This window comes from Notamacropus eugenii, chromosome 4 (assembly GCF_028372415.1).
Source record: "Notamacropus eugenii isolate mMacEug1 chromosome 4, mMacEug1.pri_v2, whole genome shotgun sequence".
NCBI classification, from domain to species: domain Eukaryota; kingdom Metazoa; phylum Chordata; class Mammalia; order Diprotodontia; family Macropodidae; genus Notamacropus; species Notamacropus eugenii.
Window position 1 is genome coordinate 157675393 of NC_092875.1, and position 72089 is coordinate 157747481.

Sequence of the window (72089 nt, forward strand, 5' to 3'; positions counted from 1 at the left end):
AATGGAGAAATCAAAATTATTCAATGCTTATTTTATTCCTATTTTCTCTCACAAAGAGAATTCTGAGAGAACAAAAATTATTAACAGAGATTGAAATTCAAGATAAATAAGGAGATGGTCAGCAAGGAACTGCCCTCAATGAGTTCAAGATTTCAGGCCCAGACAAACTATATTCCTCAGTGCTAAAAGAATGGGTAAATATGAATTTCTGAGCCACTATCAACAGGACTGGAAATAAACAGATGTTATTCCAGTTTTCAAAAAACAAGAAAGTCAGGAATTGTCAAATTCCAGGTCATTGATTAATTCAATTCCAAGCAAAATTATAGACTGTGTAATAAAAGGAATGGTTTGTGAGAATTTATAAAGTGAAGCCCCAGCATATGTTCTTCCAAAGCAGATTAACTTTATGCCAGATGTATTTCATTTCCTTTTTTAGACAGGGTTACCAGGTTGGCAGATTAGGGAAATGTGATAGATGCAGAATTCCTGGATTCAGCAAAGCATCTGGTAAAATCTGTCCTGATAGCCTTATGGAAAAGATGGAGATATATGGGTTAAATAGTGTTAAAGAAAGGGAGATTCAGAACCATCTAAATGACAAGCAAAATGTAGTGATTAATGGATCTATGTCAACCTGGAGAAAGGTCTCTAGTGAAGTGCCTCAGATATCTATCGTTGGCCTTCCTCTGCTCAACATTTTGACAAAGGCATGGATGAAGGCATTTAAAATATGCTCATCAAATGTGTAGAATGGGGTAAACGGAGAGGATGAAAAGGGGGTTTGAGTAGAAGACAGGTAAATGGTGTGGAACAGAGGTGTCAAACTTGTGGCCCATGGCTGCAAGTCCAAAATCCTAAGTTTGACCTAAATCAAATTAAAATGTGATTGGGAAATATTTAATGCCCCACCCCCAAAAAAGTACAACATAGATAATGCTAATTTATGGTTTTCTAAGTCAGTATGTAGGTGGTAGGGATCCATTTCTCTCTGAGTAGATAAGAGTTTGGGGGCTGAAGTAAGGAAGACTTGAGTTTGAATGTTGCATAGGACCCTTACTAGCTTTAACCTTGGGCCAATCACTTAATTTCTAGCAGCCTCAATTTTCACATCTGCAAAACAGGGATAATAATATCATCCTTCATTGACCTCCAGGCTACTCTGACTCTCCTATCTTTCACTGTTCCCTGGTTCTTTGATTCTGTGACAAAGATCCATGAACAAGACATTCCATCTCAGCCCTGGTCATTTTCTCTGGTTAAACCCCATGCCTTGAATGTTCTCCCTCCTCCACTCTAACTTCTACCTTCCCTGTCTTCCTATAAGTCCCAGTTAAAATCCCATCTTTTATAGGAAGCCTTTCTCAACCTTTCTTAATTCAAGTGCCTTCCCTCTGTTAATTATTTCCTGTTTATCCTGTTTATAGCTTGTATATATATATATATATACATATATACATATATATACATATATACATATATATTTGTGTGTGTATAAATACATACATACATATATATATAGTTGCTTGTTTTCTCCCTCATTAGATTGTGAGCTACTCAGGACAGAGAGTGTCTTTTACGTCTTTCTGTATCCTCAGTGCTTAGCACAGTGCTGGCACAGAGTAGGTGCTTAATAAATGTTTATTGATTGATTCCCTTCCCTCTTCCCTGTCTTTCAGCTTCCTCGCCTGGGTTAGGTCATCTTTTACAGGCTGATTACAAGTAATCTAGGAGAAGGAGAAAGGCTGACTCCCTCAGGATTACCCTGAACAGATACTGTTTAGATGCTCTACGGATCAATTGTCAAGGTCTTCTGATTATAATAATAATAATAGCCAAGTTGGAGGTCAGAATTTAGATCCGAAAAGATTTCAACATACTAGAACAAGCTGATTTAAGATAGAGTAGAACAGAGATAACTGTAAAGCCCTATACTGAATTTTTAAAAATTAACTGTATAAATTCTGGATGAAAGAATAACTAGACAGTCAATGAGCATTTAACTGCCTACTATGTGCCAGGTACCTAGGGATACAAAGAAAAGCAAAGACAGTCCCTGCCCTCAAGGAGTTCATAATTAATGGGGCAGATAAGAAGCAAATAAATATGCGTGAAGGATAAATAGGGAATAATAAATAGTACTAGTCAGATTGGTCTGGAGTCTAGTGTCCACTTGTGGGTACCACTTTTTAGTGAGGAAGCTGATAAACTCAAGCGCATCCGGAGGAAAAGAAGAATAATAGTGAGAGGTCTAGGAATTAGGACAATGAGAAAATTAAGCCTCAAGATGAGGAGATGGAGTGTGTATGGAACATAATAGCCATCTTCAAGGATCTTCATGTGAAAGAGGATTAGGATTGCTTAGCCTCAGTGGGCAGAACTAGTAACAATGTTTAAAACATTCTAAACAATGAGCCAATGTCCAAAAGTGAAAACATTGCCTCAGAGGATACTGGGCTTCCCCTCACTGGAGGTCTCAAATGACCACTTACTGGGAATATCATAGGAACCGTCCTTTCAGGTTTGAGTTGTACTGGAGGACCTCTGGGATATCGTCTAAGTTCTGTGCTTGAACAATGGAAACCCCTTGAGGTTGCCGGGGGGGGGAGGGGGAGGCAGAGAAAGCCAGAACATTTTCATTTGAGGAGGGGACACAATAAACCAAAAATTAATTTCTACAAATAACATTGCAAAACCAGTAAGAAGAGGTGGCAAAGGGAATTTGGAACAGCAAAAGCCTTTCAAGTCGCTATACCACCTAACTGAAATGCTGACCCTATTTCACTCATTAACTACACTTAAGAGATAGTCATCAGGTTGATCCAGTCACTTTTATTTTTTTTAGGGTTCAAAGAACCGCTATCACTATCAAAAACATTTATTAAGTATATGTTTTCATTTCTGCCTGCCCTGGGAAAGCTAAGCAGAATCCAGAATGAGATAAAGATAGTTTCATCAACCCGAAAGCATTAATTAACCACTTACCATGAAGAATACAAAGATACTAACATAATAGTACCTGCCTTCAAGGAGTTTGCATTCTAATGAGGAAGACAATATGGACACATATCTATGTAAATATATTCATGTACATGTATGTCCCCTCTGTGTACATATATGTATATATGCTCGTGTGTGTATTAGTGTGTATACACAGGTGAGAGAGGTGGAAGGGAAGAAAAGAAGAGAAAAGGAGAGACAGAGAGAGCACCCATATACCTCTCTGTCCATAAAGACATAATTAGAGAGAATAGATGGGGGACGGGTTTGTATGACAGATACAAATCACATACAAACTAACACTTCAATAAAGGAAGCAATTCCACAAACATTCATTAAGAGTTTACTATAAGAAAAAGTGCCCTTGGAGTTAAGAATACAAAAACAAAATACTCTTGACCTTCAGAGAGGTTTATGGCCTGAACAGAAAGTAGGGGTGTGATCAGAGAGAGAGCCGAAGTCATTTAATACGGGATCATGGAGCTGGAGCCGGAAAGGACCCCCGAAGGCCACCTGGTCCAACCCCCTCGTTTTACAAATGGGAGGCTGAGCGGCCTCAGATGCGCCCTGTGAAGGCTGGCCTTCCACGAGGGCTCCGCACCGGCCCCTTCGCCAGCCTCCCCGGCCGACTCCGCGTCCGCTCCGGACCTTCGGTGCTCGGACTCCCTCCACCGGACCGCGCTTCCCCAGTACTGAAAGAGGGCGGGGGCGAACGCGAGCTACCTCCCCTGCCTAATAATGCGGGCAATCATCACCACGCCAAAAACAATGCCTTGCCCAGGCGGAGCGAGCCGCTTTTACCAAGGGGGGGGCTGGGGGCCAACTTTGAAGCTGAACCGCAGGTGTCAAGTGCGGAGGGGGTGGGGGTGGGGGGTGGATGGATGTGGGGCGGGGGCAAGAAGCGGCCGTGGGACGCGGTGGTCAGGCGGTTTCGAGGAGGAGCCCCCAAGGAGGTGACCCAGGCGGTGGAGGCCTTCAAAGAGCGGCGGGATGGAGACCAGCCCTTCATCCCCCAGAACAGAACAGGTAGAAGACCGGGCTGGAGGGGACCGCGGTGCCCGGACCGCCTCCCAGACAGGCATCTAAGGGGAGTGTGGGGGGTGGAACCCAGGCGTGAGTGGAGAGGCGAGCCCTCAGACTCCGTAGCAGGGCTGCGCTGCAGAGAGCTGCTCCGGAGAGAAACGAGGGAGGAACCAATCACAACTTGGCTCTCCACGGAAAGGGCACTGTGACGGAGCAGTCTTATAGGCTGGCTGCACCTCAACCCACCGCCAGTAGTCGTGGCCGAGTGGTTAAGGCGATGGACTAGAAATCCATTGGGGTCTCCCCGCGCAGGTTCGAATCCTGCCGACTACGAGGAGATACGTGCCTCAGCATTTTGGTTTCCTTTCCTCTACGAGCACTGCTGACATTTTCTTTCTTTCCCCGCCCCGTCTCCCTCAGAATTACAGAGAAGGGGCGAAGTGGGGAAGAGCAGGACCCTCCAAGCAGGGCCGTACGCTGAGCGCGTTTTGTACCTTGGGCCACAAGAGGGAGAGAAGCCCCTCCGAGGCAGGCCGGAAGCCAAGTGGCCGCCAGGCCTCCGGCCTCCTTCCCCACGCAGACGGGCGCGCACGGGAGCGGTGGAGTCCGTCGCGCGCTCCGAGCCCCCGAAGTGCTTCTCGCGCTTGGCCGTGAGCGCCCCCCGCAGGGGAGGAGGGGAGGAAGAGGAGAGCGCGCGTGTGCCCAGGCCCCCCGCGGCGCGCCCGCGCCACCGCAGGGAAGCCGACTGGGAGGCAGGGGGCGCGCTAGAGCAGCAGACGGCGCGCGCCTCCAGGCCACGCGTTGCCCTAGGCAACCAGCCGGGACTATGGGATGACTGCGGCGTGGAGTGGGAAGGGAGAGGGAGGCGGTGGAGGAAAGGGGTAGGGCCGGCCAAGATGGCGGAGGATCTGGACGAACTGTTAGATGAGGTGGAGTCCAAGTTCTGCCGACCCAAATCCTCAAGTCCGGAACCTCCGGAGCGGCAGCCGGGCAGGGGCAGCACCGTGACCTGCAGCGGGAACAGCATCGACCGGGAGACGGAGGACTACGACTATGACGACGACTACGACGAAGACGATGATGACGACGACGACGACGACGACGACCTCAGGTGATACGGGCCGGGGCGGGAGGGACAGCCCTAGGCCCCCTTCGTCCTCCCAGGAAAGCGTGATTTACGGCCGCTCCTATCGCAGCCGGGGAAGGCGCCAGCACTCCCCCGCCTCCCAGCGTGCGGCGGGGGCGGAGCCGGAGTCCGCCCCGCCCCCGTCTGTCTCCCGGGGCCTCTGGCTGTCCTCTCTCCGGTCCGCAACCACCGGCCCTCTGGGCGCGAGCCCGCTCTGGCTTCGGGCCTTCAGGGCCTGAAACTGACCCAAGGGAGGCTGAGGGGGGCTACCGCCTCCCACGCAGCCCCAGCGGCCCGCGGCGCCCCGGGGGGGAGGGGCGGTCTGCATGTTGGGGGAGGGGTGCAAATGGGTCCGGCCCCCCCTCCCAGGAAAGTGTCTGTGTGTTATTAATGGGGCCGACTCCTCCCTGGAGAAGTTTGTGTGTATTAATATTAATGGGTCTGACTTCTATTCCGTGTGTGTGTGTGTGTGTGTGTGTGTGTGTCTTAACTTCACCCAGAGGTAAGTGTGTCTGACCCCTTCATTCAGGGGAGCTTGACTTCTCATCTAGGCCGACGTCTGTGTGGGTGCTGATGGGTCAGCCTCTTCAATCCAACATTGCGCGTGTCCCCGGACCTGCTTAAGTGCTTACACCTCAAAAGCACAACAGACCACCTTTTTTTTTCTCTTCTAGTTTTAGTAAAAACGTTATTCCCAAAAGGCTGCAGGCGTTTGTTTATTCTGGAGTCCTCTTTGGTCTTGGTGTTTTGGAACTATACCAAAATGTGTATGTGTCCAATGAGACCAGTCTCCTTCCAGATGCAGTCACAGAGCCAGAAGCGGACCTTGGACAGTATCTTTTTCCAGCACCGCTTGTTTTTCGAATTTGAAAACAGGGCTCCAACAGGTTAAGTGATTTGCCCAAATTTGCCACAGGTTTGAAGTGGCTAGAAAGGACAATGGATGTTTGTTGGAACCTGCAGTATTTAGTATTTAGTAATACTAAATAGTATTTAGTATTTACTAGTATTTAGTAAGAGGCTGCTAGGTGCCAGGCATTGTGTTAAGATACTGGGGATTCAAAGAAAGGGAAAAGATAGCCGTGGCTCCCAAGAACCTTACATCTTACCTCAGATACTAACCCTATGACCCTAGGTAATCAATATGCATTTATTAAGTGCCCAAAACATTCCAGACACTGGGCTAATAAGTCTTGGAGATTTAAAAAAAAGTAAGACAACCCCTACCCCTTCAAAGAGCTTCCTGTCTAGTAGAGGAAACAACAGGCATGCAAAGTAAGCTTATGTACAGGATAAACAGGAAATCATTAACAGAGAGAAGGCACTAGAATTAAGAGGGGTTGGGAAAGGCTTTCAGTAAAAGATTTCAGTTGGAACTTAAAGGAAATCAGGGAAGCCAGTAGGCAGAATAAGTCACTTAGCCTATGTCAGCCTCAGTTTCTTCATCTGTAAAGTGGACTTAGTAGTAGCACTTAACCCACCCCACCTTCCAGGTTATTATGAGGATAAAATGAGAGAATTTTAAGAATATTTGTAAAGTACTTTGTGGCAGGATTTTACCCAGGTTCTTTGCAACTCCTTTTTTGCCTTTTGCCTTCAAAGCCAGGTTTATAGCTACCCAAGGGGGAAAAAAAATCCCCTTTGAAGCCATACCTCTTCAGTTAATTGGACAGTGAGCCAGCATTTATCAGTCCACTACTATCTGCCTGGCACTGTGCAAAGTCCTAGGGATGCAAAGGCAGAAAGATAGTCCCTGTCTAGGAAGACTTCACATTCTAATGGGGGATCCATTTATCTATACCATGTTTCTGTATAACCAAAGCATGTGGTGTAGTGGAAAGTACACTTCCCTGCTCAGTGGAACAGAGGTCCAGTGCCAGCTCTGCAACAAGTTACATGATACATAGTGTATATATATAATAAAGCAAGTCAAGTAATTTCTCTGGATCTTAATTTCTTCATACATGAAATAGAAAGTAACAAAATTAAAATAGGTGATCTCCAAGGTCCTTTCAGGCTCTGAAATTCTGATTCTTTTAATTATTTCTTATTTTTCCTTTATATATAATTTATTTGTACATATTTGTTTGCTTGTGTCTTCCACCATTAGATTGAGCTTCTTGAGCACAGGGCTGTCCTTTGCCTCTTTTTGTATCCCCAAGGCTTAACGCAGTGCCTAGTATATAGTAAGCACTTGTTCAGTTGTTTCTGACTCTGGGTGACCTCGTCTGGCGTTTCCTTGCCAGAGATACTGGAGTGGTTTGCTGTTTCCTTCTCCAGCTCATCTTACAGATGAAGAAACTGAGGCAACAGGAAGAAGTGACTTGCCCAGGGTCATACAGCTAGTAGGTGTCTGAGGCCAGGTTTGAACTCAGGAAGATGAGTCTTCTTCAGGAAGACTTCCTGATTCTAGGCACAGTACTCTGTCCATTGTGCCACCTAATCACCCTGTTTAGTAGACACTAAATGTTTATTGACTAATTCTTTTTCCACCTATGTCTTACATAGTGCTCTGACCTAGTATCCAAATCAGAATTTTATATGTAAATGATGATTTTGAGCCCTGAAAAAATTCTATTCAGTCAGTACCATTTACAAGTATCCAACTCTATGACATTAAGCATCTGGGTTCAGTTCTGGCTCTGTTAGGCATTACTTCTTGTTACTTTAGGCAAGTCACTTTACCTCTGCAGACCTGGCTTCCTCATCTATAAAATGAGGAGTTTTTACTAGAAAATTTTAAACCTACAAACCTGGTATTTTGTAGCTCTACTTGAACCAAGTGTTCAATTTAATATTTATTTAATAATAGCTAGAATTTATATGACTCTTTAATGTTTGCATAGTTCTTTGCAAATATCCCATTTCATCTTTACAATAGTTATGGGAGGTAGGTGGTCCATTACCCCTATTTTACAGATGAGAAAACTGAGGCAGACTGTTTAAGTGACTTGCCCAGAGCCATAGAGCTAGTAAGTGCCCTAGGACAGACTTGAACACCTATCTTCCTGACTCCAGACCCCAGGTTCTACCATTTCACCACCTAGCTCCCCAAACAAAATTGCCTAATCCAAGTATAGTGTAGTAATTCAACTCTGTGACTTGAGATCTATCATTCATTCCAGCCAATAAACATTTATTATTGTTGTATGCTATGTGCTAAGCATTGTGCTAGATACTGGATGTGCACACTTTTAAATTTTAAACACAGAGAACATCATTTGGAAATTCCAAGTTTGTAATTGTCTTCATGTTCTCTAGAAACCATTTTTAATAATCTGAATAATTAAGAATCTCTAGCTTAGACTGGCTTTTAATTTCCTTGGCTAAAGGCAAGTGTTACAATGATACAGAAACAATGAGGACATGCAGAAAAATTAGAATTAATAAAATTAAAATGTGTTTTTAATAAAAATTTTGACTAATGAAATTAGTTTATAATCAAGAAGTAACCTTGTGTCCTTTAAGAGTGAAAAGATAGCAGTAGTGAATTACGCTCTACAGAGGGTCAGTAGAAAGTAGTTTTTGAAAACCAGAAGTTTTGTTTATATACTACTATAAGAGTGGTCTAGAATCTGGTCTCTTGACAGCCACTTAACTTTTTCGAGAAGGGGGTCAGGCAGTCAGGTAGGAAAGGTAGTGTCTGAGTGATAGGAATGTTGAACTTAATGGCTTATATCTGAGAAAATCAAAGAGGCAGAAGTGAAACAGAGGAATGGCAGCTATAGCCAAAGGTCTTTTGCATAAGGATAGTGTATTTCATAAGGGTTAATAAGGCTCAGGGAATCTATACACCTTATCTTTCATTGGGAACTAACACAGCTAATTTCTACTTTAGTCAATTTTTTCATCCTTGTTCAGTAATAATATATTTTTTAATCTCTATAATAATAGCTAAAACATAGCACTTTCAGATTTGCAATGTGGTGTATGTGTGGGTACATACACACATACATAATCTTATTTGAGCCTCACAACAGCCCAGTAAGGTGGAGTCAATTAGACTCTGGATCTGGAGTCAGGAAGACAGGAGCTCAAATACAGTCTCAGAAACTAGTCATGTAACCCTGGGCAAGTCACTTGACCTCTCTGTACCTTAGCATCATTATTTGTAAAATGAGGATAATAATAGCGCTTAACCTCTTAGGCTAAGTTTAAGGATAGAGTTGTTGTAAAAATAAGATAATATTTGTAAAGCACTTTGCAAACTTTAAATTGCTATATAAATGCTAGTTATTATTAAATACTAAAGAGGTAATTATTTCTCTGATAATGAAACCCTGATTTTCTACGAGGTAGCCCTATTTCTAATATTGACTTTTTGCTAGCAATGACTTTTTAAAATAGCATTTTATATAACACTTTAAGATTTGCAAAATATTATATATGTTTTCTCATTTTAGTATTGCATATACCCCAAATTGCTAAGGTAATTTAGCAAAGAAGCTCCGCTTTTCTGAAACTGTACATTAAACTTTAGGAATGTTCTATTATAAATGTAGGAACAGTAATATGTGCTGAGTATGTAAAATTTGCCCTGTATTCCAAGGCACATGGAATTAATGCTTATAACAGAGAACAATTAGAAAATTTGGTCATTGACACCTTGTTTCTTTTTATACTGTCACTTCAGATTGTTGAGTAGTTTAAATAACACTTCTCCCTTCTGATTCTGATTGATTCCTATACTCTGACGCTTTTTTTTTATTTTCAGATCAACTAAAATATTATTGAAAGCTGATGATGATCTTGATGGCCTAATTAATGAAATCTTTGAAGAACCCTGTTTTGACAAAAAGTCTGTTGTAAGTAGAGTTCCATGAATACAGTGGGGTTTTTTTCTTCTGTATTTCAAGATATATGTAGAATTCAAAAAATTTGAAGACACAAGTAACTATACACATTCTGTTGAATAAAGAGCACAGACTTCAAAATCAAAGGACCTAGGATCAGACCATGGTTTTGTTACTTATTACCTGTGTAACCTGGGACAAGCTAATTAAACTCTCAGTTTTTTCATATGAAAAATGAAGAATTTGGTTTAGATGACTTCTAAAGTCTGTTACAACTCTCTAAACCCTGTCACCTTGAATTTAATTTAAAAATAGCATTGTTATTTTGACTGTAAGTGACAAAAGGAATTTAGAAACTTGGTGATTTGCTGTTCATTAGGTGATGGCAGCAATAAGTAGAAATTGGCTTTCAGTGCCAATAATGATATCCTGAACCATCAAAGCCCTTGAGTTAATAAAATGTAAGCTTCTCCAGGACAGGGCTGTTTAACTTTTTGTCCTTGTGTCCTTAGTGTCTAGTGCATAGGATGATGTTATACATTATTGTGTACTTAATAGTAAGAAATACCCAATAATAAGCAGTACAAATTATGGAAGTGCATCTGCACCTATTTGCAGAAATCGTTTGATCTTGAAAACCACAACTGTACGATTGTGCTTAATTGTTGTTCCAAGAATTTGTCTAATATTTATGTATCAGAATTCTAAAACAAGGAAAATAAGCAAAATCAAACCAAAGAGAAAAGTTAAAAAGGAAGTTAAACAAGATCATCGCACAGAAGCCACCTGCAGACTGTGCTCTTAGAGAGTGTAATGCCATTTTAGTGGTTTTTTGTCAGCCAGCCTGAAAACAAACCGAAACAAGAGGCACTGACCACAGGCTTTGGGGAAACAAAAACAAAAGTGACATGCCCTCAAGGAGCTTACATTCAATTAGGAAAGACAACATGTATATAAATAAATGGATACAAAATAAATTCAAGGTAAATGTCGGGGGGAGGGGTGGGCACTAACAGCTGGAGGGAGCAAGAAGTTTCATGCTGGTGTTACTTGGCAGTCTGGTAGAAGACTTGGACCCCTTCTCAGAATAACATCTTTAAAATTATGTGAAATACAGTTATCAAAAGCAATTGTAAACTAACTCATGGACTCTATAAGTTAAAAATCCCTACTCCCTTAAAGAGCTCTCATGACAGGTAATCCCGCACTACCTACTGAGGTGACCCATCACTGTCAGACTCAGCCCTGACCTCCTGGCTTCTGTTGTGTGTGAGTTTAGTGCCTCAGTCTGACAATAATACAGAAATTACCTAAAACAAATAAGTGGGATGGTGTTGTGGTTACACATTGGAATTGGGGACAGGGCTCGTGAAGAAAGAGCTGTACATAGGGGCCACAAGTATTCCAGAGAAGAGGAGACATAATTCCTAACTGCTTGATGATACATTTCTGTATCTCAGCTCAGATGAGATAATTTTTATAAAATGCTTAATACAACACCTAGCACAAAATGGTGCTATATAAATGCTTGTTCCTTCCTCTTACCCATCTTAGAGTCCATAGCCAGCAGCATAAATAAGCATGAGCCCAGAGGTTGGAAAAAATGTGGTCCTAGACAGAATTGGTGACCCTACCACCCATTCACATAGAGTATGCTTCTCAAACAAAAATGGGAGACTGAGACACTTAAACTAGGGAAAAAATTCTTTTCCCTTGAAATAGGAGGTTTTTACCTCTAGAAGAAGGGCAAGAAAAAGAAGACAAATATTTTTTGTATTACTTAAAAGTTTGGTCATTAATCCTGCCATTTCTCTTCATCTCTTTTTGGCAGAGAGCCTGCTTCCTGGTTGGTATATGTTATACAGTATCACATGCATAGTTAACACTTAATAAATGCTACTTAATGATGAGGATGTTATGTAACCATATAGGAACTACTGTAGAGTTGTAACTAAGTATCTGTACATTTTCCCTGAATTTCTATTGCCTAAGACCATTTCATTTGATTAAAATTAATTTTACTGAAATTAACCAGGAGTTGGCTACTTTATTTTTGGTTTAGGTAAGTACTGCTCACATACCTTACAAATGAGTCTGATTTTTTTCCTTCTCTATTGAATTTTTCCAGAATGTTTTTTTAAACAGCAGCTTCTTCTTATTAAATCATTGAACTGAAGCATTAACAGAAGAGTTAGAAAGTGACTCTAAATCTTTGCATGTTAATAATAGCAGTATTCCCTAGACTGAAAGTCAGCAGGGTGATTTACAAATTCCTCAGGGAATTCTGCTTCTTTATGTTTACTGCCTCTCAAGGATTTGGTCGTTTTTATTCCAGAAATTTTAAAATGATTACATTCAAATTTTTGTTGAAGCTATTTTTTAAAAAATAATCTTTTTCTTTTAAAATAAAGCAGAACCTGTTTTGCTGTTACACTTCTCTAAAGCTATCCTTTCTCTTTTATTGTTTCGCGCTTTTTGAACAGAAATTAAAATCTAACTCTTCAAATCACACATCTGTCAGAACTTCCATTCAAGTGCTTGGCAAAAGGTAAGTTGAGATTTTAGTGAATTAAACACACTCGTGAGCAAAAGCTAGGAATGTGGTCTAGTCACTTTTGTTACCACTTAGACTACATTGACATTAAATAGCAAAGCATTACTTTTCAGGAGAAGGACCAAGAGCAATATCTCATAATAGGCTGATGGCTTGTGACCCTGTGGTGTAAAGGAAGTTTCCATATTGGAGATTATTGCTATTGTAAATAATCTGCCACATGAAAAAGAGTGTGAACAGTTGCTCAGAATGAATGTTCTGTTATATTCTCCAGGGTTTGCTTTTTTCCCCTCATACTATTTGGCAAACACTATTCTTCTTTGACTCATTTTAACTCTGAGTGTTCTAGAATGTGCAGGTTACATCCAATAAAGCAGAGCTCATGATCATGAATAAATATCTCCTTTCCTGAAACAATCAGTTTATGGAAAAGAACATTTTGATTACCAAAACAGTCTTTTAATTGTAATTCATATTTCTCACATTTGTTAATCACATTTAGATGCAGTCCAGTATACATTGGAGGAAGCGCTGCTCCATATGGCATAGGAACAAACACTTCCCAGAGGTAAGAAAATTAAAATAAGTGGTATTTTATTATCGTTCATTCCAAAAGTGATATGCAGCTTTTAAAGCTTTTAGTGTCTAGCATCATTTGCATGACAGTTTAATAAATGTGACAAGTAATTTTATTTTATAATGCCTAGTATATTTTTTGTAGCTAATCTCAAATATACTTTACAGAAATTTTTAGCATTTCTATTAGACAGTTGGAGCTTTGATGCTATTTTTGTTTGTTTGTTTGATTAAGGGGTAAAAAGACTATGATCCCAAAGAGTTAGATCATTCAGCATGATTCCTTTCTCTTAGCTTGTTTGCCTTTCATTGTTGTGAGTACCATTTCTCCTTTGAAAATAGTTTCTTGTTTTTAATAATTGCCTTAAAAACTACTTGAAAAAAATAAAAAAGTCTTAGTATCTATACATCTTTTCCACATACTGAATTTAAATTTTAGCAGGCAGTACACATACCTTACTTCTTACATTGTTGTTGCCCTTGATTTTTTTCTGATTTAATTCAAAAGCCAACGAACAGAACCATAATAGTACGTAAAAGCAATGAATGGCATTGATAGACTTCAGACTTAGAAGATCTTAAGGTCCTGGAAAAGGTGCTGTAAGTTGAATCTCACTTTTTATAGAAACAGTGTTACAATAACGGGGTTGTATTCCTGATCAAAGGCTTTATTCAACTCTTTCTAGAAATAACTGCAAACATCATATTTAATCTACTTATATTTGTGAAATATAAAGTTTTCTATACCAAATAGTTAATCAGAGCATCATAGAAACCAGTCACAGAAATCCATACAAAATATAATATCAACATCTACCCAATTCTTATCTTCTTAATTCCTGCCTTATTTTTAATGCAACAGTCATTACATTTGATGATGAAACATTTTCACCCGAGTTGTGGAATTAGAGAGTGGGCACCTATGGTCAGTTTGAATGAATATCTTTGATAAGATTTTGGGTACTTAGTGCCCTTTTTTTAAGATTTATTGTATGGCCCTTTTTCATAGCAGCCTTTTAGTCTTTGGAGTTTGATCCCTGGCAAAATTCAAAACATATTAAAAAGATGACTAGTAAGTATCTAAGAAAGTAAACAGCGATCTTACAGAGTCAGAGTGGGTTCCTCAAGAATAGAAATGGTCGTATAATGCTAACTTCATTTCCTGTTTGACAGTGTTACTAGGAGACCAAGAGTAGGCTATTTAGTTTGCCTATATACAGGAGAACTAGAAATACTTTGCCTAAATTTCAGGAGAACATCTGGCAAAGTCTTATGTTATCTTTTTTTAAAAAATTTTTATGCTATCTTTTTAAACATCACTTCCTAAGAGAGTTATCTAGAAGTGGAATGAGTTAATATATAGAAGGTAGCAGATTTTCTTTCGCTCTTAAGTTTTCAAGTGAAGGCTGGATGATTACTCATTAGGGATGTTGTTGAAGAGATTTTTGTTAGGTACAAAACATGTCTGAGTTTTATTTAGAGATCAAGTTTATAGTCTTTCTGTGTTTGAAAGACTTCTTGTGTTCCTGAACTGCTGATTCACCAAAACTAAAAGCCTTACCTTAGACCCTGATTTTAAAATTCATGAACTAATATACTTCCGCTGAATTTTCCATTCCTTGATCATTGTTATTGCTTCACAATGTCTAACAAAAAAAAAAACAGACAAATAATTTCAAACATATTAAATACCTAAATTCTCAGAAAACTAGTAATATTTTAAATAAGCCAGTCTCAGAAAAGGAAATAGATTTAGGCTATAAAGGGACTACCAAAAAAAAAACTTCCTGATCATAATGGAGTCACAAGATGATTATATCAGGCATTTAGAGAACAGTTAGTACCCATACTTCACAAATTATTCTCAAAAATTGAGAAGGAATGTGCCCTTCCAAAATACTTTTATGAAACAAATATAATCCTAACACTTAAAGTAGGGAAAACTAAAAGAAAAAGCTATAGGTCAACATCATTAATGTACATTGACTCAAAACTTTAAACAAAATCCTGTCCAACAGTCTTGGCAGTTTATCCAGGCAATCATTCATTATGATCAAATGAAATTTATATACGAGGGATTCAAGAATGGTTCTAACGGCCTATCTTAAATTCTCCAGCCAATATATGGATGTTTAGGGATGCTGGGACCCTGAAATAGCGACACATAGGTCCTGCCCGAATGAATTTGACCCAAGCCTTCTTTCAGCCACAGAAAATATTTATTAAAAATCTACCATATTGACTAGACACTTAAGGAATATGAGCATTGGTAACACTAGTGTAAGCAGGCCATATTGAATCTGAGCACCTTAAATGGAGGTTGAGATGGATCTTATATACAGAAAAACTGTTGGGGAGGGATCTAGGGTTGGCCAAGTAGTCTGGGGTGACTGGAGGAGGGCTCTAAAGAGGATCTTATGGGAGTGACCTGTAGGCTCTGGTGACTAGAGGAAGGCAAGAACCTAGGGAATGGGGTTTTAGATAGAATGAAGGGTGGGGATCTGGAGATAACAAATAATAGAGGGCCAGGCTAGGTTAAGAGTAACAGAGAATTGGGTATAGCAATAATGAAAGGCTTATAAGGTAAACACCAGATCAAGTGGGGAAATTGAAGGAGAGTTCAAGGTGGGGTTTTTCAGGGCCTGTAGAGAAAAGACACACAAATTCTTTTTGGGTAAGGGGCAAAGGTCTTAGAGTGGGCCCTTACCATTAAAAAAACAATAAACATAATCATGTTAAAAGCCAAAACCACAAGATCATCTCAATAGATGCAGAAAAGTCTGACAAAGTACAACACTTTTGTGGTAAAAACCCTGCAAAGTGTAAGTATAGTTAAAGTATAGTTTAAAATAGTTAAATATATAGTTAAAATATCTATCAAATATAGTTAAAATATAGTTTTAAAAAATCTATCAAAACCCAAAAACAAGCATCATATGCAATGGAGATACCCTAGAACCTTTTCCAGTAAATACAGGAGTGAAGCAAGAATACCCACTGCTATTTGATAATATAATTCTGAAAATTCTAGCAGCAACAATAAGGCAAAAAAAAGAAATTAAAGGCATTAAGATAGATTAAGAGGAGATAAAACTATCCTTGTTTGCTGGTGATATGGTGGCTTACTTGGAAAATCCTAGTGAATCGTAACAGATGCTAACTGGGACAACTAATGGCTTCCGCATAATTACAAGCTACAGAATCCTCAAAAATCAATAGCATCTATGTAGTAGTAACAAAACACAAAAAGCAATAATAGAAAGAAACATCTAAATCCTTATAACTACAAAATGCATAAAATATCTGGGTAATCTACTTACCAAAGCATGATAGAGACTTGTATAGATTCAATTACAAAGTGTTCCTTAAAAGAAATGAAGGACAACTTAAACAGCTGAAATAGTGCTAATGGCTAGACCATACCAATATAATAAAAATGACAGTATTACCAAAATTAATTTATATGTTAATGTCATATCAATGAAATTACTAAGGAAATACTTTGTAGAATCTGATAAAATAATAAAAATCCATTTAGAAAGACAAAAGTTCTAGAATGTCAAAGGAAATGGTGAAAAGAAAAGGGACAGAGGGAATAGCATTTTCAGATCTCAAACTATATTATAAAGCAGAGGTCATCAAAACCAGCTGTTCATGATTAAAAAATAAATAGATCAATGGAATACACTAGACAAGAAAGAAAATCAGAAACACTAGATTTATTTAAATAACCCAGTATTTGATAAAGTAGAAAATAAATTACCTAGGGCAGGAGTGGGGAACATCTGGCCCTCTAGGTCCTCAGGTGGCACACTTTGACTAACTCTGTTTAGATTGGCTACACTGGGGGTAGGGGGGACTCATTATATGTGTATGTGCTTACATGTGTATATGTATATGTCTGTATGTATATTTTTTTTCAAACCCTTCTGGGAAAACCTGGAAAAGCGATCTTGCAGAAATTAGTCTTAGGCCAACACCTTACCCCATATTCCACAATTCATTCTATAAATAGATACATGACCTTAATATTAAAGAAAGATCATATTCCAAAAGAAGAAATTGGAAGAGAAGCGTTATATATCTCTCACAGTTTGCAGGCAGTGGTATTCTTAACCAAACAAAGAGATAAAGATAATTAATTACAAAAGATAAAAATAGACAACTTTGATTACTTTAAACTGAAAAGCTTCTGTACTGACAACATTAATGTGTATAAGTTAGGAAGGGAAGTGATGAATGGAAAAATTTCTTTGTATCACATTTCTCTGATAAGGGTTTGGTATCCAAAATACATAAACAATAAATCTATATGAATAATAGCCATTTCCCAATAGGTAAGTGGTCAAAGAGCATGAACAAACAGTTCTCAAAAGAAGAATCAAAATATTCACAGCCACATGAAAAAATGCTCCAAATAGCTAAATTAATAAGAGAAATACAAATCAAAATAATGCTGGAGTTTCATCTCACACCCTGTAATTTGGCAAAAATGACCCCCCCCAAAAAAGACAATAGACAATGTTGGAGGGATTGTAGAATGATAATGAATATATTAATGATAATGGGCGTACTAATGTATCATTGTGGAGTTGCAAAATGGTACAACCATTTTGGAAAGCAATTTGGAATTACACAAAGTGAACCAGAGACTCCAATTTATACTCTAAGGCAGCTATCAATAAGAAGAAAGTCCCTGTCTGCACCAGAATATTTATAGCAGCACTTTTTGTGACAACTAAAAATTGGGAACAAATTAGATGCCCATCAGTTGGGGAATGGATAAACAAATTGTGGTACAGGGATGTAATGGATTATTACCCTGCTATAAGAAATTATGAATGTGATGAATAAGAGAAGCTTGGAAAAATCTACATTATCTGATGCAGACTGAAGTAAGCAGAGCCATGAAAGTAACATACACAGTAACTAAATACAGTAACAAAACTAAATGGAAAAAAACATAATAAAGTAAATATGACAAAAGTATCTGATCAAGCAGGACTCAACTAACCCAAATCCATCCCTTCGTGGAAGTGGGAGGTCCACAGGTGTTATACATTGCACATATTTTCAGACTCAGTGTATTGAGCAATTGTACTAATGTTTTTCATCTCTAAAAATAGTTTGTTATGTGAAATGGGTCTCTGGAAGGGGGAGAAGGGAGAGATACTTGGAATAACTATTACTTTTTATATTTCCTATTTATTCTATATACAGTTTGTTTTATGTTTGTGTGTGTACATGTATATATGTGTGTGTGTATATATATATATATATATATATATATATATATATATATATATATATATATATATATATATATATATATATATATTTAGCACAGGACCTGCTACATAGGCATTTAATAAATGTTGATCAATTGATAACTATGATGTTGTAAAAAACAGAAGATATCAATAAAAACTTATTTTTTAAAAGGAGGGGTTGTGTTGTGACTCATTAGAGTTTTTTCTTTTACCAGTCATCTTAATGGATTTAGATACCATAAAGTGATAACGTTTATTTGTTCCAATCCAGTCTATACATAGCAATAACAATAATCTCCTTAAAGTAGAACTCAGTAACATACATTAACCCTAAATTTATCAGGAGGTTACCACTGCCAGCTTGTCCTACCATTTCTTGTATTATCCCATCTTCTAATTTGATTTGGATTCTTCAAGAAAATATTTGCTATCACCAACATTTATTTTGTTCTTTTTTTTTACTCATTAGTAGTTAGTAACATGTAGCTAGTTCCAAATAGGAAATCAGACTCCTTGCCTAGACATAGTCATCCTTCTCCTGCTGAGAACTTCCCTCCTCCCTGACTCAATTCACTTCAAATCAAGTCATTCCAGTCACTCTGGCATCTCCTATGCACTTAACAGTCATATTTCCATTCACCTCTATTAGTTTTTTTCCATGTCTTCATTGGATCTGTTCTTTGTCTTATGTGTTAGTCACATCTCCGTAATATTCATTCAACAAATTTATTAAGCCCCTGCTATATTCAAAGAATTCTTCTAGGTACTTTGGAAAATATGAAGGTTAGATAAGATAGTTCTTGCATACTTACATTCTCATGGATTTTCTGTCTGTTCAGGGTATGAAATAGTAACATACATAGCCATAGTATCCCATATTATGTTATTTTTAGCTGGTTGATATAGGGAGAAGTAGAAGGAGATGGTTAAAAGGGGAAGAGATGGTATTAATGTGTATGAAACCAATGCAGAGACTTCAAGCCAAGTAGAATTTCAGTGAGGCTAATGATTTTTAAAACTACTTGCAAGGCTGGATTATTCCATGGACTGGTATTAATTATGATCTAATAGAGTGAATCATAGAAATCACAGCACCAGAATGATTTCTTAACTGCAAGTTGGTTTTATTTTTCTCTGAGGATAGTATGTGTAGGAAAATGTGGTAGTGTGAATAGATTTGAATAAACTACTATATTTTAAATTAAATTCAAAAGCTGTATTCAACATTATGGTTGAGATTTTACACATACAAAATGTCAGGAAATTCAGAGTTATGGTTCCCACAACAGCTATAATTCAGCGAAATTGCACATATGTATTAAGGCATTAAAGTTAACACTCTGTGCAGCCATGTAATAAACTACATATGTGAAAGAAGACAAGTTACGGTAGCTTTGGGAACCATAATTTTGCATTTCTTGACTTGTACATTCAGAATTTCAATTTAACTTTGCACTAATTATAAGTGTGTTGAATTTTTTTATGCATGAATACATCTTGGTAAATTGCTAACACTCTGATAAGAGATAGAGAACTCTGCATGAACAGCATGTAAATTTAAAATAGTTTTTGTTATTTCTAAGTTGATATTTTTAGATATAAAGTACTTATTCTTAAATAAATTTTCAGACTATAAAAAGTATGAAGATTTGAAGTTTAACCCAACCTCTGAGTTTTTCAAGTGTGAACAAATGATTTTACAATTTTGTGTAAGGTTTTAAACACTGAAAAAAAGGAATGGGATTGCTAAGATGTTCTTTCTCTGTATAATTTAAGATGATTGGATAAATCACATTTTTCTCAGAAAGCATTTAAATTAAATATTCACAGCAGTGAATCCAAACTCTTTCTGTACTTGCAATACACTATAATTTGATTGATTTTTGCCACAAAGTATACACGCCTAAAAGTACTATGTGGTTAATATAGTATTTCTTTTTTTTAAGTTAATTAACACTAATTTTGTTTTTAGAATTTCTTGACATCCCCTTGAGATATTGCAAAACCAGAGCTAGAAATAGCTGGATTTTTAGAGTAAATACGAGAATTTCCACAGGAAAAGGAAATTTTTTTAAGAAAAAAATTTAAGCACTTGAATGCAGTTTAATTGAAGGTACCTTGCAGTGAAAGTCACTAGGATAATCAAGATCCTTTATAAACATTCCAAGTATTCCCATGAGGAACCACACACACAGGTCAAGCTTATGATTTCATTTTTCATCTATTTATGTCTCTTTTCATTTTCCTAAAGTAGACATTTGGGCAGCAAATTCTTGAAACTTGATTTGAGTTCCAAACTGGAAAGTGAAAGAGCATTATTTATAAGTGATAAGAATCAACAAAGTTTCAGAATTTGAAGGGATTTCAGATTACATTTAGTATAACCCATAGCTGAATGGGAAATTCCTCTAAAATATCCCTGATAAGTGGTCATTTAATCTCTTCTTAATAATCTCAAATAATGGAGAACTCAAGACCATTTTAAGTAGCCCATTCCACATTGGGATAATTCTAATTGTCAGAAAAATTGTCAAAAATTGACATTTTGGTGGGCCAATCAGTATATTTCTAATTCATTTTACATTTGCCCTTCAAAGACTTCAGGACAGTCAGCTCTTTTTCAGGCTTTTAAACATCTCCGTTCTTTCATCCAGCCCTCATATAGTCCAGCCTCAGTCTCTGCCATCCTAATCTTCCACCTCCAATCCACACTTCTCACTCTAAGGGCCCTGATTGGGTCTTGGTGCCTCAGATTATTTGCTTTTTCTTTTGCCAGCCATTTCACACTGATTATGTGTATGGATACTACAGTTCAGTAAAACCTCCCAGATTTAAAAAATAAGAATAAACTGTACTCTGCTATGTGTCCCCATCATGTAACCAAATGTCAGACTTCACATTTGGTCATACTAAATTTCATCTTATTAAATTTGGACCATTGTGCCACAATGCAATTTTTGTTTTAGGTAGTCCTCCAAACCTTAAGTTTAATCTATAAATTTTATAAGCATGCCATTATATATACCCTTAGCTGAATCATTGGTTAAAAAGTGATAAAGAGAACAGAGCAAAGCACAGATTTCTGTTCAACCCCCACTCAAAAAAAAAAAATCACTGGCTCACTCTTACCTTCAGGATCAAACTCAGAGGCCTCTGTTGGCATTTAAATTGCTTCACAACCTGGTCCTATCCTGTCTTTGCAGTGCTCTTACACTTTACTCCCCTCCACGCATTCTGTGATCCAGCCACACTGGCCTGCTTTTTCTGGTCCTCACTGACAACACTTATCTTCCATATCTTTACCTTTGTGTTAAATGTTCCCATGGAAGAATGCTCTCCCTCCTCACCTCCACCTCTTAGTTTCCAGGACTTTCTTCAATATTCAGCACAAAGGACACTTCTTTGTATCTGACTTTCCTCCCCACCCCAATACTAATTCCTTTCCCTCCAAAATTATGTTCTGCCTATTCTGTGTCTACCTTGTAATGTAATTTTCTTGTTTGTCTCTTCCTCCCACCCCCCATCAGAATGCAAGTTCCTTGATGGCAAGAACAGTTTCTTTGTATCCCTAGCTTTTAGCGTAGTACCTGGCACAGAGTAAGTCACAAAATGCTTATTAATTGACTGGTTGACCAGTTGGAGTCACTGACTACTTACTGGACACAATCATTCAACCAATTCCAAATCTGCCTAACTATTCTAATAGTTAGCTCTTATCTCTCCTTCATGTCTGCAAGGAAAACAAGAGAGACTCTTGTCAAATACTTTGCAAAACACTAGAATTTTCTTTACCTACCAGTCTAGAAACCCTGTCAAAAATGGCCAGTCTGATTAAAACCAGGATACCTCTCAGTAGTCATAACCCTTTCTAAATGCACACAGGTTCTCCCTTTAACGACAACAATCAAAACAAATTTTTTTTTTTTTTGCCAAGAATCAAAGTTAAGCTCACCAATCTATAGTTTGAATGTCCACTACCTCCTGCAGCTGGAAAAGTTAGTGAGGTGTCCAGTGCTACACTTAAAGAGGCATAGCTTCAAGGAACGAGAAAGTGATAGTCTGAGTATACTCTCCTCCTGTTAGATCTTATCTCAAATATCATTTTCAGTTCACATTTTAGAAAGGATTGTAAAACCAGAGAGTGTCCAGAGAAAAGAAACTAGGGTAGTGAAAGGCCTGGAATCTGTGTCATATGAAGTTTGTTTTAAGGAAATGGAGGTATTTGGTCTAGAGAAGAGGTTTATAATGGCTGACTTCAAGTATTTGAAGGTCTAGCACTTCAAAGAGGAATTTGACTTGATCTGTTTAACCCCAGAAGGCAGAACTAGGAACCTTGAGTAGGGCCTGAAAAAAGGTGAATGTACATTTGATGTGAGGAAATGTTTCCTAACAACCAGAGCTATCCAAAAGTGGAATGAACTGCCTTGGTAGGTACTTTGCTAGAAGGTGTCTTGCTAGAAGATCTTGGGCACTGTTAGCTGGCTACCCCAGGATCCATTTACTCTAACAATTCCAAATCCACAAAGACTGAATGAACACTTGTTCTGTTCATTGTTTCTGGTAGGCAGGAATAGGCAGCAGGAATAATATGAGCAGTATTAATAACAGAGTAGTTGGTATATCAGAGTAAGACTTGAAGTCTGAAAAGATCTGTGTTCAAAGTCAGCTTCCAGTACTTAGGACTATGGGCACATCACTTAACCATATTTTACTCATCTGAAAAATGGAGTTAGTAATATGTAAGAGGTCTCTACATTGCAAAATTGTTTTGAAGATCAAATTAAATTAAGTTAAATTTAAGTAAGCCTTAAAATACATTTCAATTAAATTATCTATTATTGCCACTAAATAAGTATTCCTATGTAACTATAGACCAGTTATGAGCCACATCCTACCAACTCTAACATTTTAATGAATCTGTAATCTCTTTGACTAGAACATGTGACCAGTTGCGGTGTACAGCTTGTGATTTCCGTGTATTAAGCTTTGATGACTACATGTGGGATAAATCCTGTGATTATCTGTTTTTCAGGTATGTTCCAAAAAAGTCTCAAAATAATAATGTATTTGAAAAATTTGTACAGAATAGTTTGATATTTTTTGTTCTGCTTTACAGTTTCTTTTCAGTAATAAAGTATATTTAGTGTCTATCTAGACAAGACATATTGAAGTTTCTTTTTGTCTCTTCATGGGAATTTTGCTATAACACTGTTTACTGCAGAGTGGTATGTACAATATGACATGTTGTCTTGGTCCTCATCCTAGAGAATATAGTTACTGAAGTACCAAGTGAACTTTAAAATAAGTAGGTCTTATCTATCAGGCATATGATCCTAAAAACAACTTTATAGCAAGAATTGAGTGTACCATACTTTTGAATTCCCTCCAACTACCTGTTAAGCTTCATATAAGAAACCCTCCAGAATTGTAGAGGATTGAAAACTTTTCCAACTACATGGCTTCTTCCCTTAGCCTGAATAGAATTCTTTAAACTAATATAAGCCTACAGTTTGTGCAGGATTGTTTTTTTCTAAGAATGAGTTGCCAAGTTGTAGCCGTTGACCTTTTTGGCTTTTAATCAGTCAATCAGTAAACATTTATTAAGTGCCTACTATGTGCCAGGCACTGTGAACAACAGTAGACTCACTTAGAAAACATTCCAAAAAAAAGCAAGCACATAGAAACTTGCATACCTGGGCAGCAATACTCAGTTATGTAAATTCCAAATATAAAGCCAGTTTTGCACATTTGTGCAATCCTATTATGTAGCACCATTATCATGAGAATAAAGAAGGAAGACATTCTCTCTGTCCAAGACTCACTGTCATCACTGTCTTTGTGTCATCCTCACATAATTCTACAGAAAGTTTCTCTCCAATAGTATCCCTGAAACTTGGTGAGATACAACTCTTGACTGTAATAGGGCAATGGAAGGATATGCTTTGTTCAAGAGAAACACTGAATAGAAGGAAGGAAATATAGGAATATTGTACCTCAAGAAAATATTCACAAACATGGAAGTCCCCAGAATGAAGGGAGGAGAGAGGCATGATAGAGCATTTGGTGAGGATCAAATGAGGAAGAAACAGAGCGCATTGGTAGTGGGTATGGACGATAAGCCACCAAACCATGTGGAGCAATTAAGAGTCATGAGACAGATCACAAAGCTGGTATGGATATATATATCATTGTGATTGTGGTAAAAGTAGGCAGGGAGACAGGGGAGGATGTTTACTATCAGAACAAACATTTGCTGGAATTCTCTGTCAGCTAAAAGCAAAACAGATGAGACATTTTTGACTTAATCTGCTGATAATTTCATCTTTCAGAAGGTGGAGGAAGCCACAAGGTGTACTGCTATCCTTGACCTGATTCTGACCATTAAGGAAGAACTGGTTGCTGAACTAGAGATGACAAGAACCTTGGAAGGCAGTAATGGTGTTTTCTTAGTGTATGTGAGAGATAAGGAGGGAAATACTGGTCTTAGTCTGATGTGAATTCTAGACAAGGAGTACAGATTTCAGAGAGTTCAGGGGTAAGGAGGGTTCCATGATCTAAAGCTATAAAAAGGAACTTGGCTCAAGAGGAATGGAAAGCTTTCCAAAAGAAAATCTTGATGACATCATCACTGCTGATTTTGATGAGGAAGAAAGAGCTGAAATGACTTAAAAGGGATCTTACTGATGAACTCATATTTTAAAAGCACATGTACAAAGAGGTGGAAGCAAAGTCAAGTAATTCAGTATGAATATAAGTACAAATAGTCTCAGGAAAAATAAAGCCCAATTTGAAAATATTAGAGACCATAAAAATTACTTTTTTTAGCAAAAAGGAAGAGGACCCCTGCTTATAACATAGGTAGAAAGATGATTATGGATGACAGAGAAGATGGAACTCAATTACTATTTTGCTTTTGTTTTCCTCACCATAGAAAATAATCTTTGGACTTGGAAAGACAGAAAAATGGAACAGGAAATTGAAAGCCAAGATAAGGAGATAGTAAGAGAGTATTAACTGTCCTTGGTGAGCTCAAGTCATCATGTTGGCATGAAATGTATCATGAAATTGTGGGTATTGAACTGCTGTCAGTGATCTTTGAGGAAATGTGGCAAATGGGAGAGGGCTGTAGGACTGGAAACAGACAAATGTCTTGATTTTCAAATGGGAGTGTAGGGGAATAGACACTTTAGACCACAGGTGATTTTTACTAAAATTCCTGGTAAAATTCCAGAATAGATTATTAGAGGAATGATTTCTGAGCACCCAGAAAAGGAATAGGTGATCTCTAAGAGCCAGTTTTGTCCATTAAAAACAAGTCATAGCAAAATAACTTTATTTCCTTTTATAGAAAGTGTCACTAGTTTGCTGCATTTGACATGTACCATGAACATAGTATGTCTGAATTCCAACAAAACATTAGGCAGAATTCTTGTAGACAAAGCAGAGTTAATGTGAACTAGATAGATGGGTGCATCCGGGACTGGTTGACTGGACCTAAAAAATCTTAATTAATAGATTTATGTTAAATTGAAAAGAGGCTTCTGGTAAAATGCCCCCTGCTGTGTTCTAAGTTCTGTTCAATTCAGCATGTTTCTCAGTGACTTGAATGAAGACACAGACGATGTGCTTATCAAATGTGGGAATGGCATGAAGCTAGGAGGGATATGTAGTACATTTTGAGAGGCTGAAATGGCAGATCAAAAAATAATAATAAAAAGAAATGTAGTAAGGATAAACCTGACATCCTTCACCTTAATCACTTACACATGTTACAGAATGTGACTAGAAACCGGTTCACATGAAAAAGATGGGAGCTTCTAACAAAATTCAGTCTTATTATTAGTCAGCTGTGTGATGTGGCAGCCCCAAAAACTAATGCTTCATTAATAGAATTCAGTGTCCTGAAGAGAGGAGGTAGTGTTTCTGCCCTGGTCAGAGCCTATGTGAAGGATTGTTTCCAGTTGTTGGCACCATATTTTAGAAGGGATGTAAACAAACTGAAGTGTATTCAAAGTGAGGTAATCAAAATAGTAAGGAGATTTGAATCCATGCCATACAGAGATTAGTCAAAGAAAATGGGAATGTTTAATTTGGAGAAGAGAGAGTTATAGGACTAGAAATAGCCATGTCTTGATTTTCAAACAGGAGTGAGGGGGAAGTGTTCAGTTATTTGAGGAATTGTTATCTGGAAGAAGGACATGTCATTCCCTTGCTTCTGGAGAAGAAAACTTAAGAGCAATGGATGGACATTACAGGAAAACAGCTTTCAGATCAACATAAGGAAAAACTTTCTCACTATTAGAACTATCTAAAAGTAGAATGAGCTCCCTTGTGCCTCATCACAAAAAGTCTTTAGGAAGAGGGTGGATGATCATTTATGAAAGACATTATATTTTTTATTTTATTTTTTGTGGATATCTTCTATTCTGATTCAACTCAACGTGTACTCTCTGTCTATATGAGTGTGTGTGTGTGTGTGTACAATCCCTTCACCTACCCAAATACTGAGATAAGTCTCAAGAGTTACAAGTATTATCTTTCCATATAGGAATGTAAACAGTTCAGCTTTAGAAAGTCTTTTATGATTTCTTTTTCCTGTTTACATTTTCTTACTTCTCTTGATTCTTGTGTTTGAAAGTCAAATTTTCTCTTCAGTTCTGGTCTTTTCATCATGAATGCTTGAAAGTCCTCTATATCATTGAATGACCATTTATTCCCTTGAAGTATTATACTCAGTTTTGCTGGGTAGATGATTCTTGGTTTTAATCCCAGCTCCTTTGACTTCTGGAATATCCTATTCGAAGCCCTTCAATCCCTTAATGTTGAAGCTGCCAGATCCTGTGTTATCCTGATTGTATTTCCACAATACACAAATTTTTTCTTTCTAGCTGCTTGAAGTATTTTCTCCTTGACCTGGGAACTCTGAAATTTGGGCACAATATTCCTAGGAGTTTCTGTCTTCAGATCTCTTTCAGGAGGTGGTTGGTGGATTTTTTTCAATATTTATTTTGCTCTCTGGTTCTAGAATATCAGGACAGTTTTCCTTGATAATTTCATGGAAGATAATGTCTAGGCTCTTGTTTTGATCATGGCTTTCAGGTAGTCCCATAATTTTTAAATTGTCTCTCCTGAATCTATTTTCCAGGTCAGTTGTTTTTCCAGTGAGATGTTTCACATTATCTTCTGTTTTTTCAAACTTTTGGTTTTGTTTTTTAACTGCTTGGTTTATCTCATAGTCATTCATTTCCCTGAACTCAGTTCTCTCTTTCAAAGAACTATTTTGTTCAGTGAGCTTTTGAACCTTCTCCTCCATTTGGCTAATTCTGCTTTTTAAAGCCTCTTTCTCCTCATTGGCTTTTTGGACCTCTTTTTCCAATTGAGTTAGCCTCTTTTTAAAGCTGCTATTTTCCTTAGCATTTTTTTGGTTCTCCTTTAGTAAGTTGCTGACTTGTTTTTCAAGCTCTTCTATTGCCTGAGTGCAGTTTAAGTTCCCTTTGGAGGCCCCGGAGGCAGAGGCCTTGACTTCCTCTGACAGTATGCCTTGTTCTTCCTGATCCAAAAGGATAGGGGGAGACACTTTGTTTCCCAAGAAAGTAACCTTCTATGGTCTTATTTTTTTTCCCTTTTTTGGGCATTTTCCCAGCCAGTTACTTGACTTCTGAATACTTTGTCAAGAGGATGGTCCTATTGCCCCTCCTCTCCCCAGTACCATGTTCAAGGCTGAGATTTGACTCAGCTAATCAATTTCCCCTGGGGCTTTGGGTGGGGTCAGGGCCATCACTCAGGGCTGAGGTTTAGATCAGCTGCTCCCTACTGCTGGAGGCTTTAAGCTGAGCTGCCTGGACATTGGACCCAGGTTGCTTCCTGGCCACCATAGCTGCCTGCAGTCTGCTGCTGCTGCTTCCATCACCTGGGGCTATTACTGGAGGAACCCTGTTCCACTCTCACCCAGCTGGGAAAGCCCTCCCACACTGACCTATGGAGCTTTCCTTGTCACTTGTGGGTTAAGGGATCTGGGACCCTCCCTGCTGGGCACTTTGCCCCAGAGGTCTGTTCAGGTCCTGTTCCTCCTAGTGCTGCATGGCCAGACTGGGCTCCACTCCACTCAGCATCCAGTAAGATAGACCTTTCCTGTCGACCTTCCAGGTTACCGTTGGCTGGAAACCTCTTTCACTCTGTTGTTCTGTGGCTTCTGCTGCTCTAGAATTTGTTGAAAGTAATTTTTTACAGGTATTTTGTGGGCTATAGGGGAAGCACTAGAGTATATGTGTCTTTCTACTCCACCATCTTGGCTCTGGCAACTGGAGACATTATAGATGGGATTCATGATTTAGATAGGGATCTTATGCTGAGGTCCCTTCCAACTCTTAAAGTCCTATGATACTGTGGTTTATACACAGGCTCACCCCACAACCCAGAGGTTAGGAAACCTGACTCATGGACATTTTTGTTAAGCTTTATGTTTATTTTTACTTACTATCCCACAATCTTTCATCAAGCATCTTATATTAACAATTAATCTTATATTAAATATTAATTTACTATATAAGTTCTTGAAAACTCTGCCAGTTAAGAGTAAGCTCTATCAGAGTCTACAGGTCTAGTCACAAAATGCATCTCAAAGAGATGCTTATCACCAGCAAGTTGGCAACTAGTCATTAAATTTTTTTAAGCCTTTATACCATCCACTAAGTTAATAAAGGACATGACCTATACCAGCAGAGGGAGTAGCTATCCCACTGAAATCTTTTAAAATATTGACATAAGAAGCAACATATACCATTTCAGTAATTGTTATTTTTTAAAAAGCTCAAATCCAATAAAATATACTTACCACCAAGACTAAAAGTAAATGTCATTTAATCTTTTTTAATTATCCATTAAAGTCACTTAAAGGTCATATAATACCCCAGAGTCATAAATGAACATCAGGTGTTGTACTGTCATAAGTATATGGAAGGGCTGGTCCATATGGTTAACAGAATGCTGAGAGGTGCAAGATTTATTATAACTGCATTACCACTGAACACCTCCTATGTACCTAGCATTATGCTGGATACCTTGGGGCTGTTAAAAGAGAAAGAGATACTATTCTTGTGGTCTAGTGTGTACTACATACTCATTTGAGATATCTATACACAAGGCAACTAAAGAATTAGTATAGTTTTTCATGTTGCCAGGCATATTGGCATTTACACATGACAGGATGCTTTGTAACCATTCGTTTTCAGCTACATTGAAGTACTTTGAAGTTAGTTTTGTTTGCCTCTTAAAGAAAAGGCATGAAAGAATAGAACATGGAAATGACCCCTAGCTTGTTTTTAAATTGTGTGCTTGTCCACACCAACACGTGACAAAATAAGGGTCTACTTATAAGCCTGCATGTCCTAGTGCCTGTAAAGGTAACCACATTGGCATACCCAGAATGGCTGCTAGCACAGATTCTTAGATCTACTCTACTAGGAAAGATAGCTGTTTAAGGGGTCAGCAATCTTTTTTAATTACATTCACTAGTTCAGGGGAAAAGTCAGCACCCTAAACTTAAGAGAAAATACAAACAGAGAAAATAAAAGCTGAGAAATAAAGACTAACAGACCAGGCTCTACTGCCTGAATGAAAGCAATATTACTATACACTTTACATCCATCCCTGGATCAAGTCTTTACCTCTGAGCAGTTGGGGAGCTCTTAAACATATGGCTAATCAGTGTCTCAATCAGGGAGTCACAAAATCCTTCTCATAAGCATGCCCCCAAAGCAAAACCTCACCTCAGAGTATCTATGCACTTCTCAGAGCCACAGGGCATCGCAACTCTCATGACTCAGTGCCTAATTAGAAATAAGCAAAAGGTGTGAGTCTTCCTATAAGCAAGCTTCCCCCTAAAGCCAGGACCTCCCCCAATGGGTTCCACTGTGAGGCCTATTGTCAGGAAAGATCTTCAAATCCCATTAACGTTACAATGCCTAGAGTTCATCTCTGGGATCAGGAACACCTGGGTTTGAGTCCTGTCTCTGACACCTTGTAGCTATAAGAGCATGAGTGAACTGGTCAACCTCTCAGTGTCCCAGGCAATTGCTAATTTGTATCAGTACAGGGAAATCTTTACGTTAGTAGAGGGAATTTCTATACCAGGAGCTCCCCATTCTGAAATCACAGTTGCTGACTATGTGTGTGTGTGTGTGTGTCTGTGTGTGTGTGAAATGAGTAGGCCTGATGAATATGAAAAAGTACTATGCCAACTTCATATGTAGAAGTTTCTGCTTACCCTAAGCTACCCCCAGACCTGCTCTATCTTGTGAAATAATCCCATGATGAATTCGTCCAAAAGAAAATCTGTGGGGCCCACACTTCTCCCCAGTATCCATCCCAGGAACACTGGTCCTTCTGCATATCTGCACATTCCAGTGGCAGAGGTACATTGGCGCCCTCTTCTGTATCCTGTGATCCCACTGATAACAAAATCAGTTATTCATCTATCCATTGTGTCAACATATCCAGCCTTTGAATACCAAGGAGAACTAGAGGATTTGTCTCACACTCTCAAGGCCATTGAAGGCCTAGAGCAGGAAGCAGAACAACAAACAAATCTGCTTTTGTTGGAGACCGTGGAATGAGGCTTTCATTTGGGCAATTTTTCTTTTTTCTTTTGGTCTTGTTTTTCCTTAAGTCATCTTTAAAATTATTACCAATACAGAAAGTGCCAAAGGACCATAACGTTAAAAGCTGCCTGTTTTATTTTACTTTACTATTTATAGGAACAACATGCCTGAATTCAATAAGTTGAAAGCAAAGATGACAAAGCGGAAAGGGACACGGGCCTATGCTTGCCAGTGTAGTTGGAGAGATGTAAAAGAACTCACTGACCTCCGGACTGATCAGCAACTTCGATGGGTTTGTGGTAAACATAACAAGTGAAGTTTTCTCACCTTCCAGCCAGTTATTATGGAAAGGTCACCTTTTATGGGAGCTTACTCTGGGATAATTTTATGATTAAGCAAGGAAGACAACTGTTATCATTTGTGCCTCTTAGCCAAAGAGGGTGGAATTATTTGAGTAAATTTTACAAATTTCCAAAGTCCAGTGGGCTAGGAAAGATAATCAGGCTTCAATACTTCAGAATCATTCTTTTCTCCTTACTAATATATGTGATTAATTCCTGTTATAAGCAGAGTCACAAGTTAAACTCTCTCCATTTCTTGAGACTCTGATGTTTGCCCTCTTCTCTGTCTCTTTTTAGACTACATGATGTTCTTCCATCATTGAGTATTAAAAAGTCATACACACACACACACACACACACACACACACACACACACAATATACTCATATATATTTTCCCCGATTCCATATTAAAACAATTTTTTACCATTTGTTTTTTTTTTTAAGTTTTGAGTTCCTTAGTAATATAAACAAGTGGTATCTAATGTAAATATTGTTGAAATGTTGACCATTGCACACAAAAAAGTCCCTCATTCTAAACTATATGTATATTGGTATTTTCCAAATCTGTCCAATCTGATGTTGCCAAAGATCATAAGAAGATGTAGCCAAAACCACAGATTGACTGTGATCTCCTACCCAGTTGGTGTTCTCTCTTCACCTCTGGAGGCATTTTACAGAATTCTCAAATAGGTTTACCCATTTTGGGCATAACTGTCCTCATCCTGGTCACCTTCACATACTACATATACATATATATATATCAGAAAAACATCTTTTGATGGGTCATTTTACTTTCACATGCTTGTTTCAGTGTGAGAATTTTCAGGAAACCAAATCTATAACTATTCATCAAAAACATATACACGTAATACATAAATGCAGTGAAGATATATAGATGCCATTGTTTTGTTTTGTTTTTTCTGTTTCGGCTAGTCCAGTATGCCTGCCCTGCGCCTTCAGTACCCACCATATTATTGACATTTAGCAAATGAATAATATCTCAATGTCAGTAAAATAGTTTTGAGTTCTCATTTATGAGCTTCTTAGTACTGTACTATTTTGTATCTAAAATGTGGAAAAAGTGTTTATGTATAAATGGATATTTTATTACAGGTTGTAGTCTGATTAAAATGTGATTTTTAGTATCAATATAAAAGAAAATTACAATTTCTCCAGATCTTAGTGAAAATAAAACTAATAGATTTTAAATTGTTTTCAGATGTTCTATCAAAATGCTTACTGAATTTTAGAATCTTTTCTATCTTTGCCTAATATGTATCTTGTTCAAAAAAAAAAAAAAGTAGCTAGTTACTCATTCTGTGCACTTAGACCTTAATCCTACCTTGAATAAGACATCAAAAATAAATTTCAAGGTTTGTGTTTGTTCACATTTTCTATATTATTCAATAAAGATAATGCTGTAAGAATTAATTTGAAGTCACTTTTGTATGGGGGCAGGGGTGTGCACAATATCTACTTAACTTGCTTAGAAAATTTCTAGTATTTATCAGTTCTTTAAAAAAAAAAACTAATCCAACCCCATTTTTTTGCAAATGAGATAACTTAAGCCCAGAGATATCAAGGGCCTGATCACAGAATAAGTGGCAGAGCTAGGACCTCCTCAGCAGGACTTCTCATTCAGGCATCCCAGGGGCTATGCTACACTGGCTTGCTAGCCTGAGCAAGAGCAGGTTAGGAAAAGTACCAGTAAGGAGTCATGGCCATGCATACACCATACATATGCACATACATATATGCATACATATGTACATATGTACATGTATATAAAACACACACACACACACACACATATATATATATATAAAAGATTTGTATACCAAAGCACTTCATTTTGCAAAGGAGGCAAGTACTAATGAAAGAAGGAGCTCTTGTAATGATAGTGTTGGCTAGGCTCTAAACAGTCATACCAGTGGACTTCACCCAGAGGTAACAAGGTATGAATTTAGATCATCCCATTTCCCTTCTTTAGTGGCCCGGATGACAGATTCCTTGATGTCCATAAAGTAAGGGGGAAAAAGTTATCTTTGCGTATTATTTCTAACTAGGAAAATCATCACAAAACCTAGCAATACATTTCAGTTGCTTACTTGCCTCCAAGTGTTATGGTTTAAATTATTCCTGTAGTGAAATCACCCAGTCATGATTTGTTTGGTTTGCCCACAACTGTCTGGTCCCTCGGCATCCTTTGTAAAAGGATGCATAACATGCATGTTTCATTAAAGTGAATTAAATTTTAAGAACTTCCCAGCAGCCCTTGAAATAATTGGAGACAACCTGAAGATTTATCAGGACACCAGCGTTTGGCTGCTGCTGAACTGCCAAGCCAGCATCCAGTGCTTCCCATCCATCATCCCTTGTCCCAGCCTTCCTCTAACTCCTTGTGGTTGCTCAGGATATCTGTGGTTCTTCCTTGTTTGCCTGGACTTCACAGTGTTAGACCAAGAGGCCACCTCCCTTGGGGGCCAGCAGTCTTGGCACCTTGACCATTTAGCCAACTTTATTCATTCTGTTTCTAGATGAAAGGGAAAAAAACAAATGAAAAACCTCTATTTTCTTAGCTTTTCCATACTTCAGACAGAAATAACTCCTTTGCAACTTTCCCAAGAAATCCAGGTTCATATTTTGGGAGCTGCAAAAATCAAAGAGAATATGTCTAGGAGTTCTATATCTCCGTGAGTACAAAGTTAATGGGATATGTGTAATGGATACACAATGCTGTTTGATACTTTATATATTTCTGACAACAGCAGTATTTGATGTAAAAATAAGCTTTCTGTTTTCACTCCCATCTATACTCTTCTAAGTCCTTTCCAGCTGCCAGCACAATAAAAATAATATAGGAGCTAATTTGAAGCAGTTTGTATGGGGAGGATTTGGGGATAGGAGGGAGGATGGTACCTAGTTCATTGATTTTGGAAAATTGCAAATACAAGTCAGAGTCGAAAAAAGAAGCCTGAGAGATCAAATCCAGCCTTCTTACTTTACTAATGGAGAAGTTGACCAGAGACACAAAGCCCAAGATGTAAGGGGGCAGGGGTTCATTTCAACAAACACTGAACAAACATAAACTGTGTAAGGCACTAAGAGATACAGAGATGCATGTAAGTTGAAAGTAGTATTATTCTTATATTATTCAATATTATTACATAATATTGAATATAAGACCCCCACCTGCCCAAGAGTAAGGCCCCAGTTGGCTTGCTTCTCTGTTCCACCTTTTTCTTCAACCTGGGCTGAAATTCACCCTGTCATTCCACAAGATTTGACAACAAAAATGATGACGTTTTCTTCAGGAAGCCATTTAAAAGTACATAGTCTAGGAGGAGGAGGATAATGGAAAGCTTGGATTTAGCCTCCTTATCATAACCCATGTAGGCTATGATAAGTCCACATTAACATGGATTTGTTTATTAATTTAGCTCTCACTTCAGTAAATAGAAAACTTGAAAGGAAAGCTATTGATATGGGGACAGAGGTGGAACAAAGGAATTTTTTTTAAATTAGAGAGGTGGGAGGACAGGAGAGAAGGTCAAAAGCATGAGAGCACAGGCATATATGGTTATTGGGAAAGCTAGCCCTGTCCAAGGCCAATATGAAAGTTAAGACATCAAGGAAATAAAGACATTTTAGGAACTATTATTCTTTCACACCAATATTTTTAAGGCACTAAATCTTATACAGAAAGATTAACCATTGGATTAGTAATCAGGATACCTGGATTTTAGTGCCAGTTCTGCTGTTGATTATCTCTGTGACCTAAGGGAAGTCCCCTTTCAATGCTTAAAATACATTTTCCTATGGAAACAAAGTAAATTCCCACATTAGCCCACAGAACCTAGCCAACATATACATAGCTGAAATAAGGTACATTTGCCATGAAAAGTAGTAGAAATAATGCTGTTACAATGAGAAAATGAAAAAATTTTAAATGATTTTTAAAAGTTAAATGCTGGTGCTCTAGGAAAAGCAGATTTAATTGGAGGAGGAGGAGGAGGCAGAGGCAGCAGAAAACCTTTTATGCAGATTCCAAAGGAGCAAAAAGTATTGGTAAGAGTTAGCTGCAAAAGAATTTCAAGGATCTTTCAAAGACTTTGGACATGTTGATGACTCTGTAGCAGGTCTAATTTTATGGAAAGAAAAAAACTTTTAAATTTCTCTTCCTGCAGATCTGTCACTTATCAATCATGATTAAGATCATTTTTTTTTTAATTTCATAAATGGAAAAGTAGGGATAGGTGGAGATGAAGGATTGAGATTTTCCTAAAATAACTAAATAATACTTGTAAGCAAGGGGGAAGAACCAAAGGGAAATGAATATTGCAGAGATGTGAACTTGTATCAGATCTAAAGAATAAAAATATAGTTTTAAAAGGGAAGGGGAGGTGGAGAGTACAGTTTATGTATTATGTGAAGAGGAAATGAACAGATCCTTCTGTAAATTGTACCTCTTCACTTGACATCTGCCACCAGAGGGCAGAATCAGTTTAGGCTTTCTCTCTGGTCCTCAGTTTCTTCTAAACCGAGAACTGGCCTAGATGATTTACTTCTAGCTCCAAAGTTCTTTATCAAATGTTTTGATTTGAGAATTCTTCATCTGTAAACCGAGAATTAGCCTAAATGATTTATTTCTAACTCTAAAGTTCTTTATCAGATTCTTTAATTTGAGGATTACCGTTCTCAAATGCTTATGTTTCACTCTGGGTTCAGAATTAGGGAAGGGGAAGGGGAACAGAGAGAGAAGGGACACAAAGCTTCCCTTTCCTACCTAAAACTGCTGTTGGAGACTTGCCTTTCTCCTCAGCCTTCAAGTCCCTGGAAAAATCCCTCCCCATCTCACCTCATCCTAGGGCTGATCAAGGGCAGGACAGGGATCATGGGATCATATATGTGGCCAGGATCTCAGAGGGAATCTACTCCAATCCCCTCATTAAATGGATGAGAAACTGAGATCCAAGGTCACACTGTGACAGAGACAAGATTTGAACCCAGGTCCTTTGAGTCCAGAGCCGGTTCTCTTTCCATTGCCCCCACAGGAATCTGAGGTGTGGGAACCGAAGAGTAGTTACAAGGAAATCAGAAGGAAGAATAAATTCAAAACTGCCCCATTCTCTCCCTGCCCCTTCCCCGGACACAATCCTGAATTTCATCTGGCAGTCAACCCTTTTCATCCTCCATTTCCAATCAATATCAAATGAGTCTGTGATTTGTGATCAGAGTCTCCCTCTAATGATGTGGTCTACATTCATGTCTACCCATCCCACCAAACACCTGTCCATGTCCTCCCTCATGTAACCAGCTCACCTTCCATTCCAATGGTCAAATTTCCACCCCTCAACCCTCTCCCCATAATGTCTTTCTCTTATGTTTTTTCATAGCTCCTCACTGGTTGCTGCTGTCACCCACCATATACATCTCCATTGCTTTCTGAGTGACAACTCATCTTTAGTTCTTTAGAGACTGGCATTCAAAGTCTGAGTGCCATAAAGAAATATGATGGATAGAAAACCGGCCCTGGAATCAGGGAGCCCGAGTTCAAATCGGGCCTTGGATATTTAACTGACTGGGTGATCCTGGGCAAGCCAGTTAATCCCAAATGCCACAAAGAAAAGAAAAGAAACATTGATAAAATGTTAGCATTGAAAAGATGGGTCTTTGTTTCCATGGGTAGCTTGGAGTAAGTAAAAGAGTTTCACAATTTCCCAGAAGCCATTCAGTCAACACTCTGAGATCTTCAGCTCTGGACCCAGCATATTATCAGGTCATACTGATATACATAGTGCTGAAGAAGTCCTTTTGGGTGTTGTGGTAGAAGCAATATCTCCTAGAACTTTTCCTATAGCCCTAACCCCCAAAAAGACTAGGATTGTTTTTCCTCAAAAAACAGTGAAACCATCCCAGAAATTTAATTGGCTCCAGCTATTGACAACACTTTCTGGTGATCTAAGTACTAAGAATGCCAAGACAGGAGGAGTCACCTAGCTTTTGATCGGCTGACCAAATAACCCATCACAAAGGCAGGGAAGCAAACATACACCTGAATCAGTATCGCGTCTTCATGAATATCCTTTCCTTGCTATGGCTAAATAAGCTTCCTTTTGCTAGCCATTAAGTGACAACAATATCGTAAAGGCAACCACTTTGAAGGATCTGGGATTTCTGATCAGCGTGATGACCAACCACAATTCCAGAGGATTGGAATGAGTCATGATACTCACCTCCTGAGAGAGAAGTGAGAAACTCAGAATGCAAAATGAGAGAAAAACACAACTTTTTATTGTTGTTAACTGTACCCATTTGTAAAAGGAGTTTCATTTTTTTTCATGTTCAATTGGAAATGGGAAGAATGCAGATTTTTGCGATTAAAAAAATGTAGAATATAATGTTAAGTTAAAAGAAAAATTCCAACCAAGGATCCCTGTCTCTGGAGGTGCATTCTTAGAATTTTCTATTCCAACACCTGATTCCAGAGCTAACCCACATTTTCTTGGGTTCAACTCCTCTCTTTCCAACACCAGGGCACCCTGCCCTTTCCCTAGAACCCATGGAATTCTATCTAGTCTCATGCCCATGTCAGGGTCCCCAGAATTATCCATTCCAACTCTACTGGCCTTGGGTCCAGAGCCTCCCTCAACTTTTGGTCATCCCAACCACTGTGCCCAAGAGTAAGCCACAAACAACCTTCAAACTGTCCTTAATATTGTTCCTCTGGAAGAAACTGCTCTCCAACCCCTATCACCCACATCCACACCCCAAATGTGGCTAAAATTGTGTTTCTGTGAAACCAAAATTGTTAAGAATGATGCTTTTATAAGGTTGTCCCCATATGGTAAGTACAATGCTTCTGGTATACCTTGAGTTAAAATTGAATGTTGTGAGCTGCTAACCCTATTGTCTGTTTTTCTGGGGAAAATGCCTTCCTGATTTCCAAACAACAGACAAATGTCAGAACTTTTAGAACACATTATCTGTCCCATAACAGGCCATGAAGTACATTAAAAAGTTCATATTCCCATCAACCCTTAACCAAACCACATGCATGAAGGAAACTTCCAAAATATAAAAACAGTAAATTTAAGGCTCCTAGACTATGACAAGTTTCTGATAAGAATGTTCACGTCATCTGATGAGATTAGGTAAGTACTTGTAAAAAATAAAATGAAATAAATTCAACATCCAAAGCCCAGACAAGGTATTCATGCACTTTAGGCAAGGTTTGGAAAATAGGGTCCCACCTCCACTGCCCACATTATAAAACGGTACCCTTTGTGTGATATATGAATGAATCAAAAAGCATTTACTAAGTACTTGCTCCCTACAGGGCAACTAAGCAGTAAAAAGGATAGAACAACAGGCCTGGAGCCAGGAAGGCCCAAGTTCAAATCCAGTATCAGATACTTAACTAGGTATGTGACCCTGAGTAAATCACTTAACCTCTGTTGGTCTGTTTCTTCAACGGTTAGATGAAGATAACAATAGCACCTACTTCCCAGGGTTGTTGTGAAGATCAAATGAGATAACATTTGTAAAGTGTCTAGCATAATAGCAGGCACATAGTAGGTACTTAATAAGTGCTTATCTTTTTTCCTCCTTCCTTCCTACTAAGCACTGGATACAAGTAAAAAAGCAAGATTTTGAATACTGAGTAAAGGATAAGGAGGAGGGCTGCTGCCAGGTAAAAGTGTAGATAGACACATGACATGGAAGACAGAGGTGTCTGACCTTAAAAACCCATCCATTTGTAGTCCCATGTAGCCACCCAACTTCCATCAGCCAATATCAATCTGTTGGACCTGGCTCGCTTGGAAGAGCTTTCATGGAGAAATCTGTTAGAAAGAGCAGAGCTGAAGAAGTAGGTTCAGCATCAATGAGGTATCTTCCATTTTAGTCCTATGTGGACTTTCTAGAACTGGGGCAGACGCTCCAGACACACAGTTTTGTTTTTTCCTACAATGATTCTAAAAGGAGTTTATGCTGCTGAAGCTACTGCTGTCTAATGATTAAAATGGGTGAAGAAATATTGTGCCTAGTACATGAGATTCTGATTGGGCTAGTTCTTGATGAAATGATCTCAGTTGTTCCTTAAAAATTATATATTGTTAATTCTGGAGAGCAATTTAAAACTACTCCCAAAGGGCTATAACAATGTGCATACCCTTTGACTCAGTAATACTACTTCTAGAGCTGTATCCCAAGAGATCATAAAAATGGGGAAAGGACCCACATGTACAAAAATGTTATAGCATCTCTTTGTGGTGGCCAAGAACTGGAAATCAAGAGGATACCCATCAATTGAAGAATGGTTGAACAAGTTGTGGTATATGAATATGATGGAATACCATTGAGCTATAAGAAATGATGTACAGGTAGACTTCAGAAGAACCTGGAAAGACTTACATGAACCGATGCTGAGCGAAGTGAGCAAAGCCAGGAGAACATTGTACACAGTAAAAGCCACATTGTACGATGACTGACTTTGACAGACTTAGCTCTTCTCAGCAATGCAAGGACCTAAGACAACTCCAAAAGATTCATGGTGGAAAATGCCATCCATATCCAGAGAAAAAATATAGTTTGAATGTATATTGAAGTATACTATTTGCTCTCTTTTTTTGTTTGTTTTGTTTTTTCTTTCTCATGATTCCTCCCATTCATTCTAATTCTTCTATATAACATGACTAATGTGAAAATATATTTAATAAGAATGTATACATAGAACCTATATCGGATTGCATGCCATCTTGGGGAGGGAGAAGAAGATGGAGGGGGAGAAAATTTAAAACTTATGGAAGTGAATGTTAAAAAACTAAAAATAAATAAATTATTTTTTATATTGTTCTCCCCTGACTTCCAACCAGAGAAGGAAGCAGGTGCCTCAACTTTACTTTGCAAAAAGGAATTTAGAGCAGACAGAGTTTGGCCCCAGTTGGCAGCATCCCTCTATGCTTCTGCAGGCCCCATGACTGTTCTCCTTCCCTTTGATCTTCTGTCCCTTCTTTTATCACTACTACATATTCCCATTGTTACATAAAAAAATTAGAGGCCACTGACTCTTGTTATAGTATCTGTAAAAACAAGCACCATGACATACACAGGAGGGCCTGCTGTACAGGTTCTTTGATCTGCTTTTCTAAATGGAAAGAAACTTTTGAGGGGTCAGTAATCACTTTAATCCAGCACATATATCATTCACTTAGTTCAGGGGAAATTCAGCACCCTGAACTTCAGAAAAAATACAAAGAGAGAAACAGAGATCAATCAACAGGCAGGGCTTCCAGCTGCCTGACCATAAGCAATACATACACCACAGATCAACAGACAGATCCAACTGACCATAGATACATAGTTACCAGAGAGAGAAGTACCAACACCTGGGTTTACAAACCTGGGGGGTTCCTTAGCGGCTGCCCAGAGTCTCTTCTGGTCAAACAAACACTTCCAATGAGTAAGCCCCAAAGTAAAACTGTGCCTCAGAGTATTTATACATTTTTTCCAGAGCCAGAGGGCATCATAATCCTTGAGAACCAGTGCTTCATTAGAAATTAACAAAAGGTGTGGGCCTCCCCTAATCAAGCTTTCCTTAATGGGCAGGCCCATTAATGGGTGGGGAAGATCTTTAACTCTCTGGTTAGCATTACAGTATCTCCTATAGAAGTTGTGGAAATTGGTATCTGAAAAACCTCTAGCTTATAGTAAGAGGCCTGCAGGAAGGTAGAGGTGTAATGACTGCTCTCTGGGAGATCACAAACCTTGTCAGCCCTACACAATTCACATGAGCCAACTTGAAGATGATTAACAGGAGAGAGTATAAACAGAGAAAGAGAAATAAGCTGGTGCAAATTTTTAAAAAATCTCCTGGAACAAGGAGAAAATAAGTCCCTTGGAAGGTAACCTTGAGCCAGCCCAGTACAAGGGAGAAAGGGAGAAGAGTCTTTCCCAAGGGGATCGGCCCATGCAAAACTCACTTAATCATACTTGTATATTATTATTAATAAAAGTATTAGCACTTTGCAGTTTTTATCTCAACTGATCCTCACAACAACCCCACAAGGGAAGTGTGCTATCATTATCTCCATTTTACAGGTGAGGAAACTGAGGCCAACTGAGGTTAATTGACTTGCCTAGGGTCATACAGGTAATAAGTGTCTGAGCTGGATTTGAACTCAGATCTTCTGTACTCCAGGCCCAGACTTCAATCTACAGTATCACCTAGTTCATTATGCCCATGTCATGTGTTACCCCTGAGGAAATGCCCCTGAAATTAATATGTCTGTTTTCCATGAGCTGCCTTACCAGGCAGATGCCCTAGACACAGAGGAAGCCTGTTTGTTGAAAGGGGTCAATTAGGAGCCTTCAGTGAGCCAATCTCATTCACTCCCAGACACCTTCGCTGTCGTTCACTGGCTGACCTTGCTGAGCTATGACCCCACCTCCAAAAAAAACTGGCCCAAACCAGTCTTGTGATCAACTGTTCCTGCAAAACATCCTGCTTTTATGTCCACCTGTTCATAGGAAAGATTGTCCATTCTTTTCCCCAACCCCTCCCTGAACCTCCCCCCATTTTGTGGTCTTCAAGTATAAATCTCCCCTGCTTCTCCTGGGCTATGGGCTTCTTTGTACCTTGTATAGGGGTGGGGGGGGGAGGCTTGGCATTAGTGTCTGATTTTCCTCCTACTAAAACTTTTCTGCTTTCAACCCAGCTTGGACTCCTCTGGATTTTGAGGGGTGGGCTTCACCCAATTGATACCCCCTCAACAGCAGTCTACCTTGCTATGTATAGCATCTCATGATTTACAAAGCCTATGCCTCACAACAACTTTATAAATTAGATAGTATAAATTATTATCCCCATTTTGCTGATAAAGAAACTAAGCAGAAAAGTCAAGTGAGTTGCCCTGGACCACATAACCTAATAAATAAATGACTCAAGTCTTCAGACTCCCAAACCAGGGATCATGCTGCCTCCCTAAAGGAATTATGGAGACAAATTTCTTGGTATAAAGGAAAGTAGTGAGCCATGTTCTTCCTGGCCAGGAGAGAGACCAAGTCAGCTTTCTTCCAGCAAACACCAACCCATAGAAAGATAAATCCATTCACAAAAAATTACCAGTTAGTAGTCGATGTTCTAGTCAATGTCTGTGACATCCCAAGTCAAATAAAATCTGTAATAGAAATAAGACATAGCATCTACATAGCAATGCTGGCAAAGTGCTTCTGTCCTATATGCTTTACAGGCATACCTCACTTTTTTGCACTTCATAAGATATTGCATTTTTTTACAAATTGAAAGTTTGTGGCAATCCTGCATCGAGTGATTCTGTGGGCACCATTTTTCCAATAGCATGTACTCACATTGTGTCTCTGTGTCACATTTTGATAATTCTTACAATATTTCAAACATTTTCTTTATTATTATATCTGTTATGGTGATATCTATATATATGGTGATATATCTGTTATGGTAATAAATATGATTATATGTATTATAATTGCTTTAGGGTGCCACAAACCCAGCCTAAAGACATAGTTATATATACATACACACGATGAATTTAATCGATCACTGTTGTGTGCTCTGACTATTCTGACAACTCTTTCCCTCTCCTTGGGCCTCCCTATTCCCTGAGACACAACAGTATTGAAGTCAGGCCAGTTAATAATACTACAATGACCTCTAAGTGTTCTAGTGACAGGAAGAGTCAATCAATGAGGTGGACTTAGTTTTTGTCTTATTATAAAAAATTGCCACAAGCCAGTCCACCTTTCAGCAATCACCACCCTGATCAGTCAGCAGCTGTCAACACTGAGGCAAAACCTGCCTCCCCCAAAAAGATCACGACCTGCTCAGATGATGGTTAGTATGTTTTAGCAATAAATTTTTAAAGTTATGTACATTTTTTAAACTAATACTGTATCATGTTTAATAGACTACAGTAAACATAACTTTTATTAGTACTGGAAACAAAAGAAATCATATGACTTTGATATTTGCTTTATTTTGGTAGTCTATGACTGAACCCACAATATCTCTGAGATATGCCTGTATCTTATTTGATCAACAAGAAACCCAAGGAGTAAGTACCATTATCTCCCTCATTTTGCTGATGAGGCAAATGGATCTCAGAAGAGGTTAAGTGGCTACTTAGACATAGCTAAGACCACTAGACCTCAAGTCTGGATGACCTGAGTTCAAATATGGCATTAGACCCTGAGCAAGTCACCTAGTCTGCCTCAGTTTCTTTACCTGTAAAATGAAGATAATAATACCATCTACCTCCTAAGTTTGTGAGGGACAAATGAGATATATGTAGAGCACTTTGCAAACTTTAAGGCACTTTATAAATGCCAGCTATTATTATGTGTGACTCTCCCAGGATTATACAACTAGTGGATGTCCAAGGTGTTCTATTCATCCATGTCTTGGTCTCTTTTCACCGATGCCAATGTGACCAAAATTAAATTACTCAGCTATTTATCAATAACTGTACTACATGTAAGCACTGCTCCCAAGCAGAATTACTGTAACACGAAACCCGGTGGAAAGTCTCGGGGCCTAAGCTTCCCAATTTTCCATAAAATTCTGACTCTAATTTCAAATCAGCAGATTAGTCACAAAATCATGCCCACAGAATTGCGACACCAGTCACACAGAGTTACAGACTCATTTCACAGGGTTGCATCATTTTTTAGTCGTGTCTGATCCTCTGTGACCACATTTGGGGTTTTCTTGGCAGAGATACTGGAGTGGTTTGTTATTTCTTTCTCCAGCTCTTTTTACAGATGACGAGAAACTGAGGCAAATAGGGTTAAGTGACTTGCCTAGGATCACACAGCTAGTGTCTGAAGCCAGATTTGAACTCATGAAAAGGAGACTTTCTGGCTTCAGGCCCTGCACTCTATTGACTGTGCCACCTAGCTGTCCCCATGTTACCTCATACATTGACAAAATATCATCAAGGCAAGAAATGCATTGAATTATGAGCGAAGTATGTGTGATTAACTTTATAGATTTCCTTCTTTGGCAACTCCTTGGTGGATGACCAAGACTGGCCTAGTTTTAAATGAGCATTTAGAAACTGATTGGTTGCTATATTATTATAAATTATAATATTACATCTAAATATCTAAATATATCTATATATATTGTATACATACATATTTACATAAATATATGCAAACATATATACATATGTTGGGAGGGATCTTAAATGCCACTTAGTCTAGCCTCCTCATTTCACAGATAAGGACCCAAAAGCCTTGAGAGGTTCCTCTACTTACCAAGAGTCACCTAGCTAGTGAACTCCCCATGAATAAAAGTGATTATTGAACAGGACTGAAATGGCAGTGCCAGAATTTGAGCCCTAGTCTGCTGACTCTTGGTCCAGGGCTCATCCCAGCTAGTAAGGCCTGTCATTAGATGATACTTTGAACTCAGACATAGCTGCCACTCTAGGTTGGCAAAAGCTAGGGAGAGGCTTCTTAGAGTCACCGAATCAAAATAAGAGAAGGGGAAAACCTGCAGAACTGAATTTGAGAACCCAGGACTTTAAATGACCAAGCCCAGCACCCACTCAGAGAGAAAAATGCTGATTTTATCATCTTAGCTATAGGGGGCAGACCTGCATTGAGTAAAAGCCGTCCTTTTTCATTTTAGGCTTTTGCTCCTCCCTGAACTCTTTTCCAGAGGTTTTTTGTTTTTAATTTCAATACACATCCCTGCAATTTTCAGTTCTTTCCCTCCACAAACAAAGCTGTTATAAATATTTTAGAACATACAGGGTTTATTTTTTTCTTTTTTCCCTAATCATCTTTGGAAATACACATATTAGTGGTCTTGCTGGAAATACTACTGTGCCATAAGAAATGATGAGATCGATGATCTTAGAAAAATATGGATAGGTTTGCATGAAATAATGAAAAGCCACATGAGTGGAACCAGGAGAATGAGGCATACCTCAGACATATTCTGGGGTCAGTCTCAAACCACCAAAATAAAGCAAACATCGAAGTCATATTTTTATTTGTTTCCCAGTATGTATAAAAGTTATGTTTACTGTTTACTGTAGTTTATTAAACATGCAGTAGTATGTCTAAAAAATATACATAACTTAATTTTAAAAGATGCAATTGCTAAAACATTCTAATCATTATCAGCCAGTCGTGGAGCTACTGGGAATGCAATATTGTTTTAAGAACAACTTTGAATGACTAAGTCATTCAGACTATTATAAATATCCAAATGAATTGTAAAGGACATATATATAGGAAGATGCTATCTTCATCCAGAGAAAGAACTGATAAATAGAGCTCTGCAGAGAATGATTCTACATATATATTTGTATCTAATGATAGCCATGGTGTGGGGGGAGGGGGAAGAAAACAAAAGAAATTTATGGGAATAGCAAACATAATTTATTTGTATTTAGGTACAATCATCTATTTTTTAAAATTATACTGTGTTCTGGAAATGCTTGTTTTATTCCATGAATTAAAAATAAAATAAATAAAAATTTTAAAAATAGATTTCAACATACAGAACAAGCTTGCTGTTGTTTCCAAAGGACACTCTCAAGGCCTCTGGAGTTGGCTTTGCCTAATGCCATCCTAATGAATCATACCTGCAGGGATGTGCTGAAACCAGCTCCTACCAGGCCATGACTGTTCACTTTTCAGTGGAAGCATTTACAACTGGGAAATGAGCAAATGCCACAAATCAGAACTTCATTTAGGGTTTTATTGATTATCTAGACTTAAGAAAATAATGGAGAAAACATTCATAACGCACATTACACTTACAAGTGTGTCATGGGACAATTTTTTTTCAGAGAGTTGGTTGATAAACATTTATTTGCACACTGCTGAGTAAGAGAATGGCCAGAGTAGAGGTGGCATAGTTTAGAAAGGGCTCAAAGTAGCTTAAATTGTAGAATGAAGGAGAAAAAAGTATCAAAAGAATGGAAGAAATCACTATGGACAAAGTCTAAATCTAGATTGGCCCATGACTCCGGGGATTTCTTCTGGACCTCTGCCCCAACGGCCAACTTTAATCTGGCAATGCTTCTAGGTCTAGAGCAGGAGTGGGGAACCTGTGGCCTTCTAGATCCTTAAGTGAGGCCTTAGAACTTGTTCTGTAAATGTGGATTCAGTCAAAAGGCTGCACTTAAAGATCTAGAGGGCTCCATGTAGCCTCAAGGCCACAGGTTCCCCAGCCCTGGTCTAGAGTCTCCTCCTATAGTGATGAGTTCCTGCCCAAATCTCCTTTTGACAAATGCCATGCTTTTACAAATCTCACTGGGGCCATAACTCTGGGGACTGCTGAACCTTTCTCCCCTTGCAGATACTTCACCTCATCTTACTTCAGCTCCCTTTTCCATGTGGTCTTCCCTTATTAGAATATAAGCTACTTGAAGGCAGGGACTGTCTTTTTTTGTTTGTTTATATTTGTATTTCCAGTGCTAAATACTCAGCCCTTAATAAATGTTCTCTCCCTCTCTCTCCCTCCCTCTCTCCATATATTTATATGTGTGTATGTATTATATATACACAAATATATTCAATAGATAAGTATGTCTATTTAATAAATGTATCTATCTAGCAAATCAATGTATTTCATTATATGTGGCCATAGCCAAAGGATGAATTCCTTCATGGATTATCTCACTTTAGACACTTGACACTCACTAGCTCTGTGACCTTGGGCAAGTTACTTAACCCTAATTGCCTCATCCTGGATCATCTCCAGTCATCCTGAAGAATATCTGGTCACTGGATGCAGATGGCTCTGGAGAAGAAGTGAGGCTGGTGACCTGTACAGCCCTCCCTCACTCAAAACAAAGTCAAGTGCAAGTCATGTCATTATTTCTCTGATGGCATGGTCTTCTTCGGCAACGAAGGACAAACACACACAGTCGATATCTCTGCCTGTCTTTCATTCAGAAAGTATCTATACTCTTGTGTTTGAATTTTGACTTCCCTTGGAAGTGAATAAACCTGCTTCACTGAGACTTTGATCAAATCCACTCCTTTGAGCTCTCTATCACATGCAAATTCATGGAAACAAGAAGCCCTACATGGGGAAATAAGGAAAGAAACAGAAGCATAACTGGAATCACAGAATTTCAGAGGTAGAAAGAGACTTTATCAGCTGCTAGCCTGTCTAACTCCTGGGTAAGATGCCCCACTCAACACACTGGACAAGTGGCCGTGCAGCCTTGGCTTTAAGACTTCCAGTAACATGGTGATATACTACTTAATAAAAATAGCTAGCATTTATATAACACCTACTAAGTGCCAGACACCATGCTAAACACTCTCCAAATATTATCTCATTGTATCATCACAACAACCCTGGGAGATATGATATCCATTTTGCTTCCCATGACAGCCCATTCCAGTTTTAATAGCTCTAAGTTTTAGGGAGTATTTCCTTATTTCAAGATGAAATTTGCCTTTTCTACGTAGTTCTGCCTTCTCTGACCAAGCACAAATAATCTAATCCTTTTGCCTTTCCAATGTTCAGAGGTAGCAACCATGACTTTCCCCTTCCCCCCTCTTCTCCAGGCCTCATATCCTTGGTTCACTCAGCCAATCCCCATCATGCAGATTGGAGGCTACTGCCTTAATTTAGATATTTTCCAGTTTATCAACATCCTTCCTGAAATTTGATTCCCAGAACTGCACACAATATTTCAAGTGTGTTCTGACCAGGGAAAAATGCAGGGCAACTATTACTTACCTAATATCAAAACTCTCTTAATTCAACCTAATATCATGTTAGGTTTTTGGTTGGGTTTTTTTTTTTTACTTGTTTTTTGGGGAAGAGAAGTTTGGCTACTATATTATACAATTGATTCATGTTAAGCTTCTAGTCTGCTAAAGTCCCCAGACCATTTTCAGCCAAACTGCTTTCGAGCCATCTCTCTCCAACTTGTACTTGAGAAATGGATTTTTGAAAGAAAAAATATGTAAAACTTCATATTTATCTCAGTTAAAAGTTCATCTTATTATATCCAACTCAAGCCTATCAAGATCATTTAGAATTCCTGATTTTGCCCTGAAGTATGTTCCTTTCCTTTTACATCACCTACAAATAAGGACCCGGTATCTGGAGCTTTGAGCAGCAGATTTAGAGCATGAGGCAGCATCACCCCAGATCAAACTTCAGATTCTGTTCCACACTGCCCTTAGGGCTTCATTCCTAAGTCACTTCCTCCTCTTTTAGCAATTTAGAAACCTTTCTGTGTCCAAGACCATGCTTTCTCCTTTCACCAGCTGTCCCCTACCTCTGCCACGCTGGTTGCCCTGAGTACCAAAATTGCTAGTTACTGTTCTGGTAGGAAGACATAAACATGGATAGTAAGCAAAAGTTTTTCCCTCCCTTGTGTGGAAATTAACAACCAATGTAAACTTTTAGCATAGCCAAGAAAACAAATTTCTTGGGAGAATGATCTTCTGTTGACAACATTTATGAGGCCAATAAACCAAGATCTCCATATTTGAAAAGGTTATTCAGTAAAGATATTCCTAATCTCCAAAGTATTTTTTTAATAATAAGAAAAGAAAATTCTATTTGTTAAACTTCTTGAGTTTTGTTGTATTTTTTCCTTGGTTGATTAAAAACACTTTAAAAATAAGTCTGTTTTCATCTGTATCCTTTTTATACCTCCCCACACAATGGGCACTGATTACACATTATGAAACTGGCAATAATAGAACGTCTCCAGCAGAAAAAAAATAGAACTGGATTCATTCAATTATTTCAGTGTTCATTAAATACCTACTTCATGCCAGATGATATTCTAAGTGGCAGAAATAAGAGAAAAAAAGAAGCAATCCCTGCCCTCTAGATGATTATATTCTAGACATGTACACACATTAAAAGATGCAAAATACATGAAAAGCAAATACAAAGTAATGTGAGGGGTAGGACAGCACTAACAACGAAGAGCATCTGTCACCTCAGCTTCAATATATTTAATCCATCTCAATAGCTGAGGTCTTTGTTAGCAACAGACAACAAAACAAAAATAACAAGTGTGAATTAAATCAGCCCACTCCTTAACAATCAAGCTCTCCACAACCTCTTGCTCCCTCTTACCCTTTCAACCCACCCCACTCTACTTTTCTGTCATCCTTCCCTCCGGCCTTTACCTGAATAGGAGGTAAGGAGGTATGTTGGTAGCTATGGGGAGCAGTGAATAAAACAACAGGACCGAGGTCAGGATGACCTGAGTTCAAATCCAGCCTCAGACACTATCTGTGTGACTCTGGGCAAGTCACTTAACCTTCATTTGCCTTAGTTTCCCTGACTGTAAAATGGGGATAACAATAGCACCTACCTCCCAGAATCAAATGAGATTATATATGTAAAGCACTTAGCACAGTGCCTGGCACATAGTAGTAGACATTTAATACATGTTTGCTCCCTTCCTATCATAGGATGAAAAATATGTGGGAAATGCTGTTACCTGCTCAACAGTATACTCTGCATGCAGAAGGCACTAAATGTTGAACAAATGAATGCTTTTTCAAACAAGAATTCATACGCAGGATTTGAACATTGCACCTGGAAAGTTGAGCTCCTCTGTGCTCGTGGGGGCACATGGCCCATGGATTCCAGCCACAATATAGCCTAGCTTCATTCCTCACCCTGCCCCCACCCCTCCTTCTCCTCCACCCCTCAAATATCTTTGGCCAATCAGCCAATAGGCACCTGGCCGCTGGCCAAGCACAGGTGGCCAGGGAGGCTGCTGCCAGGGGCAGCAGCTGGCAGGAAGGAGAAGGGGAATAATAAGAAATCAGGCATTGGTGCCTAACTGCTCCAAGAGCTCTCAAGATCAGTGCCCTTCCCTCAGCATTGCAAATGCTATATGAATTGCCTTTTAGGTTAACACACACTCCTCTTCTGCCCCATTCCCTCCCCTGGCACTGAACAGTGCTACAATATTTCTGCCAGGTTCATTTACTCTTTTTTTTTTTTTACCTTTTTTTTAAAAAAATAATTAATTTAATTGTTTTCAGTTTCCAACAATGACTTCCATAAGTCTTAAATTTTCTCTCTCCTCCCTCCCCGAGATGGCTTGCAATCTTATATGGGTTCTACACATACATTCTTATTAAACTCATTTTCACATTAGTCATGTTGCATAAAAGAGATAAAAATAAATGGGAGAAACCATGAGAAAAACCAAAACAAAACATAACAAAATAGAAAATAGTCTGCTTCATTCTGCTTTCTAATTCCATAGTTCTTTCTCTGGATGTGGATGGCATTTTGCCTCAAGAGTCCTTTGGGAATGTTTTAGGTTCTTGAATTGCTGTGAAAGGCTTAGTCTGTAGGTTCGCTCACTCTTAAGATGTTCCTGATGGTCAATATTACTAAATCATAGAGCACTTTTCTCATCCTATAGCATATGCTTTCACTCCCCACTGGCCTTGGTGGTGGTTTGGGCAGATCTCCACTATCCTAGAAGCCAGCTGAAGGTCAGGTTTTCAACTGAGACACCTCATCCTCAAGTATCCCCTCCCCTGGGGCTATTCTCCGTGACTTCTCTCTAATGTCACACACACCAAAAAGGTCCTGTTATATTCCTAAGAAAAAAAAGCAGAGTGGACAGAAATAGTCTAAGGAAAACAGTGATCCTATCTCTAGGTAGTTAGATGAAATAGCTGGACCAGCACATTAGCAGAAACTGGGAGAGTCTAAGTAGTTGAATGGGAGGGGGAGGATGGGAAGGGAGTGGGGGAGGGTCAAGACAGAACAGGAAAGACGTCAGCTGCACACAGGTCATTTATACCCTGACCTTATACTTAAACTTGATAAGCCATGGTCCAACACAGGAAGGAACGGTGAATATGCTCAATAGATTAGAAAAGGGAAAACACCAGTTCTTAAACACATTCTCAGCGCCCAGGGTTTGCTCTGGCAGGAGAGATCTTTGTTTGCATGATAAACCACAATTCTTTCTGACGCTGGTACTGTAGCAGAGGGGAAGAGAAAGAGTATTCTTAAAATCCCAGAATTCTCGAGCTAAAGCTAGAACAATACCAAGCTGTCCTTTGAAGTTCATGCCATCTGACCAAACCATTCTTTTTCTTTCCTTGGCACTGGTAATCTACTGACCTCCAGCGAATACTAACTAACCTCTGTGACTTTGAATGGTTTAAAATCTTCTCATCGCCTCAGCATCCAAACTGTTGACTGTTCACACTCTCTATATTCATAGTTTGGCAAACCCTTCAGCAGACCACAGCACCTCCCTGAGACCCAGACATCACTTGAGGGGGTCAAGCTTTGGAGGACCCTGCTCATCATAGGCAAGAAAAAATTATCAAGATAAAAAAAAATATATACAGGATAAAACAAAAGAATTTTGAATGATCAACACAATCAAGGAAATGTTATTTGATTTGTATGAGATGCTTTGTACAGGATATGGACACTGAAAAAAACCTAAATTAAGCCAGTCCTGGATTCTGTGGGGTGGAGGTAATGAGGTAGAGAACTTCAACAAGCCCAACTCATCTGGGGCAGGAAGGTCTCCCTTCTCAGCCTAGTAAGGATGAACAGTTAAGGCTTGTCCGTGAGAGTTTAATTCACCCCATTAACCCACCTACCCCACCCCACCCTAAACCACCACCAATGAAGCTTGAGGTGAGGGGGTGGTAGGGGGAGGGAAGAAGAAATGCAATTCTAGAGAACCCTTAGGACAAAGTGGGCAGGACTCAGGACAATTATTGAGTGCCTGCCCCACCCCACTCCCCCACCAGCGCAAGGTCCACAGTGCAGCACCCAGACAATGTGTTGAGGTCTGGGTGCCTTCTCAGGAGCCCTCTGAGCCTTCTGGGGGCTGCGTTGGCTATTTGAATTGCCCCCAGACCCAGGATGTGACGTTCCCCAGGATTTGCAAAGTCCTCTGCCACCAAAAAGAAATTAATTAAAAGCCTCTCAAATCCTCCCTCCAGAAGCAGAATGAAGTGGAGAAGTGCAGGAGTGTCCTATCAATGCCATGCTCATGCTCCAGGTACCTCTTTCTCACCCCCATACTCCATGAGATGGGATCATATGGGGACATAATAATAACAATAACATTTACATAGCACTTTAAGGTTCACAATGCATTTTACATATGTCATCTCATTAAATCCTCACAACAACCTTGAGGTGGGTGTTCTTATTATCCCCATCTGTAGATGAGGAAACTGAGGATAAAAAAGTCAAGTGACTTCCCCAGGGTCACACAACCATTAAGTGTCTAAGGCAACATTCCAATTCAGGTCCAGTAATCTCTCCACTGCATAACTTAGACTAAACATCTCAATGACTATTTGGAACCTTGAAAAATAGCTCATTTGGATTTGGAAATCTATTTTTTCATTCTCTGTTGCTTCATTAGGAGGATTGGGGAAGGTGGAGGAGAGAAGGGAATAACTAGAAATAGAGACTGTAATCTGTAAGGAAGCAGATTTCAGTTCAATGTGAAACTAACTGTTGAGAGCCCCTGACAGGGACTAGCTGTGTGATTATATTCTTCATGCCCTAGGCCAATATTCTCCAAATTATTTTGACACTGTACCCCATCACTTTTTAAAAATTTCTTCTTAATAAAGTATATGTGTTATTAATATGTTATAAAACACACAAAAATATATTAGAGATAAAAATAAAATTATTTTATAATATTTTATTTAGTAATAGTACAAAAAAACTCCTTGCTCTTGCTAATTATTTTTTTTTTACTGAGAATAGTGTGATTAAGCACACTCTCCATGGATTCCTAACTTCTTCCAGACTCAGTGTTATGCTATGGTTTGGGTTACCCTCAGAAGGAACCCAGACTTTGGGCTGCTGGTATGCTACAATCCTCTTCCCCTTGTCTTCCAAATGACTCTGAGTGTCAAAGTTATCCTTATTATAACCCCAAACGAGTAGGATCTCATTCAATTTCCCTTCACAGATTCTTCTTCATTCCAGTCAAAATGGACTGACCTTCATCTATCCCCCATTCTGTCTCTGTGCCTTTCCTGGTTCTGTACACAGTTCCTGGAATGGACCTTCCCCTTCATTTGTTTAAATTTATCCCATCTCCCACTGCCATACTCTCCAAGAAGCCATGAAAGTCCAGTTGGAATTAGCACAAATTTGTAGTAGACTCAGTCAACATGATTTTGTGATAAATTCATTTCAATAAGTTTTTAATGACTGTGGATCTAATTGAGGAGAACTGGCTTAGAATATTCTGGGATTCAATTGCTTTCTAACCAATGTCACTTTCCAACAGGAGCATATGGAGGACCTCTTCTATTGTCGTTGTTCAGTTGTGTCTGACTCTTCGTGACCCCATTTGGGGATTTCTTGGCAAAGATACTAGAGTAGTTTGCCATTTCCTTCTCATTTTATAGATGAGGAAACTGAGGCAAACAAGGTTAAGTGACTTGCCCAGGGTCACACAGCTGGGAAGCTTCTGAGGCTGACTGTGAATTCATGAAGAGTTCAGACCCAGCACTTTATCCACTGCATCACCTAAATGGCCATTGTCTTCCATTAGCAAACACCTTTGTGCTTTTTTTTTATATACCCAAGCACACTTGAGGCAGCTAAGTAGTGCAATATATAGAGTTCTATTTGTAGAGTCAGGAAGACCTAAGTTCAAATTTTATTTGAGATGCTTTCACTTAATCTGGGTCTCAGCTTCCTCATCTGTAAAATGAAGGGGATTGAATACAATATTCTCTAAAGTTCCTTGCAGTTCTAAATCTAAGACCCTATAATCTTTGATGAGACCTTTTTAATGTCTCATTTATTACTAAGAATTAGCTGCAGCTATTAAGGAAATTTGTGTTGATATATTTCTATAGGGGACCTACCTTGTGGTATCATGGTGGTGATGTATGGTTGTGAATCATGGAACACAACAGTCAAAACTACTGGTGACTCAAAGGGCAATGGAGAGGCTCATGGTGAGAGTAAGTAGGTCCTGGTACATTACCACATGATCTGTGCAAAAGAAATGGCATTAGATAAACATGTAAACAAACAAAGAGCATAATTGTCCTAGTCCCTAAGAAATTGTAAAAGGCTCCAAGGAAGGCCTCCAGCATCCTGGGTAGATCCTCTTTGTAAGGATCTCTAGGAGGACAAGGCCAAGAATGACAGAATCTCAGGATCAGAGAGGACCTCAGAAATCATTTAGTCCAGGGGTAGGGAACCTGGGGTCTTGAGGCCACATGCAGCCCTCTAGGTCCTCAAGTCTGGTCCTTTGACTGAATCCAAATTTCACAGAACAAACCCCTTTAATAAAAGGATTTGTTCGGACTTAGTCAAAAGACCACACTCAAGGACATAGAAAGCCACATGTGGTCTCAAGGCTGCAGGTTCCCCACCACTGACTTAGTCCAACTCCCACCTGATCAATAATATCTCTCCCTTTCCTGCACCCACCATATCTTCTCAGGATTACAGGATCATAGATTGAGAACTGAAAGCAATTTAGAGGCCATTGAGTCTAATCATCTTGTGTTATAGATGAAGAAACTGAGGCTGAGAGAGATTAAATCACTTGCCAGAGTTAAACAGCCAGTATTCCCTTCAAAATTTGAACTCGGGTCTTCTTGACATCAAGCCTAGTATTGTATCCACTAAATCACCGTATTTCCTCAAATATCAATCTTGCCTTCGCTTATTAAAGTTAGGGAAGTTCCCTACCTCCTATACCAGTCCATTCTACCTTTGGCTAGCCCCGTAAGTCTACATTTGCTTCTTTGTAACTTCCCCTGTTGTGGCTCCGCTGCCATCCAGGACCCATGGAACAAGTCTAATAATCCCTTTTCCATGCAACAGTACTTCAAATATGTGGATGCCCCTGCACTGTCTGAGCCACTGCAGGCCCTTCACTTGTCCTTTTCCTGGGAAGCTAATGATAACAATGGTAACACCTATCTCACAGGGCCATTGTGAAGACGGAATGAGAAAATGTGATAGCTTTGAAAACCATTAGGTGCTAAATCAGCTCGGGGAGGATTGAGAACAGTTCAAATGTTTTTCATAAAGTTTTGACAAGGCAAGGCCACTCATTCAGTAATCCTTGCAATCCATAATTCAGTAGCAAATGCTTACTGAGACCCTAAACCAAACGAACAAAGCCCTGGGGTTAGGCTCCTCTTCTCTGGGCTAAATATCTCCAGTTCCTTTGATGCTCATATGGTATGATCTTGAAACCATTCAACAACATGGTTGCCTTCCTCTTGATGCCATCCAGCTTATTGATGTTCTTCCTAAAATGCCCTGCCTGGAACTGAGCCCAGTGGAACCTGAATCACATCCGTAAAGGATAAGATAGTAGCCTGACTGTAATCTGCCCTGTTAGAGGGAGCACACATCTAAGAGAGATCATGGATCTATTGAATTATTGAGGTATGTAATAATAATAATAACTATCATTTATACAGTGCTTTAACATTTGGAGGGGGTGGAGCCAAGATGGAGGAATAGAAAGATATACATATGCAGGCTGTCCCCACACAGTTCATGAAATACCTGTAGAGAGGGACTCTCAACAAATTCTGGAGCAGCAGAGGTGGAGAACAACGGAGTAGGGGAGATTTCCAGCCCAGGGTGATCTGAAAGGCCCACAGGAAACATCTGTTGCACCAGATGCGGAGCGCAGCCCAGCCTTGGCCCCCCAGGGCTCTGAGAGGAGGACACCCAGGGGCAGAATCTCCAGTCGCAGTAGCAGCGAATCCCCAGTGGCAATAGCAGCAAATCCCCAGTGGCAGTAGCAGCGGTCCAGTCCGCAGATCCCTCAACCCACAGGCACCTCTGTCAGTGACAGAGTTTTTTCAGCTGGCTGGGAAGGGAGAAGGGCCTCCCCATAGGTCTGGCCTTAGGCAGAGGCCGCAGAGGCCACATCAGGAAAGCGGCAACAGTTCCCACTGCAGCCCCTACAGCAGTCCTCATCCATTGTTGGATCGCAAAACCCCTGGGGGCACTGAGGAGCTGAATATTACCTCAACCCTGTGTAGAGGCCCTGAGGGAGCTGATCTTTATCTCACACTGAATGGTGGCCCTGCCCATGCAGCTTATCTGAAAATCAGCCCCTAGTGCTGGCTTGGAGGAACTAGAGACCAGGTGGCTATGGAGAGGAAACTGCTAAGATGCTGAGCACAAAAATCTCTATCTGGTCTGGGAGCAAGCTTGATTGTGCCACGTTGGAGGAACTGAGATCTTACAGATTCCCAAAGTATACCCTACTCTTGACAAAGGATCCAAAAGTCAAGTAACTGTTTGGGAAAATGCCTAAAAAAAGGAAAAAAAAATAAGACCATAGAAGGTTACTTTCTTGGTGAACAGATATCTCCTCCCATCTTCTTGGATGAGGAAGAACAATGCTTAACATCAGGGAAAGACATAAAACTCAAGGCTTCTGTATCCCAAACATCCAAAATAAATATTCAATGGGCTCAGGCCATGAAAGAGCTCAAAAAGGATTTTGAAAATCAACTTATAGAGGTGGAGGAAAAATTGGGAAGAGAAATGAGAGAGATGCAAGAAAAGCATGAAAAGCAGGTCAACACCTTCCTAAAGGAGACCCCAAAAAATGCCGAAGAAAACACCTTGAAAAATAGGCTAACTCAATTGGCAAAAGAGGTTCAAAAAGCCAATGAGGAGAAGAATGCTTTCAAAAGCAGAATTAGCCAAATGGAAAAGGAGGTTCAAAAGCTCAATGAAGAAAATAGTTCTTTCATAATTAGAATGGAACAGATGGAGGCTAATGACTTTATGAGAAACTAAGAAATCACAAAACAAAACCAAAAGAATGAAAAAATGGAAGATAATGTGAAATATCTCACTGGAAAAACAACTGACCTGGAAAATAGACCCAGGAGAGACAATTTAAAATTTATGGGATGACCTGAAAGCCATGATCAAAAAAAGAGCCTAGACATCATCTTTCATGAAATTATCAAGGAAAACTGCCCTGAGATTCTAGAACCAGAGGGCAAAATAAATATTCAAGGAATCCACAGAACACCACCTGAAAGAGATCCAAAAAGAGAAACTCCTAGGAACACTGTGGCCAAATTCCAGAGTTCCCAGGTCAAGGAGAAAATATTGCAAGCAGCTAGAAAGAAACAATTCAAGTATTGTGGAAATACAATCAGGATAACACAAGATCTAGTAGCTTCTACATTAAGGGACTGAAGGGTGTGGAATATGATATTCCAGAAGTCAAAGGAATTAGGACTAAAACCAAGAATCACTTACTCAGAAAAACTGAGTATAATACTTCAGAGGAAAAAATGGTCTTTCAATGAAATAGAGGACTTTCAAGCATTCTTGATGAAAAGACCAGAGCTGAAAAGAGAATTTGACTTTCAAACACAAGAATGAAGAGAAGCATGAAAAGGTAAACAGCAAAGAGAAATCATAAGGGACTTACTAAAGTTGAACTATTTACATTCCTACATGGAAAGACAATATTTGTAACTCTTGAAACTTTTTTCAGTATCTGGGTAGTTGGTGGGATTACACACACACACACACACACACACACACACACACACACACACCAAAAGAGCACAGGGTGAATTGAATAGGATGGGATCATATCTTAAAAAAATGAAATTAAGCAGTGAGAGAGAAATATATTGGGAGGAGAAAGGGAGAAATGGAATGGGGCAAATTATCTCTCATAAAAGAGGCAAGTAAAAGACTTTTCAGTGGAGGGAAAAAGGGGAGAGCTGAGAGAAAAAACATGAAGCTTACTCTCATCACATTTAACTAAAGGAAGGAATAAAATGCACACTCATTTTGGTATGAAAACCTATCTTACAATACAGGAAAGTGGGGAAGAAGGGGATAAGCAGGGTGGGGGGGATGATGGAGGGGAGGGCAGTGGGAGGAAGGAGCAATTAGAAGTCAACACTCTTGGGGAGGGATAGGATCAAAAGAGAGAATAGAAGCAATGGGGGCAGGATAGGATGGAGGGAAATATAGTTAGTCTTACACAACATGACTATTATGGAAGTCATTTGCAAAACTACACAGATATGGCCTATATTGAATTGCTCATATTCCCAAAGGGAATGGGTGGGGAGGGAGGGATGAAGAGAAGTTAAAACTTAAAGTTTTAGGAACAACTGTTGAGTATTTTTCTTGCAACTAGGAAATAAGAAATACAGGTAATGGGGTATAGAAAGTTATCTTGCCCTACAGGACAAAAGAGAAGATGGGGATAAGGGAAGGGAGGGATGTTAGAAGGGAGGGGAGATTGGTGATAGGGATAATTAGAATGCTTGGTGTTTTGGGGTGGGGGCAGGGGAGAAATGGGGAGAAAATTTGGAACCCAAAATTTTGTGGAAATGAATGTTGAAAACTTAAATAAATTTAAATACAAAAAAAAAAAAAAACATTTGCAAAACACTTAATGTCTATCTTTTTTGATCCTAACAACAACTGCACAAGGAAAGGGCTATTGTTCTTATTTTACTGATAAGGAAATTGAGGTCAAAAGAAGGTAAGTGACTTGCCCAGGGTCATGTAGCAAGTTTTGAATTGAGGTCATCCTGACTCCAAATCCAGCACTCTACACACTACTTCATATAACCTTGCTACCTAGACAATAAAATATAACATAATAATATATAATATAATATAAGATGCCTAAACAATAAAATATAGAATAAAATATAATATAGGAGGAGCAATTTCTCCCCTACTTTCAATATCCTTCCTATGTGGCTCCAAGAAGGAAGAAAAGAGAAAGAAAGGAAAATTTAAAGGGTTAAGGCCAAGCTAAACTTATGATGCTGTGCCTATGAAGCCAACCTTTGTCATCAACACCATCATCACCATCATCAACAGCGAAAACAAGCATTTATTAAAGGTCAGCTATGTGCCAGACTGTGCTAAATGCTGAGAAAACAAAGACAGATAAAAACACAGTGCCTGCCATAGGAGAGATGGAATGCAAATGAAACACAAATAAGATCTCTTCCTAGGTGTGTGTGTATGTGTGTGTGTGATATAAAATCTTATATAGAAGATTGATTCTAGATATGTATAGATAGAAAGATAGATAGACAGATAGACAGATAAAGAGATTATATCGTTCTCACCTCACCAAACACTGTGAAGAGGCATCCTCTTCAATAAATGATGCCAGAGATAATGCAAACCTTCTCCTCCTCTGAAGATTTCATATCTTCATATGGATTTCAAGTCAAAAGACTCGAGTCAAATTCTCTGTTGCTTAATACTTAGGGACCTAGGGCAAATCATTTAACCTCCTTGGGCCTTAGTTTCCCTATCTGTAAAATGGGGGTGGGGGTTGGACTGTATGACTCCAGAAGACCCTTCCAGATCTGTGATCCTATGACTGCTAATTTAAAACTTTGTAAACCTACTAACACCCACATGCTGATGGGTTACTGGATCTATCTAAATAGGAAGGGGAGAGGCACAACGCATAACTAGCCTCTTAATCCTTGCAGGGAAGAAGGAAACAGGCCTGTTTAATCCCTGGGATGAAAGGATGAGATGAAAGAAAAGGAATGGCGGAAGTACCCTATCCCAGAAAGAGAAAGAAAATGTCCCCAAGTACACGAGATCCTGTCCCTACAGTTCCTTGGCCAGGAGCCCAGGTTCTTGGAACTAGAGAAACATCAGCTCTCACTGCTCAGTAGGGAGAGGGGGCGGAGGGTGGGGTGACACTTCTCTCTGTCCCAACCTTTTCACTGACACCTCCACTCCCTCATGAAGCAGGTAGCATTCTTGGCATCCCAAATGGGGATTTCTTTTTTTTTTCTTCTCCTAAAGCCATAGAACAATAACATTTCTGAGTTTGAAAATCTATTTAAAGCACACAGGAAAGTCTCCTGCCTGGGTCTGAGGTTTGTGTTTTTTTTGTTTTTTTGTTTTTCTCATCATAAAGGAAACATGGAGAGAGCAGTGGTTTGAAAGAACAAAGTCCAACTTTGGCTCCCATGCTTGATTCTACAGGACAGGATCCCTCAGGAGACCTTGTCTCCCCCTTGCCTTATTCATATCTCTGCCAAGGGCAACAGGAGAAGTTTCTTCACCAAGGCTGACAAGACCAAATGGGAGAACATTAGGCAGAGAAGTGGACTCTTTCCTGCCTAAGGCTTGAACTGTGAAGCATTCCCCTTCCCCCTCCTTCACAAATCCTCCCTCCTTCCACCCCCATACATTATCTCTATTGTCTATCTCAGACAATAACTGGTAGCCATTCTGGGCTATCCTAGGCTCAGTCCTGGGAATGGTGGACACTAGGCCTGAGGATGGTAACAATCATCCTAGAATATCAACCAGTTCAGGTATCAGTAGAGAAAAGTCAGAGGATACAGAACTGGCTAAAACATAATCAATCAATAAAACATTAATGAAGTGCCTACTATGTTTCAGGAACTGTGCTAAACACTAATTAATGAATTTGCAAGAGATATTGGAAAGGCAGCTACTTATGTCACCAAACAATACCAATGCTTGTGTGTACGATACAATTATCTCTTCCACAGCACAACTATCTCCATCATGGTTTCAATATGTTGAAGGTTAGCATAAGAAATTAAATGGAAATTTGGGGGGAGTTTTGCAAAAGCCACAGATGACATGCTAAGGTCAGGAGAGGACACAGAAAAAGTTTGGAAACTAAGAAATTAATAAAATATATGTCTAGTATTATACAATAACACACTTTATCTTCTAATATTGTAATAATTCAGACTTCTTTTTTGGTCCAAAGGGAAGACCAAAAAAATTTACGTAGATTTTCCAGATCATGTGGGTACCAAACCCTTCCCATTGCCCCCTCAATGTTGAAGGGATAATTGCATATGCTTTGTATGAAGCATTTCATATGTTACTATACAGTGATAGCTACGTCTTCCATTTTGTATTAGTGATGTGAGTGCTGTTTCTGCATATGCTCTTTAGCTGGGCTTTGGTGGGGAGGGGCTATATTAAGCATATTTGTTTATTTATAAATGACATGAAGCTACCATTAAAAAAAAAGACCATAGGAATGAGAACATGGGGACAAAATATGGGAGGGAAATGGAGAGTGGGACCGAGCTGGAAAACAGGATAAAAAGAATTTCCTTAAAAACGGGATGCTTGCATACTAGTACGCTGCTGGTAGAGATGTGAGTTAGTCCAACGCTTCTGGAAAGCAATTTGGAATCTGGCTAAGAAAGTTTGAGAGACAGGGCCTGGATCTGTGATTTCATTGACACAGGAACTCCCAGGAGAGGAAACTCCCTCTACTGATATATGTACCTCCTCTGAAAGTTATAGACTTAATGGAGGGGGACAGTGACTATAATAGCATAAATGAAAACACACACACACACACACACACACACACACACACATACTCACACACATACACGCACACTCACACGCATACACACATATACACACACACACATATATACACACACACATACACACACACTCACACACACTCACAGACACACTCACATACATACACACACACCCTGAACAACACAATTATAATGATCAAACTTGGAGCTAGGAAGAGAGAAGACAATGCATCTCCATTCTCTTTTTGCAGAGATGAGGAATTATGAGGACAGAACATGGCATGAACTGTCAGACTAATCTCATGTCAGTTTTACTGAACAATCTTTCCCCCAGAGACAATAAGCAGGGCAGTGCCTAGAGTCAGGAAGACCTGAGTTCAAATCCAGCCTCAGACACTTAATAAGCTGTGTGACCCTGGACAAGTCACTTTACCTCTACCTGCCTTGGTTTCCTCAATTATAAAATGGGAATGACAACAGCAACTACTTCCCAGGGTTATTTTGAGGATCAAATGAAATATTTGTAAAGAACCTGGCACATAGTAGTTGCTTAATAAATGTTAATTCCCTTCTCCCTCTCACTCTGGGGAAAGGAAGGAAGGCTGTATATTTGGAAATAAAGATAATATGAAAACAAATGGTATCACTAAATATTTTTAAATAAAATAAAATGTGATTTTTGATGACCCTCCCCAACATTGGAAGAGTACAGTGGGGTAGTGATAAACCAATGAGACAAGAGGAAATGGGGGGAGCCTGTGCCATACCCACAGTCTTCACTTTGGGAGATGATAGGTCACTCTGGTCAATTCTGGTCCATCTTTAAACTCCACGGTGAAAAGCAGCTTACAAAACAAGATTGTGGAAAAGGAGCAATGGATGAGTCCGTCTAGGTCAATATGAAGGGAACCTCAAAGGACAAATATGGAACAAGGATTTATCTTGTCAGAAAACAACAAGGGTAGCCTGTCGTCCTTCAAACTGTCATAACACACTCAGTTTGCTGTGAAGGAGCCAGGGGTGTCCATTCATGGTTACATCTCCTTCCTTAGCATCTGCAAGAAGGAAGAAGTCAAGTTTGGAGAGGTGCCCCTTTCTAGGGAACTGGAGAGTCAGTTAATGTGGCCAGGTGAACAAGAAAGGCGGTCATCAAAAGTTGTCTGAGTGCCTCACGCAGGATTTTGCTACAGAAAACAACTGGAAACAAAGTAAGTGTCTTTTAACTGGAAAATGACTGAACAACTGTGCTACAGGAATGCAATGGAATATTATTGTGCTGTAATAAATGAGGAATATGAAGAATTCAGAGACTTATGCAAAGACTCGTCTTATGAATTGATGTGAAGTGCGCAGTAACAAGAAAACAACACAGGCAATAACTACAGTAATGCACTTACAAAAAGAACACACATAAAGCAGTACACTCTAATTATAGTGACCAGTTGGCTGAGAGAAGAGATAGAAACATGCATTGCCCTCTTCTTCTTGTAGAAGTAGAGAACAATGGGTGTAAAATGATGCTCGTGCTATCAGATGGGGCTACCATAGTCAAAAATAAGATAATCCTTCATTTCATGCACAGTATTTTTGTTTTTATTAACTAAATAGCCAATTGCTTCTTCCCTAATCTCTAAAGATGGAAAATATGGAAGGAAGTCATTTCCCACAAAGAAACACATGAAAATCCAGTCATCGATGCTCCTTTTGATATCAAAAGCAAATGGCAGACGGTTAATAGCTGATTCTCTTTCTAAATGCTCACAAAGCACATTTAGCCAAATGTGCATAAACTCCCCTTCTAAAGCTTAGAAGACTGTCTTCACACTAATCATGTAATGCTCTCCTGTTTTTCCCTTGGCAAACTCTGGAAGTCTTTGTTCTCATGCCCAAGCTGATTACAGACCACATGGCTTTGACTTGTTGGGTTTAAATTCTTCCTTAATGTAACTGTCAAGTTTGGCTTATGTGTGACAAGCCCAAGCATAATGAGATCAGCATTTGCTCCACAGAAACAATGATGGGTCATGGTTAGGGTGAACTCTTTATCTTCTAACATAATTCATGACTTTTATGTTCTTCTTCACCAGAAGCACTAGTATCAGATAAAATAACTGTCAAATTGTTCCACGCAGGGTTATTATTTAAACAATCTGTAATATAATATCAAAGGCATTTAACAAGATTGTCCGTGAACTCAGTCCTGGGTATAATACAATTGCTGTCAAACCTTTCTTTTTTCTCTTCTGGAGATTTTTATTTGTTTTTAGGTGTCATAAGGGAAAGATTAGGGAGGCTGTTGGGGGAGGGAGGTTGTGAGAAAGTAGGATAGGAATATTTTAAGAAATTATTATGACTTAAAAGCAAAAGGTATAAAAACACTTACTTTAAAAATATATACATATATACTCCAAAAGGCTCATGATGGAAAATACTATCCACATCCAGAGAAATAATCACAGAATCTGAATGCAGATCGAAGAATATTATTTGCTCTCTCTCTCTTTTTTGTTTTGTTTTGTTTCTTACTTCTCATGGCTTATTTAATTGGTTATAATTCTTCTATACTACATGACTTATGTGAAAATATGTTTAAGATGAATATATATGTAGAACCTATATCAGATTGCACACCATCTTGAGGAGGAGGGAGGGGAAAAAAATTTAATACTTAAAAACTTGTGGAACTGAATGGTGTGAACTAAAAATAAATTTTAAAAATATGTATACATATACGTAGACCTATGAGTATGTATATATGTACACATGCCTATATGTGTACATATGTGTCTATATTTACACAGGCATACACATATATGCATACACACACATATATATATGCACATATGTACCACAGTGTGAGTGGCAACTTGTTTGGCATTATTGCTAGAGAACTGCCTTCATTTTCAGGAAGTCCTGGGTTGCAATCCAGCCTCTGACAAATATTGGCTGTGTGACTATAGGGAAATTTGCCAACGCACATCAATAGCAGGTTTTTCCTCGCTAGACGTTCCCTACATTAATATTGTAGAGGTTTGAGAGGTCATGGGGATTGGAGAAAATGTCTAGTCCATCATCTTGTTCTCCCAACACTAATGAAATCACAAATCTGGTTAAAAAAAAATTCAGCACAGTCATCACAGGGTTAAAAGAGTTTGGTATATATCAACTTCAGGCTTTCATATGCTTTGACAGCGTTTTCTTTATCTACATCTATTTTATGTAGCTGAAAGTGATGGATTATCGACTTCAAAAGGCTTCCTCTAGTATAATCGGCTGCTCATTAATGCATAATGTACAATTTCCTTCTGAAAGCCGAGCAAGTGGAGCTACAGCTGCAGAATGACATCTGTGTGTAGCTAATAGCACAGCCAGGCCCTTCCCAATCATCTCTTTTGCTATCCAGAAAGCTAAAGACAGAATAAAATGTTGTCCTCTCCCTCAACAGTCTTTTGAACATGTTTATGTGAACTGATTGTCCTCATCTCCGTTTCCTTAATCCAAGTCACAAAATGACACCTCCTCCAGGCCCACACAGAGAACTAGTGAACAGAGGGCGTCTAATCCTATCTTCGCATCAGACACAAGAGGAAACCGAGATGGGACTGGATTTGAACAAAGCCCTAGAAATCAGGTCTTCCTGACTCCTGATCCCAGGCTCTTTCCCTGCTCTGCTGAAAGGTCTCATGGAACTGGTATCAGAGATAAAAATCAGTCTCAGTTTTGTACTTTGTGAGAAGTGCCTGACAAATGGGGCCTCAGAAGACTCTGATTTCTCTTTCTCTAATTCCTGCTTTCTCTAGGGTTACCAATAATCTCTTAATCACAAACATAATAACCTCTTCTCATTCTTAATCTCTTTTACTTCTCTGCAGTTTTTGGCACTATTGACAGCTCTCTCCTCCCGGGTTTTCTCTCTTTGTTTCCCTCCTTGCGGTCTAGCTACTACATTCTCGGTCTGCTTTGTTCATTTATCATTCATGTCACACCTGCTAACTGGGCAGTCGTGGGGGGAGTTCCTCCAAGACTTTGTCCTGGGGCATCTTCTTTCTTCTCTCTCACTTAAAGATCTCAGGAGCTCCAGAGAGTTCAATTATCATCTCTGCTCAGTTACTCCCCGCCCCCCCCCACCTATATGCCCAGTCCTAGCTTCTAGCCCAGGTTCCAGTCAAGGATATGCCAGAGTCAGCTAATACTGGCTCATGCAAGTCGATTGTTAAATTTTTAGGGTGAGCATTCACACCTCAGAAATCACTCAATGCTATGTAAATCATGACTATTGTTTTGTTGATTGTCTAGACTTAAGTAATTTAGACTAAACTGGAAAGCCAGTTGTTAAACATTCCCCAGTATATCCCTCATTCGTCTTGAATCACTAAATGCCTATTAGATATTTCAAACTGGACTTTCCATAGGTATTTCAAACTCTACATTTCCAAAACAAAAAATGCATCCCTCTTCAAAATTTCTTTACTATTGTCAACAATAATACCTTTCTTCCAATTACCCAGCTTTAATGTCATCTTCAATGTAATCACCAATTTCTAATTCTCACTCACCATACAAATCTAACTAATGGCCAAATTTGCCATATCTATCTCTAGGATAGAGTCACACCCCTAGATCAGATCTTCATCATCTCTCACCTGTGTTATATTCTAACTAGTCCCCCTGCCAAAAGCCTCTCCCCATTCCAATCTATCTTTCACACAGCTACCAAGGTAATTTTCCTAAAACATGACCATGCTACTCCTCTACTCGATAAATTCCAGTGGCTCCCTATTACCTCCCTCATCAAGTATAAACTTCTCTAATATTTAGATATCTTCAAAATCTGATCCCTTTCTATCTTTCCAGTCCTTGCGTATATAAATCATGGTATGCTGGTAAATGGTTAACAATCAACTCTCTAAAACCTCACAACACACTTTTAAGTTTAATCTTCATTATTAACATGTTCTCTATCACTTTATTAAGTGTAGACAATTTGAATTGTCTTAGAAAGGGAGATTCTGAAGGTCACCTGGCAAGATAAGGTACTTGACACTGAGGTTCTTCCTCAGTAAATTGCCAAGCACTCAAAGGATATGATTCCAATGAACTGGTCAAGTTGTTTGAATATCAAACATACATTTGCCTAAAAGACTATTTTACAGAGAACTCACACAAGCAAGGCACTCACACGATGGTCAGAAGTTATACAGAGACATTCTCAAGGTCTCTCTGAAGAACTTTGGAACTGATTATGTGACATGGGAGACGCTGGCAAAAGACTGTCCAACATGGCATGCCTACATCAAAGAAAGCATTGTGCTCTATGAGCAAAACTGAACTGCAGTAGCTCAAAAGAAACATGTGATGTACAAATTTAGAGACATCTCCACTCCAAATGATTATATGGACTATTTGTGCCTGACCTACGGTAGATCATTCCAACTCCTAATGGTCTAATCAGCCACAGTCATTACGTACTGTAACTTGACTCCAATGTAGTGATGTCATTTTGGTCCTCTCTGACAAAGAAGGACAACAAGTTTAGGCTATCAACCAAACAAATCAAGCCATGATTTGTAGTGTTTGCTCATTTCCAAGATGTCAATGTTCACACTACAGATTTAACAACCAGCTTCTCAAACGGTCCAGCACAACTCTGCACAAAACCTTCCTTAACACATTCTGATCCAGCCATTCTGGCCTTCTCAATGCTCTATACAGCACACACTTTATACATAATAATGCTCTCCCCCACTCGACCCCACCCATCTATTGGAATTCTTGGTTTCCTTCAAAACTCGGCTCAAGTATTATCTTCTATGGCACATTAAGTATTTCCTGATCCCTCATCCCTTAGCTTCTAGTGTACTCTCTAAAAACTACTTCCAATTCATTTTGTATCTATGTATATATTTTTACACCCTTACATGCTTTCTCCCCCTTTAGAATATAAGCTCTTTGAAGGACTGTTTCAGTTTAATCATTATAGCATCAATGCTTATCACAATGCTTGGCTTAAAATTAATGCTTGTTGATAGATTAATTGATTGCTAGATCTCTGAGCCTTCGGCTCTGAAATTAATCCAGTGTAGACTTCTCAGGAAAGGGAAAGGCCTACTCAGATCCAACTATTTATCAGTATAGGGAGCAAATCAATTGGGATTTCTAAAACTTTTCCTGAATAACTATACTTAAAACCTTTAATGCTCCTGTAGCCTAAAAATTGCCAAGAATCTTACCAAGAACTGGGCAATTTTCTTAAAACATATTGGTCTTCTTCAAGATTAAATTCTAATACTTGACTTGGCCAGGTTTTCATGTGACTTTTACAGAATAGTTCTACAAGATCCTAAAACTAAGATCACTTTTTAACTCTCCCCAACTCATACATCATCACAGGCATAAACTATAAAAAAAGATAATATTACAAATTCCCTGCAGTCAGGCACTATATCATTTTTTTCATGTCTATATCTTCTATCTCACATATTACACAGAGCCCTGAACATAGTAGGTGCTTACTAAATGTTGATTTTACCCAAATGTCAAGGGAGGACAGATATCAACTTAGGAGACATCAATAAGAACATTAGAGTTTCTTCCCCCACCCAGCATTCCTCTTGGAACATCTGATTCTACTATGTCTATATCTATATCTATCTATCTATGGCAATTCCCTTGCCAGCACCAATATAAGAAGACTTGAAACACAAAACAAGTTTATTACATGCAAAAAGAGAATACCAAAAAACAAAAACAAAAAAACCCTCATATCTAAGACCACGACCAGTCAGGAAATCTTTCGCCTTGGTGAACCCAACCTTGCCTATAACCTCCATCAAAATTAATAACGTTACCCTGGGGTTGAGTGTCCCCCAAGCAGGGAAAGAACCATATTTGCAATACTGTTTTTCTCTGGTAGGTCCTAGCTTTCTATCTTTGTTTAAGACATATATGGCCCAAATGATTCAGTTCTTGTAAAGGGTAAAATCCACATTCGTTCCTCCACACTGTGGCTCAGTTACCTGAGGGCAGGGACACTTTGCCATTTGCCTTTGCATTACTGGCATTTAGCAGTGTTTAGAACATAGTAGGTGTTTAAAAAATGTTCACTGATTGATGGTGCAGCTCTGCTACTCAGCTCCACCTCTAACAATTTCTTGGCATAATCCAGGATCTTGGTTTGCAAACAGTAATTCAGCTGGCCGCTCTACTACCTACACCCCACTTTGACTCCATCCCTGTGAAAGCTTTGAAACTCTTCCCCTCTGCAGTCACTGCCCTCCCTCTCCACCCCTGAATCTGCAATAACAGCAGCTAAGTGCCAAATGATTCAAAGGAAGCGTTCAATTCTTAAAAGAAGATATTTTGTATGGAAATATGTCAGCACAGTCGAATCCACCCTAAGGGGCCCCAGGTTAGGGTTTGGCTCTAATAAACACTCAGAGGATAATATGCTAATTATCCCTTTATTAAGATCATCAAAAGATAGGAGAACCTCAGCAAATCAAAGGTATTTGAGGCAAATCAGATACGTAGTTGAGCCTCTCTTAATCCCTCACAAGACTTATCCTGGATTCTAAGAGCAGCAGCTTGCACTAATGGTAAGAACCGCAGGAGGTCAGAAAAGCAACGATTTCCATGGCTACTATTGCTTTCTCGCTTCACCTCAACATTCTGGGTGCTACATCCCAGGCAACTGTCCAAACAGGGGAGGCTGCTTGGGCCGTTGTCCAAACATAGTCATAAAAGCAAGCAAGAGATCACGTGTCTCAAAGGTTGTTCCAGCTTTGCAAGTTACTTACTTGTCCTCAGGACTTTGCCCCTTCTTGTTCTCTACATAGTTAAATTTTTACTGTTCCACAGCCCTTAAGATGTTTTCTGTCTGTACAGCTGAGACTTAGTATGCTTTCAAGTTTTGCAGCCAGGGCTTGGTAAGAAAACATGGAAAATACCTACCACAAAAGTACATCACACTTAGGAAGAGCAAACAACTGACGGCTGCAGAAACCAATCATAAACCTACCACAGAAGCATGAAAGAGCGGTGACGAGAGAATCCAATTAACCAGACATCTGCTGGAGCTTTCTCTCTCGCTGCCAAAAGCAGATAGAGAATAGCTTCTTTATTTGACAGTGATAACTTGATCCTTGGAAAGGCAGGAGAACCAGCAAGGGGGAAATTATATACCACATTTGATTCTAACCAATAGTGAAAGATCAGTTGCTAGGTTAGGAATGATGGGAATATTGTGGGGGAGTAAGGACTCTCTCCTAGAGTCTGTAACAGAGGAAAGGAAAACTGGATGTGCAACTTAGATTTTGGGAAAGCAGATTTCAAAGAGTTCAGAAAAAGGATTGGTAGGCTCCAACGAGCTACCGTTCTACAGTGGAAGTCAACCCAGGAGGGATGAGGATGAAAAACTCTCAAAAAAATGAAATTCTGAAGAGACAAAGAGAAATAATTCCAACAAAGAGGAATATACCAAAAAACTTAGATTTTAGAAGATATGCATGGAAATGTGTGCAGAAAGACCAAGATCTATTCTCAAAGGGATTCACAGTCAAAGGTGAGGGAAATTATTACTATTAACCATTTATTACCAGGGAGATCCAGGATTATTTTCCCTTCCTATTTCTTTATTTTTACTAGGTCAAATCAGCTCCTGAAGAATAGGGCTGATAATGAGATAGGATTTAATATTCTTCTCAATCTTGGTCAGACTCCATCCAACTGGGAAAGTTTGGATCCGATTCAAAGGAAAAGAGATTTTAGTCTAGGTGAAATTCAGCCCATTGTGTTCTAGTCAGAGGGGTCTAAGTGATCAGAATCAGTTCCTCATTAGAACAGATCCACCTGTCATTAGAATATTCATTCTTCTCATTTATTATTAACCAATCAGAGTTGATTGCCACCTGCCAGGAACACCCACTCTTCCAAAGGCATACCAATACCTTCATGATTCAGTTTATGTGAGACAGCTAAATGACCCATTCTTTTATCAAGTATTCATCAGGTATAATTAATAAAATGATTTAATACCCAGAAATCATGTCTCTTGAACATTAAATACATCACAAAAAAATAAACAAGCAAAGTTCCAAAGACCTACAAACTATTGACAACTATATGAAAGATTATTCCAAAGCACTAATAATAAATGTATACCATTTCTAGAAGAATAAAAGCAGAAAACAGCATGTTTGACTCACAAAAACTCCAAACAAAAGAAACCCAAGAAAGATAAATGATCATCAAGAAAAGACTGAGCAATCCATTCTTGTGTTTCTAGGCTATGTTTTGCGTGGTTTTTTAAAATGAAATTAGATATAGAAGTAAAAAAGAAAACCAAGAGATATAAGGAACAAAAAGAATCCAGAGAAGAAAATAAACCTCTATTAAGACGTACTTTAATATGTCAGACCCTGTGCAAAGTGGTTCATAAATATTAGCACATTTGATCCTTATAACAACCCTGGAAAGTGGGTGCTATCATTATCCCTGTTTATGATTGAGGAAACTGAGGCAGACAGAGATTAAGTGACTTGCCCAGAGTCACATAGTAAATAAGTATCAGAGGCTGGATTCAAACTCAGGTCTTCCTGACTTCAGGTCTGGCTCTGTATTTACTATACCATCTAGGAACCTAAAAGCAACTAGACTTCAGTAGCATATCATGGCATGGATAATAAATAGCATGACACTGGAGTGGTTTGTCATTTCCTTCTCCAGCCCATTTTACAGATGAGGAAACTGAGGAAAATGGGATTTTAAAAAGTGACAACCAGTAAGTGTCCGAGGCCAATTTGAACATGGGTCTAACCTGACTCCAGACCCAGTGCTCTACCTACTATGTTATCTAGCTGTCCTTAAGGGCATAAGACTTAAAGGGGTCTTAAAGAGTTAGGAGAAAGGGGGAAAGAAGAATTGAATTCATATTTCATGGACAAAACTCCATGTTCTCTTATGAATAAATTAATATATTTTGTAGTGGAAACAGTACAGCATGGTCTCTCAAGTAGAAAGACAGGAGTCAAGAGCAGATGAAATCTGGAGATGTACCTCCACGTGGTCAGGTCTTGAGGATAGAAAATAATAATTCCTTCTATCACTCAACAAAGTTGGGAGGTTGAGGGGGTGGGGAAGAGAGAAGAGAAAATAGGAAAAGAACAGTGGAAGGAAAGGTGTGGGATAGGGGGAAATGGCAACCTGGTCTCACCCAAGAAAGAAAAATAAGAAGATACCATTAAAGAAAGTTCCCATGGGGTCGGGGAAGAGTTTGTCTGTGGAGAAAGATAAGAGAATTATCATGGATTTTGTCTAGAGGGAATGGGTATAATAAGAGATCATCTTCTCTAAGAGTTGTATGTCTCAGCATCTCATCTCACATCAAGAGTAGGGATGGATAGGACCCTCATAGTAGCAGAGGAGTCTAGAGGTAGGAGGTCTTGGCC

General features: G+C 39.0%; 1 protein-coding gene and 1 non-coding gene across 2 annotated transcripts; both read left to right on the plus strand.

Annotated features, from left to right (window-relative positions):
• The first annotated feature begins 3913 nt into the window (after positions 1-3913).
• CFAP418 (cilia and flagella associated protein 418) lies at positions 3914-32715 on the plus strand. Its single transcript, XM_072603471.1, has 7 exons — positions 3914-4026; positions 4444-5134; positions 9864-9954; positions 12426-12490; positions 12999-13064; positions 23279-23374; positions 31098-32715. The coding sequence occupies exons 2-7, from the start codon at positions 4920-4922 to the stop codon at positions 31255-31257; spliced, it is 693 nt and encodes a 230-aa protein (XP_072459572.1). The 5' UTR covers positions 3914-4026; positions 4444-4919; the 3' UTR covers positions 31258-32715.
• Positions 4275-4356, plus strand: TRNAS-AGA (transfer RNA serine (anticodon AGA)). Its single transcript has one exon. It is a non-coding gene; the product is annotated as a tRNA-Ser (tRNA).
• Positions 32716-72089: the final 39374 nt, after the last annotated feature.

Bases quoted from the DNA above. Each gene is read 5' to 3' on its own strand.
- CFAP418 (XM_072603471.1), top strand. From the start codon at position 4,920: ATGGCGGAGGATCTGGACGAACTGTTAGATGAGGTGGAGTCCAAGTTC. The intron at 5,135-9,863 runs GTGATACGGGCC...TTTTATTTTCAG, and splicing joins GACGACGACGACGACCTCAG to ATCAACTAAAATATTATTGA. The intron at 12,491-12,998 runs GTAAGTTGAGAT...AATCACATTTAG, and splicing joins ATTCAAGTGCTTGGCAAAAG to ATGCAGTCCAGTATACATTG.